This window comes from Eumetopias jubatus, unplaced genomic scaffold, assembly GCF_037043125.1.
Source record: "Eumetopias jubatus isolate StellerSeaLion01/CBP00866 unplaced genomic scaffold, mEumJub1_p1.0 scaffold_10, whole genome shotgun sequence".
Taxonomy (NCBI): domain Eukaryota; kingdom Metazoa; phylum Chordata; class Mammalia; order Carnivora; family Otariidae; genus Eumetopias; species Eumetopias jubatus.
Window position 1 is genome coordinate 60,538,641 of NW_028274816.1, and position 72,089 is coordinate 60,610,729.

The 72,089-nt window shown below is 40.8% G+C and overlaps 1 protein-coding gene across 2 annotated transcripts; it reads right to left on the reverse strand.

Moving 5' to 3' along the window:
- Nucleotides 1–1,066: 1,066 nt before the first annotated feature.
- On the reverse strand, nucleotides 1,067–59,153 carry LOC114204296 (uncharacterized). 2 transcript variants are annotated; one of them, XM_088027797.1, is made up of 4 exons: nucleotides 50,901–50,956; nucleotides 50,431–50,526; nucleotides 33,657–33,752; nucleotides 1,067–6,502 (listed from the first exon to the last, which is right to left on the reverse strand). In XM_088027797.1, the coding sequence occupies exons 3-4, from the start codon at nucleotides 33,688–33,690 to the stop codon at nucleotides 4,695–4,697; spliced, it is 1,842 nt and encodes a 613-aa protein (XP_087883923.1). In that variant the 5' UTR covers nucleotides 33,691–33,752; nucleotides 50,431–50,526; nucleotides 50,901–50,956; the 3' UTR covers nucleotides 1,067–4,694. The 2 variants fall into 2 exon arrangements, with proteins under 2 accessions (XP_087883923.1, XP_087883922.1); XM_088027796.1 differs by lacking the exons at nucleotides 50,431–50,526; nucleotides 50,901–50,956 and adding an exon at nucleotides 58,746–59,153.
- Between the last annotated feature and the right edge of the window lie 12,936 nt (nucleotides 59,154–72,089).

Genomic DNA, 72,089 nt, shown 5'->3' on the forward strand with positions numbered 1-72,089 from the left:
TAGGAAGGTGAGAAAAAATTCAAAATGTTTGGGGACTTGTAGCCATGCATTGGTCGACATCAGAAGAAATCAGGATGTAGTCCAGTTAATACTGAACACTATTAACATCTAGTATCTCCAAAATGTTACTGAAACAAATTTTTACCAAAGATAGTCAAATTAATACTAATTTGATTACAAAATAGTCTAAGAAGGGGCGCCTGGGTGGCTCAGTTGGTTAAGCGACTGCCTTCGGCTCAGGTCATGATCCTGGAGTCCCGGGATCGAGTCCCACATTGGGCTCCCTGCTCAGTGGGGAGTCTGCTTCTCCCTCTGACCCTCTTCCCTCTCGTGCTCTCTCTCATTCTCTCTCTCTCAAATAAATAAATAAAAAATCTTTAAAAAAAAATAGTCTAAGAAAAAAACATTTGGCCTGATTATTTATATAACTGCAGGGAGAATGGAAGTTGAGCTATAGACACTTTAAAAACAGTTTTGCAGGAACTTTTCATAAGGAATCTCTAAATCGAACTTTTAATAGCATGTCCAGGTCAGAGTCCATGCCATTTTCGTGCCACCAGACTTTATGGACAGTAACTACAGACTGCAGTGAACTCCTCTCTTCATGAAGTCCCCTAAATATCCTGAGGTTCCTGCGCCTTCTAGTAAGTAATCTGCCTTGCTCACATGGTAAAGCTGCTGGGAACTCCCTAAGTAAGGTATCAGGCTGATATTTCCAAGGGGTCCTTATTTGCTCCATAAAGTCAATCTTAGTTCCCTATAGCTGTCTTGTTGTATCTGAGTCTATGCAGCTCTTTCTCAGCTATGACATTCCAGTCAAAGCCATGGTTATATAACGAGTGTTTCTGCTTGTGTCTTGTCATCGTGAGAACAGATTCTTATTGAAATTATACAAATATATATACAGGCATTAAAATATAAAAATAGTTACTGAGACACTCTGAATTCTGGAGAAATCAGGGAGAAAAGATAAACGTTCCAATTTGTTTACAAAGGTGTATTTTGTGGAACTGCTGCAAGTCAGTTAACATAAGGACAAAATTTCTTAAATCTGTAAACACCAAAGTATTTTTTAAAAGGTTTTATTTAAATTATAGTGAGTTAACATGCACTGTCATATTTGTTTCAGGTGTACAATAGTGACTGAACAATTCCATACAACACCCAGTGCTCAATACAACAAATGCACATCTTCATTCCCATCACTTATTTAACTCATCCCCCAATCCGTCTCCACTCTGGTAACCATCAGTTTCTTCTCTATAGTTAAGAGTCTATTTTTTGATTTGCCTGTCTGCTTTTTTTTTTCTCCTTTGCTTGTTTGTTTCTTATATTCCATATATGCGTGAAAACACATGGTATTTGTCCTTCTCTGACTTCTTTCCATTAGCATAATAATCTAGCTCCATCCATGTCATTGCACATGGTAGATTTCATTCCTTTTTAAGGCTAAAATTCCATTCTATATAGAAACACATCTTCTTTATTCATTTATCAGTCAATAAACACTTGTACCAGACTGTCTGAAGCAGAAATGCTCACTGCCACTGACTGTCGTACCACTCCTCCAAGAAATCCATGGCACAGAGCCAGAGCACAGGACCACACTCATCATGGCACTCAGTAAAGGGAGGAAGGTCCCGCACAGCAGTGCATCAGCTTCCACGAAAGGATACCCATCTACAGTGGATTTGAACTATGTTGGGGTTATATACCTGGGATACTAGCGCTTTGTGAAAGCACAGCACACATCTTGCTGAGCCTCCCTATTCCACTGTCCAGAAGGCTTCTTCATCTCCAACAGCTACTCTACCATGTGATATTTTGAAGCTATGCACTAAATGATTGCATCATCGAATACCCTTCCTCCATCCACAGACACTGATCTAGAGCTGGGCAAACACAGTCATCACAACAGCACCTGGTCCTCACTAACACACAGGAATTCAATTACATCATGAAGATAAAACAGGACTTCCCTACTCCTCAGAAACCCACCACACTTGCCAATTCCTTCATTCCATTACTATTACTCATCAGATGACACCACCAAGAGATGCCTGTGCCTTTCGAATGACTGAAGGGAGCCACGTTGGGTTCCCTACCCACACTGAAAAGTTCTTCACATTTTCTTTTAATAGGTCTTACCTTTCTCTCTAAGGATGCTGCCATCATTGTGTTTTACTTATATTTACATCCCACGTGCCAGGGCTAAATGTCTGAATTGACACCCACTGGCCTTACTTGTCTCTACCTCAATTAGAAGGTCAGTGAGGACATTCTCACCACAACACAGGCAAAGAAGAACATTTGAGATGCCTATGTAGGTGGAAATAAAACTGGGGATAAATAGAAATGGAGATCTGCAGATGCCTAGGAAAATAAACAAGTGTTAAGTTATTTTTCTACATCCAGGGAGTCAGTTGTGCAACCCAGGAAAGGTGTCCTCTCTCCACATGCAGAATTCACGCCAATTCTTCATCCTCTGTACTTTCTCTTAACTGGGGCTACAATGTCACTCCTACCGGAATATATTTCTCTAACTTATGGGGTATCTGTTGCACACAAACCATTGTTATAAGTGTATGTTTACTAGATAGAAACATGAAAACAACACCCACACGTATGAAGTGGGGCACATACCTTTATTAGGGGCCATGGTAGAGTGCTTTAGGGTCCCTGGGAAAAGTCCAGATAGCCTTTCAAACTAAAACAGGTTTAAGTAAGCTCGGAAGGAGTCTTCTCTAAAGGACACATAAGGGGAAAGTCATGGGAGACAGGAGAAATGTTTGCTCACAAGGGTGGACTGGGGGGAATGCCCTATCAGAAGGTACATTAACTTCTGACTCTACAGTTTGTTATGTAGGAAATGCACCAGTAAGATTCTCTTGTGTCACTTAAAAGTCCCCTACAAAACTCCTGCCTACACAAAATGTATGCTAAGTAGCACTGTCATGGAATACTTCACTTAGTTGATCAATGAGAGCCACATACAATCTATAATATATCTGTTATACTACCCCACTAGTCCCAAGGAGGAGAAAATGATATGATATTTAAACTAAGGGAAAAACAATCACACATTATCTAAACATTAAGGCCAGTGAGAAAATGGATTACTAGATAATAGTTCCACTCTGTTGCCAAATAGGTGATAGATACCATCAGTTACCTACAACCTATATAAAATGAGATAGGTTAACATTGGTAGTCAGATAACACTTCATTCATTACATATCCATGTTAACACGATAAAAACCATTATGTTTTATTAATTAAAATATATTAAGTTCACACACAGACTAAGTTATGCATTTCAATCCCCTCTACAATCCTTGTTCAAAATACAGTATATAAGCATTAAAAAGCATTCAAGCACTGATATCATGATGTGGGAGTAGTGGTTTCAATAATTTTCAGGTGTGAGGTCTTTCTCAACAAATGTGGATGTATGCCATGTTGGGGGAAGAGCCAGCTACCCTCTTAATGATATCTGTGAGGATTTCTTCCTTTCAACCACATCCACTAATATTCTCTACTTCTAACTATTGCTATCATGAGGCTACATCAGAATTTTACTGGATTGCCACCTGTTTTTCCTCTAATACCAGTTGGTAAAATATTTTTTTGGTAATATTCAGAAAGTTCTTTAGTTTTAATAAATGGAAAAGATTGATGTTCTGAACACCTTTTTCATGACAACCGTCATTAATGTTACAACCACAAACAATATCTCCATTTAGATTTTCTTTATATATTGTATATTATATTGTCCTTCATCTTCCATGGATAATTAGATATCATGAGTCCCACCTAGTGAAGGAGAGATTTCCTATCTTTGACGAAGCAACAGTCACACAATTTCACACATACTAAAAATAAATGTATTTTCTGAAGTGACGTGAGAGTAGAGATACATTAATATTTGCTAGACACAAATATCAGATAGGGCCAATGTAAAAAAAAAAAAAGCACATATTGAAATTAATTAGAACTATGCAAAAATCTATCCACTTAATCTTTTGAAGCATAAGAGGACATTTCTAACAGTTTAACTTTGTTATTATTCCTTATCATGAGTATTGTGATGTAGTATCTGAATAGATTGACTGACATAGTGCTTTGTACTTGATTTCTGTGACATTTATTGACATTTGATGTTCAGCTACACATTTCTAAGTATTTACATCTTTCAAGTTACTGTCCTTTATGCACTCACGAGTGTTTACTAATGTGTATATTTAAAATGAAGGTCTTTCCTCATTCGTAAGTTTGTAGGGTTTGACTCTAGTGTGAATTTTTGGATATTAAGGATTGAATTCCAGTTAAAGGCACTGCAAATCTCTGTATTTTAGTTTCCATCCTGTGATGAGAACTATGATGTTCAGTAAGTTGAGAGTTCCAGCTAGAGGCTTGAGACATTCTTTTACCTTTGTAATGTTTCCCCTCAGTATGAACTCTGAGATGCTGAGTAAGAGTTGAGCAATCCTAAAAGTTTTACCACATTCTTTACATTTCTAAGTTTTCTTCTCCAATATGAACTCTCTGGTGGTCAATGAAGCTTGACTTCTGATTAAAGGGCTTGCCAAATTCATTATGTTTGCAAAATCTTCTCCAGTATACATCCTCTGATCAGAAGTTAAGACTTTAGCACAGCTTAAAGGCCTTGGCACATTATTTTGGTTAGGATTCCTTCAAGTATGAATTCTGTGATGTCGAGTCAGGTGTGAGTGCTGGATAAAGGTATCACCACATTCTTTACATATGTAAGGTTTCTCTCCACTATGAATTCTGTGATGTCGAGTAAGGTGTGAATGCCGGTTAAAGGCCTGACCACATTCTTTGCATATATAAGGTTTCTCTCCAGTATGAATTCTGTGATGTTCGGTAAGCTTTGACTGCTGGTTAAAGGCCTTACCACATTCTTTACATTGGTAAGGTTTCTCTCCACTGTGAATTCTGTGATGTCGAGTAAGATGTGAGTGCCGGTTAAAGGCCTGGCCACATTCTTTACATATGTAAGGTTTCTCTCCAGTATGAATTCTGAGGTGTTCAGTAAGCTTTGAGTGCTGGTTAAAGGCCTGGCCACATTCTTTACATATATAAGGTTTCTCTCCACTATGAATTCTGTGATGTCGAGTCAGGTTTGAGTGCTGGTTAAAGGACTGGCCACATTCTTTACATATGTAAGGTTTTTCACCACTGTGAATTCTGTGATGTTGAGTAAGGCTTGAGTGATGATTAAAGGCCTGGCCACATTCTTTACATTGGTAAGGTTTCTCTCCAGTATGAATTCTGTGATGTTGAATAAGGTTTGAGTGCTGGTTAAAGGCCTTGCCACATTCTTCACATTGATAAGGTTTCTCTCCAGTATGAATTCTTTGATGTCGAGTAAGCATTGAGTGCTGGTTAAAGGCCTTTCCACATTCTTCACATTGGTAAGGTTTCTCTCCAGGATGAATTCTGTCCTGTTGAATAAGGTGTGAGTGGTGGATAAAGACCTTGCTACATTCTTCACATTTGTAAGGTTTCTCTCCAGTAGGCATTGGCTGATGTTGAGATGGTGTTGAGTGCCAGTCAAAAGCTTTACCACATTCCTCACAAATGTAAGTTTTCTGTCCAGTAGCGACTGTGTTATGTATGTTTAGTCCTGATGATTGACTCAACATGTTCACAGCTTTATTACATCTGTATATGTTTTTTTCCATATGAATTCTCTGATAATCACCAACATTGGAGGACTGGTTAACGGATTTCCCACACTCATATTTATAAGGATTCTCTCCCATAGGGATACTCTTATGTATAATCAGGTTGGAGCTTTGATAAAAGACTTCCACACATTTATCACACTCATAATGATTCTCTGGAAAATGAGTCCTCACGCATTTATTAACATTTGAACCCTCGTTAAATTTGTTCTCAGAGTCACTGCATTGAGCAATACTATTTTCATTGAAAATGCTCTGGTCATCTTGTAGGGTTGACTCCTCGGTGAAGGACCTCTCAAATGAATCCCACTTAGCACTTTGTTCTTCATTTTTAAATCTCTGATTTTCAGAAATGTTTGACTCAAAGGTCAATCCAATCCTGCCTTCAAAATGGTTCAAATAATTATTTTCAGCATGGACTGGGCAACTTTCCAGATTTTCCAAATTCTCGTTCTCCAAATACGTATGTTTCACCATTTGATTTGAGCCCTTGCTTACAGAAAGACACTGCTTTGCAGAAGTAGCGGACTTAAGAAGGGATATTTTCCCAAGTGTTTTATATTCTTCATCATTTTGGGCAGTGAGATTCATATTATGGACAGTTGTCTCAGTTTGGATATGTCCTTCATGATATCTTTGATGCTCTTCACTCTCCCCATCATTTTTCCAGTCTATCATTAAGTGTAAATTGTCAAGGGCACTATGCTTATATCTACCCACTGCCACGTTTTGGAAAGAAGCTTCTATGCACAGCTTTGGCAGGAAACTCTGGGTGCCATTTGAAGATACAGCTGAAAGATATTGAATAAGAGAAAAGTAAAATCATTCCACTTACTATTCTCAGATGAATATAATGAAAGCTTCTAATACGCAAAATTAAAATCAATCAGAGAACTTCAGCAATATGGCTGAGAAAGAATCATCAGGACTTCATTCCTCCAGGGAGACAAACTCACAGACAATGTACAGATCACACAGCCTATCACATAGTTCCATAGTATTGTCATGCTGGAAGCACACATCATGATCCTATACCCCAAAAAATCAGGAAAAGTGCCATTTGATCCAAAAACTAGCAGAAGGAAGGAAATTTAAACTTAAAATAGAAATCAACAAAACAGGAGAGCAAAAACAGGAAAACATCAATAGGAAGATTGCATTTTCAGAAGAGATCAACAAAATCAATATACTTTTAAATAAAGAATGGAAGCAAGACGACTAGGTAAAATCAGAAGTAAAGAAGTGAAAGCAGACGCAATGTAACTGATAACAAAGAAATAAAAACAATTATAAGAGGTGATGATGGATAATTATATGTCCACAAACAGATATATAAAAAAAAAACTTGTATAAACCTCAACAAGTATATAACCTACCTGACTCCATTATGGAGAAATAATAAAAAAAAATACAAATATCAAATAATCTACCACTATTAAATACACTGAAAAAGTAGAGAGAGGAGCAAGATGGCAGAGGAGTAGGAGACCTGGATTTCGTCTGGTCTCAGGAATTCAGCTGAATAGGGATCAAACCATTCTGAACACCTACGAACTCAACAGGAGATCGAAGAGGAGAGTAGCAACAACTCTCTGAACAGAAAAGCAACCACTTTCTGGAAGGTAGACGTGCGGAGAAGTGAATCCGAGGCGATATTCGGGAGGATAGACGGCGGGGGACGGGTCCTCCATCGACCGCTTCTGGCAAGTGCTAGAGGCGCAGAGCACAAAATCGGAACTTCTAGAAGTCAGCTCCGCTGAGGGACGTCGCTCCAGTGGCTAAGCGGGGGATGGAACCCTCGCGGGACAGTGTGGTCTCAGGACCCTCGGGGTCACAGAAAGACGGGGGGTGCCTGAGTGCGGCAGAGCTCCCAGGGATCAGAGCGGGGAAGCCGGCTGCAGAGACGGAGCCGAGGCGCGGGCTCTCAGCTCGGGGTGGCCATAAACTGTGATCCGCGGCCCAGCCGGGCCACTGCTCCTCCAGCAGGGACCCAACAAGCGGCAGAGCCGGGGAGACTCCCCTTCCTCCCCCGGGAGGAGCGGCGCGGGAGCGCACCGCAGGGATCTGCTGGGTTTGGAGACTCCACACGGGGTCGGGTGCCAGAGATAGAAACGCTCGGTCACAGGCCGGGTGAGCACGGAGAGCGGCCGGAGACCGGGGACACGGGAGTGACTGCTTTTCTCTGGGGGCGCACTGAGGAGCGGGACCCCGAGTTCTCGGCTCCTCCGGGCGGAGATTGGGAGGCCACCATTTACACCCTGGTCCTCCAAAGCTGTACCGAGAGCTTGCAGGGAACAAAAGCTCCCGAGAGCAAACCCGAGCAGCTTGCTTAGCCCGGACCGACAAGGGCGGGGCAATTCCGCCTCCGGCAAAGACATTTGGAAACCACGGCAACAGGCCCCTCCCCCGGAAGATCAGCCCGAACAGCCAGCAAGCCAAGACCAAGTTTACCGATCAAGGAGAACGGGAGAACTCCAGCGCTAGGGGAATACTGCACATAGAATTCATGGCTTTTTTACCATAATTCATTAGTTTTTTAAAGTTAATTTTAACTTTTTTTTGAATTTTTCTTTTTCCCTTTTTCAAACATCTTATCAATCCCTTTTTTAAAAAAAACTTTTTATTTTTCATTTTTAGAGTCATATTTTTATCCCTTCATAGTAGTTACCCTTATTTTTGCCATATATATATATATATATATATATATATATATATATATATAAGTTGTTCTCTCTTTAAAATTTTGAGATACAATTTCTTCTAACAGATCAAAATATACCCTAAATCACTAGTGTACGGCTTTGTTCTATTCTCCTGCCTGATCACAGTCTCTCTTTTTTCTTTTTCTTCTTAAATCTTCTTCTTTCTTTTTAAAAACAACTTATCAATTCCTTTTATAAAATCTTTTATAATTTTCATCTTTACACTCATCTTCCATCCCTTCATTGTATCAACCCTTATTTTGTACATATATAAGTCTTTCTTCCTTTAAAATTTTAGCAGGCACTTTCTTCTAACAGACCAAAATATGCCCAAAAGCTAGTGTGTGGCATTGATCTATGCACTAGCCTGATCATATTTGATCATATTCTGGTTTTTTTTTTTGTTTTGTTCTGTTTTTGTTTTTATCTTTTTCCTTTTTTTTTTTCTCTTTCTTTCCCTTTCTTGTCCCCTGGTTTCAGGTCTTTTCTGATTTGTATAGAGTATATTTGCTGGAGACGTTGTTACCCTGTTAGCAATCTGTTCTCTCATTCATCTGTTCTCCTCTGGACAAAATGACAAAACGAAAAAAAATCACCTCAGCAAAAAGAACAAGAGGTAGTACCGTCTGCCAGGGACCTACTCAATACTGACATTAGTACGATGTCAGACCTAGAGTTCAGAATCATGACTTTAAAGATACTAGCTGGGCTTGAAAAAAGTGTGGAAGTTATTAGAGAAACCCTTTCTGGAGAAATAAAAGAACTAAAATCTAACCAAGTCGAAATCAAAAAGGCTATTGATGAGGTGCAATCAAAAATGGGGGCACTAACTGCCAGGATAAATGAGGCAGAAGAGAGAATCAGTGATATAGAAGACCAAATGATGGAAAATAAAGAGGCTGAGAAAAAGAGAGAGAAACAACTACAGGATCACGAGGGCAGAATTCGAGAGATTAGCGATACGATAAGACGAAACATTAGAAAAATTGGGAACCCAGAAGAAGAAGAAAGAGAGAGGGGCAGAAGGTATATTGGATCAAATAATAGCGGAGAACTTCCCTAATGTGGGGAAGGAAACAGGCATCAAAATCGAGGAGGCACAGAGACCCCTCTCAAAATCAATAAAAATAGGTCAACACCCCGACATCTAATAGTAAAACTTACAAGTCTCAGAGACAAAGAGAAAATCCTGACAGCAGCTCGGGAGAAGAGGTATGTAACCTACAATGGTAGAAACATTAGATTGGCAACAGACCTATCCACAGAGACCTGGCAGGCCAGAAAGGACTGCCATGATATCTTCAGAGCACTAAACGAGAAAAATATGCAGCCAAGAATACTATATCCAGCTAGGCTGTCACTGAAAATAGGAGAGATAAAAAGCTTCCAGGACAAACAAAAACTAAAGGAATTTGCAAACACAAAACCAGCCCTACAAGAAATATTGAAAGAGGTCCTCTAATCAAAAAGAGAGCCTAAAAGCAGCATAGATCAGAAAGGAACACAGACAATATACAGTAACAGTCACCTTACAGGCAATACAATGGCACTAAATTCATACCTTTCAATAGTGACCCTGAATGTAAATGGGCTAAACGCCCCAATCAAAAGACACAGGCTATCAGATTGGATTAAAAAACAAAGACCCATCGATATGCTGTCTGCAAGAGACTCATTTTAGACCCAAAGACACCCCCAGATTGAAAGTGAGGGGGTGGAAAACCATTTACCATGCTAATGGACACCAAAAGAAAGCTGGGGTGGCAATCCTTAAATCAGACAAATTAGATTTTAAAACAAACACTGTAATAAGAGATGAAGAAGGACACTATATCCTACTTAAAGGGTCTATCCAACAAGATGATCTAACAATTGTAAATATCTCTGCCCCTAACGTGGGAGCAGCCAATTATATAAGGCAATTAATAACAAAAGCAAAGAAACACATCGTCAACAATACAATAATAGTGGGGGACTTTAACACCCCCCTCACTGAACTGGACAGATCATCTAAGCAAAAGATCAACAAGGAAATAAAGACTTTAAATGAAACACTGGACCAAATGGACTTCACAGACATATTCAGAACATTCCATCCCAAAGCAACGGAATACACATTCTTCTCTAGTGCCCATGGAACATTCTCCAGAATTGATCACATCCTAGGTCACAAATCAGGTCTCAACCGGTACCAAAAGACTGGGATCATTCCCTGCATATTTTCAGACCACAATGCTTTGAAACTAGAACTCAATCACAAGAGGAAAGTCGGAAAGAACTCAAATACATGGAGGCTAAAGAGCATCCTACTAAAGAATGAATGGGTCAACCAGGAAATTAAAGAAGAATTTAAAAAATTCATGGAAACCAATGAAAATGAAAACACAACTGTTCCAAATCTTTGGGATACAGCAAAGGCAGTCCTGAGAGGAAAGTATATAGCAATACAAGCCTTTCTCAAGAAACAAGAAAGGTCTCAAATACACAACCTAACCGTACACCTAAAGGAGCTGGAGAAAGAACAGCAAATAAAGCCTAAACCCAGCAGGAGAAGAGAAATAATCAAGATCAGAGCAGAAATCAAGGAAATAGAAACCAAAAGAACAGTAGAACAGATCAACGAAACTAGGGGCTGGTTCTTTGAAAGAATTAACAAGATTGATAAACCCCTGGCCAGACTTACCCAAAGGAAAAGAGAAATGACCCAAATCAACAAAATCATGAATGAAAGAGGAGAGATCACAACCAACACCAAAGAAATACAAACAATTCTAAGAACTATTATGAGCAACTCTATGCCAGCAAATTAGATAATCTGGAAGAAATGGGTGCATTCCTAGAGATGTATCAACTACCAAAATTGAACCAGGAAGAAATAGAAAACCTGAACAGACCTATAACCTCTAAGGAAATTGAAGAAGTCATCAAAAATCTCCCAAGACACAAAAGCCCAGGGCCAGATGGCTTCCCAGGGGAATTCTATCAGACATTTAAAGAAGAATTAATACCTATTCTCCTGAAACTGTTCCAAAAAATAGAAATGGAAGGACAACTTCCAAATTCATTTTATGAGGCCACCATTACCTTGATCCCAAAACCAAAGACCCCATCAAAAAGGAGAATTACAGACCAATATCCTTGATGAACATGGATGCAAAAATTCTCACCAAAATACTAGCCAATAGGATCCAACAGTACATTAAAAGGATTATTCACCATGACCAAGTGGGATTTATCCCTGGGCTGCAAGGCTGGTTTAACATCCGGAAATCAACGTGATACAATACATTAACAAAAGAAAGAACAAGAATCATATGATCCTCTCAATAGATGCAGAAAAAGCATTTGACAAAGTACAGCATCCTTTCTTGATCAAAACTCTTCAGAGTATAGGGATAGAGGGTACATACCTCAATATCATAAAAGCCATCTATGAAAAACCTACAGCGAATATCATTCTCAATGGGGAAAAGCTGAGAGCTTTTCCCCTAAGGTCAGGAACACGGCAGGGATGTCCACTATCACCACTGCTATTCAACATAGTATTAGAAGTCCTAGCCACAGCAATCAGACAACAAAAAGAAATCAAAGGCATCCAAATCAGCAAAGAGGAAGTCAAACTCTCACTCTCTGAGGATGATATGACACTGTATGTGGAAAACCCAAAAGACTCCACCCCAAAACTGCTAGAACTCATACAGGAATTCAGTAAAGTAGCAGGATATAAAATCAATGCACAGAAGTCAGTGGCATTCCTATACACCAACAACAAGACAGAAGAGAGACAAATCAAGGAGTCGATCCCATTTACAATTGCACCCCAAACCATAAGATACCTAGGAATAAATTTAACCAAAAGGCAAAGGATCTGTACTCAGAAAACTATAAAATACTCCTGAAAGAAATTGAAGAAGACACAAAGAAATGGAAAAACGTTCCATGCTCATGGATTGGAAGAACAAACATTGTGAAGATGTCAGTGCTACCTAGAGCAATCTACACATTCAATGCAATCCCCATCAAAATACCATCCACCTTTTTCAAAGAAATGGAACAAATAATCCTAAAATTTGTATGGAACCAGAAGAGACCCCGAATAGCCAGAGGAATATTGAAAAAGAAAAGCAAAGCTGGCGGCATCACAATTCCGGACTTCCAGCTCTATTACAAAGCTGTCATCATCAAGACAGTATGGTACTGGCACAAAAACAGACACACAGATCAATGGAACAGAATAGAGAGCCCAGAAATGGACCCTCAACTCTATGGTCAACTCATCTTTGACAAAGCAGGAAAGAATGTCCAATGGAATAAAGACAGTCTCTTCAACAAATGGTGTTGGGACAATTGGACAGCCACATGCAGAAGAATGAAACTGGACCATTTCCTTACACCACACACAAAAATAGACTCCAAATGGTTGAAAGACCTAAACGGGAGACAGGAGTCCATCAATCCTTAGGATCAAAATCCTAAGGAAGAACACAGGCAGCAACCTCTTCGACCTCAGCCACAGCAACTTCTTCCTAAAACATCGCCAAAGGCAAGGGAAGCCAGAGCAAAAATGAACTATTGGGATTTCATCAAGATAAAAAGCTTTTGCACAGCAAAAGAAACAGTCAACAAAACCAAAAGACAACCGACAGAATGGGAGAAAATATTTGCAAATGACATATCAGATAAAGGGCTAGTATCCAAAATCTATAAAGAACTTATCAAACTCAACACCCAAAGAACAAATAATCCAATCAAGAAATGGGCAGAAGACATGAACAGACATTTTTCCAAAGAAGACATCCAGATGGCCAACAGACACATGAAAAAGTGCTCGACATCACTCGGCATCAGGGAAATCCAAATCAAAACCTCAATGAGATACCACCTCACACCCGTCAGAATGGCTAAAATTAACAAGTCGGGAAACGACAGATGTTGGCAGGGATGTGGAGAAAGGGGAACCCTCCTACACTGTTGGCGGGAATGCAAGCTGCTGCAACCACTCTGGAAAAGAGTATGGAGGTTCCTCAAACAGTTGAAAATAGAGCTACCATACGATCCAGCAACTGCACTACTGAGTATTTACCACAAAGATACAAATGTAGGGACCCGAAGGGGTACGTGCACCCCAATGTTTATAGCAGCAATGTCCACAATAGCCAAACTGTGGAAAGAGCCGAGATGTCCATCGACAGATGAATGGATAAAGAAGATGTGGTATATATACACCATGGAATATTATGCAGCCATCAAAAGGAATGAGATCTTGCCGTTTGCAACGACTTGGATGGAACTGGAGGGTCTTATGCTTAGTGAAATAAGTCAATCAGGGGCGCCTGGGTGGCTCAGTTCGTTAAGCGACTGCCTTCGGCTCAGGTCATGATCCTGGAGTCCCAGGATCGAGTCCCGCATCGGGCTCCCTGCTCAGCGGGGAGTCTGCTTCTCCCTCTGACCCTCTTCCCTCTCGTGCTCTCTATCTCTCATTCTCTCTCTCTCTCAAATAAATAAATAAAATCTTAAAAAAAAAAAAAAGAAAAAGAAATAAGTCAATCAGAGAAAGACATGTATCATATGACCTCACTGATACGAGGAATTCTTAATCTCAGGAAACCAACTGAGGGTTGCTGGAGTGGTGGGGGGTGGGAGGGAGGGGGTGGCTGGGTGATAGACATTGGGGAGGGTATGTGCTATGGTGAGCGCTGTGAATTGTACAAGACTGATGAATCACGGATCTGTACTTCTGAAACAAATAATGCAATATATGTTAAGAAAAAAAAAGAAGAAGAGATAGCAGGAGGGGAAGAATGAAGGGGAGTAAGTCGGAGGGGGAGACGAACCATTAGAGACGATGGACTCTGAAAAACAAACTGAGGGTTCTAGAGGGGAGGGGGGTGAGGGGATGGGTTAGCCTGGTGATGGGTATTAAAGAGGGCATGTTCTGCGTGGAGCACTGGGTTATGCACAAACAATGAATCATGGAACACTACATCAAAAACTAATGATGTAATGTATGGTGATTAACATAACAATAAAAATTATTTTAAAAAAATACATTGAAAAAGTAAAAAAAACTCCCAACAAAGTCCTGCGCCAGATAAATTCACCGGAGAATTCAAACAAACATTTAAAGAGAAAGTACTTCAAATCTCCTCCAACATTTCCAAGGAGTGAAGAGAAAGGAAACTCAATCTGAGACACCAGCTTTATGAGGTTATCAAAGCCAAAGGAAGACACTACAAACAAAGACGGACTACCAAGTACTAACTATGAGGAACAGTTATACTAAGTCCACAATAAAATGAAGCAAATTGAATCAAAAGCACATTTTACTATTTCACAACATAATCAAGTAAGAATTCTTCCTGGAGTTCAGGGTCTTTTAACATATGGAAATCTATAAATTTAAGAGTGTGCATTAACAGAATGAAGATCAAACATGACATGTTCATATTAATTGAAGAACAAGAATGTGAGCATATCAGACACAGTTCCATGATTAAAAACACTCAAGAGTAGGAATAGAAGGAAACCACCTCAGCATAACACAAATGTATACGTACTGAAAGCTGAAATCTAACATATTCAATAGTAAAAGACTGAATGCTTCTCCCGTATGATCAGAAACAAGGTAATGGAATGACTTCAGCACTTCCTTTCAACATAGTACTGGATATTCTAGTCAGAACAATCAGGCAAGAAAAAAATATATAAAAAGAATCCAATTCAAAAAGAAAAAGAAAACTATCTCTGTTCGCAGATGACATGGTCTATAGAAAACCATAAAGAATCCCTATTTTTATTTTTATGCTATCTTATTGTTTGGTCATCACTTGTATTGTTTATTTCTGCTAATTTTCCCCACTAGACTTTCCATTTTCAATTTTTTTAATGCTATAAATGCTTGAGTTAAGAAAAAAAGTTCAAATAAACAACATAACATTATACTACAAGGAACAAAAAAAAGAAGAAACATGAAATTTAGTAGAGGAAGGAAATAACGAAGAAAAATCAGACATAAATAAAACAGAGATCAGAATAAAAAGTAACACTGAAAATCTCTATCAAAATTCCAATGTCATTTTTTTTGGCAGAAAGATCAAAACCCCTCTTAACATCCATGTGGATGTCACAGTATAACACCCCCGGAATAATCTTCAAACTGAAGAGTACATTGGCGACACCACACTCCTTGATTTGAAACATACTACAACGTCATAGTTATCAAAATATACCACAGACATAAATACAGGGATAGCTAACCAAAAAGCAGAGGTGAGCCAGACCTGTCCTTATTCAATGTTAATGTGTATGACAAAGAAGTGAAGATCCTGTCAAAACTTATAATCTGATTTGGATTTCTAGGTGGGATCTGAGTTTCCACATTTCTCACGAGCTTGCAAGTGATGCCAATATCTTACCTCAGTGCCACACTTTTAAATTCCAAAAAGAAAATGAAATGGATGACTTTGAACATAAAGAATATTGTGGAAATTACAACTTCTAATTCCAAGAACAAAACAACAATTCATCTCGAACATTTACTACCCACTACATCACATTCTAACACTTTTTCATAAATTCACCCATGAATCCACACTAACCTATGATAACAGTAGAACTGTTCTTCACCTTTCAAAAAACATCTTGGCAAAACTTCAGTAATAGTACATCCTGAGTTTTATCCCAGATTGTCTGAAATTGAATTACTCTAAGACAAACACACAGAACACTATACAGAAGTAACCCTAAAAGAAGGTTCACAGCAGGTTTCAAAGTGCCAATGGGAATGCAAACACAATTAAACCACAGAACATATCAACAAAAACAGGTAAGTAAGGATAAAACATAAAAATTACAAATTCAATAAAAAATAAAAATGATAGACTATAGTTTTTTTTTTTATTGTTACTGAAACTGAGAAATGCTTTCAGTGATAAAAACTTACAAATATATTTGTGGATAAAAGTTTCTGTGTCTTGCAAAAACACCACAAAGACAAACACACAAGTATATGACTAAAATAACTACTGTTTTTGAGTCTCTTACAGCATTCAAAGTATTTGTCTCATGTGGCTTTTGTGCTGAGTTATATTTTACAATTTTAAGGCAGCAGAACATATATGATGCATGTTTTCTTTCTCTAGAGCAACAGAGAAGTGATAAGAAATGCTATGTCTGTGACATGAGTGTGGAATAAAATGGAAATGTGTAGGGCCAAGCCGTTATTTATTTACAATCTCTACTTCAAACAATGGTATCTTAGGCCAACACAGGAGAGCCTTCATTTTCAAAGCAGACTACAAAGTGAAACAGATAAAGGAGTTTCCTGATTAAGTAAAATGACTTATGCCCATCTTTCAGTAAATCCTCCCAACGTATTTAATAATAAAGGAGAAAAATTATTAATCTTATAGTGGAGGGATCCAGCAGGGAACACCGGGGACATGAAGTGCATGAATCTCTAATGGGTCACACTGGTGACGGTGCCTAACAGCCTTCAAAGGACACATAATAACTACTGTGAAATAAATGTCCAGAAGCAAGTAAATCATAATTAAATGTAAACATGAGAACTTCCCTTTCATTCAAATATCAAGCCAAATATACTGCCCACAGTCTGTAATCTGGAATAGTGTATGTAAACTATGTCTTTCGTCTGTGATCACAGGCTTTCACAGGCTCCTCTTTGCATTCTGATCAGCTCAATCACAGAGGCTTTTCCAGAGACCCAGACATGGGAGGTTAACCGATGTACAAGAATCGTGGAACTCTCATCTCCTATAGGTACCCTGCCCTCACTTCCTAACATCCTCGAGGGTTCCTCAAACACTGTGGGATTCTCCACTGCAACACAGATGGACTGGGAGTTCAGATACAAGTCCCAGTCCTCATGCTGACCGATGTCCTGTCCAATGTCTGTCTCTCAAATATAATGCTCTTCTATTCTTACCTGAGAGCGTCCGTAGCAAGGTCAAGTGGAAGAGGAACAGGCAAAGTTCATTTAACACCAGGGCTGAATCTATGGCTCTCTTACGTCATTTACCTCTCAGGTTTAACCAGATGATGATAAAAATCGATTCCCTTCTAGGTGGTGGAAAAACAGAAGAGGCACACCTCACAGGGGAACCAAGAGGCTGAATCAAGGCTGCACGGAATCCAGCTTCAGTTCAGTCAGGGGCACTAAGTGTATTTTTAAAAACAAAACAAAATCAAAACCTACTTCTATAATTTGTTTTTTTTTAAGATTTTATTTATTTATTTGAGAGAGAGAATGAGATAGAGAGAGCATGAGAGGGAAGAGGGTCAGAGGGAGAAGCAGACTCCCTGCTGAGCAGGGAGCCCGATGCGGGACTCGATCCCGGGACTCCAGGACCATGACCTGAGCCGAAGGCAGTTGCTTAACAAACTGAGCCACCCAGGTGCCCTACTTCTATAATTTGAAGCACACTGCATCTGGGTGTGTAAACTTTAAAAATGTACGCTCCAGGGGCGCCTGGGTGGCTCAGTTGGTTAAGCAGCTGCCTTCGGCTCAGGTCGTGATCCCAGGGTCCTGGGATCGAGCCCCACATCGGGCTCCCTGCTCGGCGGGAAGCCTGCTTCTCCCTCTCCCACTCCCCCTGCTTGTGTTCCTTCTCTTGCTGTGTCTCTCTCTGTCAAATAAATAAATAAAATCTTTAAAAAATAAAAATAAAAATAAAAAATAAAAATAAAAATGTACGCTCCAGACAAAATTTCAAGCCTACATCACAAAAGACGAACAGTTTAAAGGGCTCCTAAACACAGGGAGGAGCGTAAAACAGGTGAGCCTGGAGTCCTTCCCTCCCTTCTCATTCAAGCTAACATCACTCCTGCACGGTGAACTTCATCAAGCCACTCTTTTCCGGACCTCGATTTACCCTTCTTCAAGTCACCATGCCAAATATATTCATGGAAAGAGCTCCCACGCTGACAAGTCACACAGGTGCAATCTGCTTCTGGTACAATGCTGATTTCTTAGCTTGGACCCCACATATTACATAGATTTTAAAAACATCAAGGTTTCCCTACACTTTCACTAATTCTCAGTGCTAAAGGATCTCTTCTGTTTTCATGTCAGGCTTCCTCCTAAAAACTGACTTTGCCTGAACTGAGCTCAGGAAATAAAATCAGTTGCAATTTCCAGTATCTTCAAAAGACTCTCTTTATACAGAAAAGCCTTCATGAGATATTTGGCCATTATTCCATACACGTTAATGGTAAGAGATGAGAAAGCACACTGCAGGGAAAACTATTTAAGAAGCTCTCACAGAAATAAATGAATGTTCTTCCATGTATCTCCTAGGCTGCTCAGCCTGTGAAGACTCCAGGTTCTTCCATGTCCTTCTATTCACTTCTCCACCCTGCTAGAACTCTCTCCTCTCTCCCATGTCTTCTCCTTTCTCCAGCAATTTAGCCTTATCGCCATTGTGTTACAGATAAATTTGCTTTCTTAAGTCTATATCCTATTATGAATACGTAGGATCAGCTTCATTTGGAATAGGTTAGCTTTCTTTACGTGGAAGTTCTAAAGAATGTAGTTGAACCTATATATATTTAAATGCATATCTTTGCTATTTTGTTTTCTATCAAAGCATAACTGACACAGATTGTTACGCTAGTTCAGATGTACAATGTAGTGATCTGACAACTCTATAGGTTCTACTACGCTCACAAGTGAGCTACTGTCACCGTACAACGCTATAATAGTACCATTAAACATATTCTTTATGCTGTGTCTTTTATCACCATGACTTATTCATTCCGTAACTGGAAGCCTGTACTTCCCATCTCCTTTACCCATTTTGCCCATTGTCCCTCTCCATTTCATGCTGGCAACCAGCAGGTATTTATGGGTCTTTCTGCTTTTTTGGTTGTTTCTTGCCACTTATGACAATGTGGATAGACCTAGAAGATACTATGCTATGTGAAATAAGTCAAAGAAAAACACATGATTTCATTTATATGTATATTCTAAACAACAAAACAAACGAACAAACAAAACCAGAAACAGACCCATGAACATCTATTTTGTTTTGAATAAAGTCCATGGATAACCTTGAAAACTATAAAAATTTCAAGATTACACATATTTTATAATGTGACAAACTGGCCTGTGACAATTTTCCAGTGCTGGCAGAAGACAAGAGATCCTGGATCAAAGTCCAAGGATCTTCTGGCTCATGACACAGCAATCACCATAATCTTCTTCTTGCTCACATTAATTTCACTTACCAGCCCCCTAACCACAATTCATACATGTAGATACTGCACATGCAGTGGCTTTGTGTCCCATCTATGAGACTCTGAGCATAGGAAACCACAACATATTAAAGGAACAACTAGCATATCTGCCTGCCTTTTGCCATTTGAAGGAGACCTCTCCATTTTCCTGTGCAGTAAACAAATCTGTCCTCTACCCATGAGCAAGATAGTATCACTATATTCCAAAGCCTTTTTCTACACAAACATCAATGAAAAAACAATTAGAATAAGAACGTTCAATGCTTCTATCCATAACACCCATTAGATAGAAACCAATAGAAAATCATGTCCCAGCAGACACCACTCAGTTTGATCCCGACTTGGCTCCTGCCTAATTTTCCCATGTGTATTCCACCTTGTGAAACACTCATTAATCTTACATAGGACCTGGGATAAAATGTACTCAATTTACACCAGAAAACATTTTTCAAGGCTATGATCAGCAGGATGCTATACAGGAGAATCGGATGAGCTTTCACGTTCCCCTCTGCAACGTGCCTGTAGGCCTTGCATTCAACCAGGTTAAGAAACCACAATAACCATGAGGGTCTACCTTAAATTTCTGTAGTGATCTTTCTAAGGGAGACGGGAGAAGAAAGAATGAAACTGTGCAAAAAACATGCAATTTAAATGTATCTGAAAAGATGAGAGTATTTTGTACTCCTTACCCAGGCAAAGCAGGTTCTGGATACAGTGGAATCACGGCTTATTACAATAAAAGGGATGAGAACTGGAAAGCAGAGGAATTAGGGCAGAGGATTACAGCAAAGATGTTCTCCAACCATCAAGAGAGAATATTAAAAAGACCAACATAAACCTAAAAGATATAGAAGATTGTGTAAAATGAAACAGAGGTGGTCACAAGGACAAAAATAGTGTGGATAGCCCTGAACTTATGTGAAGAACACTGATCCTATGAATGCACTTGACACAGTTTGGATGAAAATCATGGAACCACTAGTCTGGATCATGAGCTCACAACATGACTTTAAGGAATAATAACAATACTGTATACAGCAAATAGTATGATTTGGTTCTAAAATGCCAAACAGTATCCAAAATACATTTACCTCCATATTTTACTGCTCATTTGGCAGTGACATACAGCAGAAATTAAAAACTCTTGTACTTGGAAGCTTTTACTTTAAGCTCGTTCCAACAAGCATCCATAGGGCTAGTATTAATGATCTGGAAGACACCCAAGACCCACACTATACCACCACATTGGACACACCCCTGACCACGTTGTAACCGTACAAAAGTATCCACCCAAAACCACAGCAGAAATCTTTTCACCCCAAAGCTGTCATGGTTGGTGGGACTCCCTTAGAGGCAATGACCCATGAGTTGTATGTACTCACATGTTTGGCAATAAAATCTGTAGAACTTAACCTAAACCTCGTAAACTAAAGAGAGAGATAATGGTAATAAAGCTATCAGTTTGCCAGGTTTTTGCTACAGTGTATAACAAGATGACTGCTCATTTGCCAAGCCCCTGGAAGCCATTTTGCTATGGGAATATAGGAATAATTCATCTGAGCAAAGAGGCCCATGGATGGTTTTTGACATCAAAACTGACATCGAGTGTGTGGTCCTGAGATTGTAAACATGACTAGAGGCAGGAAAAGATGGAGAGAAACCACAGAAGTCTGCTCCAAGATCGAGGTGATGTTTGTTGATGTGAAGAGATGACTTTGGTAAGCAAATTAAAAGCACAATGCAACCTTTTCAAAATATATTTCAATTTGTTATCAAATTTTGATGGGGAAAAAAAGAAAATGAATAGAAAACCTCAGTCACTACACAAACCACACAACACATTCATTTTTTTTAAAGATTTTATTTATTTATTTGAGAGAGCGAGAATGAAAGAGAGAGAGAGAGAGCACAAGAGGGAAGAGGGTCAGAGGGAGAAGCAGACTCCCCGCCGAGCAGGGAGCCCGATGCGGGACTCGATCCCGGGACTCCAGGACCATGACCTGGGCCGAAGGCAGGCGCCCAACCAACTGAGCCACCCAGGCGCCCCAACACATTCATTTTTAATAGCTTTCTGATCAAAACTATAAAGATAATGATGTTTTTAGAGAAACACAAAAGGGGGAGCCTGGGTGGCTCAGTTGGTTAAGCAACTGCCTTGGGCTCAGGTCAAGATCCTGGAGTCTCAGGATCGAGTCCCACAGCCAGTCCCTCAGCAGGGAGTCTGCTTCTCCCTCTGACCCTCCCCCTTCTCATGTGCTCTCTCTCTCATTCACTCTGCTCAAATAAATAAATAAAATCTTTTTCAAAAAAAAAAAAAGCACAAAAGGATTCTATCTCTGTGGTCTTGGTATAAGGGAAGATTTCCAAAAATGATAAAAATCACTAACCATGAAGGGTGAACTGACAAATTGGATCACATTAAAATTAAGAACTTCTCTGCATCACAAGCTCAAGAGAACAAAATACAGATATAGAGAGAAGACAAAGGACTTACTCTCATCATATATACAAAACTACAAAGATTGAAGAAAAACAGTAAAAATGGGCACAATGACCAATTAAACACTTTGAAAAAGAGATTATCCAAAGTTTAATGCCCAACTCCATACTAACAGGAAGTGTCAAACAAAAAAAAGGAAATAAAAACAAGACTTGGTAACATCACAAACCAACCAGAAGGCTACTGTGATGGGGCGCCTGGGTGGCTCAGTTGGTTAAGCATCTGCCTTTGGCTCAGGTTATGATCCCAGGGGTCCTGAGATTAAGTCCAGTGTGGGGCTTCCCGCTGAACGGGGAGTCTGCTTCTCCCTCTGCCCCTTTCCCCACTCATTCATTCTCTCTCTCTCAAAAGTAAAATCTTAAAAAGAAAAAAAAAAAGGCTACCATGAAAATGACATAAATTACTAAGTTTTGGAAAGCATGTGGTAAGCCAGAAATCCCATACACTGCTGGTGGGTGTGAAAATTTGTACAAATATTTTTGCAAAGTGTTTGGGAGTATTTATTAAAGCATAACATATTTAAACATATTCCCTAACGATTCGCTCCCACATATATAGCCAGGAGATAAGTGTGCATGTTTCAACAAAAGACAAATTATAAATTTTACATGCCAGTACTACTCATGATAGTCCTGCACTGACAGCCATCCACTTGTCCAGTAACAGTAGAATGATGCACTCAGCGGATATTCACACAATGGAATTGGAACCTTCCGTTCTAATGAGTGATACGCAATAAATACAAATAAATTCACAAAGAATAGTTGGAAAGAAAAGATGCCCAATATAAAAGAGTTCCTGGGGTGCCTGGGTGGCTCAGTGGTTAAGCATCTGCCTTCAGCTCAGGTCATGACCGGGGGTCCTGCGATCGAGTCCTGAATTGGGCTCCCTGCTCACTGGGGGGCCTGCTTCTCCCTCTCCCACTCCCCCTGCTTGGGCTCTCTCTCCCCTCTCTCACTCTCTTAGATAAATAAAATCTTTAAAAAATAATAATGAAAGAGTTCCTGTTCTGTGATTACATTTACATAAAGTAGAAAAATGAGGACAGCAATCTTTTGCCTTACGTGTTAAAAGAGTGCTGAACTTTGGGGAAAGTTACTGAGGAGCTCAAGGAGAATTTTAGAGGACAAATAATATTCTGTTTCTTGATCTCACTGGCTTATAGAAATGTGATCAGTTTGTGAAATTACACTGAGCTGTTACTTATGATCTCCACGTGTGCTTTACTTTAAAAAAAAAATCATCAAAAAAGAGAGATGTAGATAATTAGATAAATATCATAATGTATGTGTTGACAAGTTGAAATTAAAAGTATGATGTAGGGGCGCCTGGGTGGCTAAGTCATTAAGCGTCTGCCTTTGGCTCAGGTCATGATCCCAGGGTCCCAGGATCGAGCCCCGCATCGGGCTCCCTGCTCCGCGGGAAGCCTGCTTCTCCCTCTCCCACTCCCCCTGCTTGTGTTCCCACTATTTATTTTACTTTATAAATAAATAAAAGTACGATGTAATTTCACACTGTGATGAGATTTATTTTTATTTTCTTAAAGATTTTATTTATTTGACCTAGAGAGACACAGCGAGAGAGGGAACACAAGCAGGGGGAGTGGGAGAGGGAGAAGCAGGCTTCCCATAGAGCAGGGAACTCGATGCAGGGCTCGATCCCGGGACCCTGGGATCATGACCTGAGCTGAAGACAGATGCTTAATGACCAAGCCACCCAGGCGCCCCTGTGATTAGATTTAAAAAGCATTTTTTGTTTTTGTTTTTGTTTTTTAAAGCATGCCTTAATTTCTAGTTAAAACAATATGGTACTGAGGACACAATTCACAGAAATAGAATGAAAAGTAGAGTTATTTTAATAAAATCTACTCAGGAAAACATAAGAAACAAATAATAAAAAATAGATTAGGGTATAAGGAAAAACACAAAAACTTGGTAAGTCCAAACCCCATTATCTCCATTGTAATATTAAACATAAATAAACCAAATGTTCCTAGCAATGCCAAACTTTGCTTGAATATATCCCACTGGAATTTTCCTAGAGCTATAACGAAAAGAGGAGGAAAGAATTGGAAAAAAAACAAAACAAAAACAAAGAAAGAAACAAAAACACACCTCATGTAGTGATAACCAATCAAACAACCAGCATGGCAATATATCATCTAGAATAATCTTTAACACTAAAGGAGTTTGTCACTGTTATTCACAGTGTTTTCAATACCTAAATATACGCCATTTCAATATTCTAAGTGAAGAATAACAATCTGTGTATGTGTGCATATCTACACACATATATGTAAAAATACACACACACACGTACATATAGGGAAACATTTATTTTTCACTCATGAGACATTAAAACAATCATCACAGATAGCTGGTATCATCAACATGGCGAATAAGGTCCAGTGGGTGGCTCAATCAGGTAGGTAAGTGTTTGACTCTAGATTTCAGCTCAGATCATGATCTCGGAGTTGTGAGACAGAGCCTTACAGCTGGCTCCCACATCCTGCACCAAGCTGGGCATGGGGGCTGACTGAGATTCCCTCTCTCCCAATCAAAAAAAAAAAAAAAGATGGTGACATACCTAGTTCCCACTTCAATACTTTTCTTTCCTTTTTTTTTTCTTTTATTTATTTACTTCAGCGAGAGAGAGAGAGAGAGAGAGAGCAAATTAGAGCATGGAGGGGGGAAGGGCAGAGGGAAAAGCAGACTCCCCATTGAGCAGGGAGCCTGATTCAGGGTTGGACCCCACGACCTCAGGATCATGGCCTGAGCTGAAGGCAGATGCTTAACCAACTGAGCCACCTAGGCGCCCCCCCCCAACTTCAGTACTCTTCATAATAAGCTCAACCAGCAATTAATTATTCACATATGACATCACTGGGCAATTCTCAGTGCTCAGGGGTGAGGCTGAAACACACCCCCTGGACCACAGAGACCAAGAAGGACAACATTAGAAGGGTAAGATCAGGTTGATCACAACGCACCTCCCCGGGACCAGCACAGTGCCCCACCATGAGGGACCAGCAGGAACTATAATTGTTCCACTAAGAAAAAGAGAGCCCACGGTGGGCACCCAGTATTCCCCAAAGGGCAATCTACTTCCTGGATGGCCACTTAGGTCTCATCTCAATGGGATCCCTGGGGGAACCTGTGGTGCTGGACACTGGGGATCCTACAGACATGGAGAAGGTGGGTAGGACTTACAGCTACCAGTGCTCGGATCTTGGAAGACTCCCGGACCAGACTGTGTTCTCCCTTGCAGTCACACCCATTCAGAGATCCAGCGACTCTGCCCTCTTGTGGGGCTGAGATCAATGCAGCTGGTCAAGGAGCTTTGTCAACAGCTATGCCTGAGTTGGGTCTGCAGCCAACACGTTGAGCTAGAGCACAGAGGCCATTCTATGACCCTATCTGGGAAGGCCTGCAAGTTGGAAGTCACTTTCCACTGCTCGGCAGAGCCTCTAGTCCCTGCACCCTCCACCATCAAGCATGAACAAAGACCCTGGGCAACCACAGAGCCTATCTTATAGGCCTATGGGGAGAGAGCCAAGCCAGCAACACTGTCCAAGTGTTGAGTATAACCTTGACTCTGCAGGACCAGGGAGCTTGAACAGTGAACCAGGGCAGTCTCAGAGTGAAGTCTATTGTACTGCCCAGAAACAGAGAACGGCCTTCAGTCCTGCCAAATGTTTGAGCATAACCTCTGGTCCCATCTGATAGGGACTTGCCAGCATTGGCTTGGAAAACACTCAGGAGCCCACAGTCCCCAATGGACACATCCCTGCCCTCTGTGAACATAAGAAGAAGGATTCCAAGAAAAATCTGGACCAGAGAAATCTTCCCAATTTTCAAACGCACACAGGCTATTTGGTTCTATTTCAAAGTTCAATGTTCACATTCAAATAGTGAAGATTCAGCATGTAACATGACTTCTGGGCTACCGTTTTCATGAAGAACCAAGTCTGACATGTCCATTTTCACAGCGCGTACAATGGCAGCAGTCTCACGCATTTGTTTAGCTACACTCTCAATAATACTTCCATACTATCCTCATTAAAAGCACCATAATGTCCCAGCAGTTACAAAAAGGAAGAAAAGCTATAACATATAAATGCAGGGAAAATTAATCACAAATAATTTGAGGTTTAAGGTCACTGGGAAAAAGAGATTATTAGTGACATCATCCCACTGCTTTTACAAGTACAAGTGACCCTTGAATAATGCAGGGGTTCGGCTTACTCATCACCCATGAAGTTGATAATCCGTGTATAACTTTGACTCCTTAACACTTAATTTAATAGCCTACTGTTGACAAGAACAGTCAATTTAATTATTCAAAACAGTCAATTAATATGTATTTTATATATGTGTTATATGCGGTATTCCTACAATAAAGGAAGCTCAGAAGAAGAAAATGTTACGAAAATCAGAAGGAAGAGAAAATATATTTACGATATGTATTATAAATAAATCTGACCACAGTGGACCATACTTCAAACCCATGTTGTTCAAGGGTCAAGTGTACTTCGTGTTACTGTCTGTTTACCTGCAACCCTGATGAAGCTGGGGTAGGCTAAGGTTGTGTCGAGTAACATTTCTTTTATTACACATTAGTGTTAACACATTAAAATTCATTGTTATTAATTAAATGTATTAAATTCAAACATACTGTAAACAAACCACTGAAAAATCACTATATGATCTTTGGTCAAAATGCCCATTACATCATTCAAGAACCATCCCCCGTTCACCTGATATAATGATCTGTGAGTTGTGCTTTCCATGCTTTTCAACTGAGGCTAATTATTGAGTAAATGAGGATTTACAATAATTTTACACCCTTTTAGGGAAGAGTTTGCTATACTTTGCTCAGTTATCTGTGAATATTTCTTTTATTTCAACCGAATAACAAATATTTACAAGTATCAACTACTATAATGATGAAGATACATCCAGCTTTAAATAACCTACCACTGTATTCTCCTTAAACAGCAAATGACAATACTACTTAAAATTTAGAATGTTTGCGTTTTACTCTAATGCAAATAATAATGCCCTGAATCCCTACTTCATCAGGAATTATTTCACTCTTATATGTCAACCACACACAACATCTCCATGTGGACTTTCCTCATGTATTTCATGCTATAGCCTCCTTAATGTTGCATGGAAAAGTAGGTTATGAATGAATTCCCCACCAGAGTGCCCTCATGTTGGTAAGACAGCAAGAATCAAATCATTTTGCACGCACACAAGCAATAAAGGCTTAGCATGAGTTGATTTCAGAGTAAAATTAATATTTGCCATGCAAAATATCTCAAATATAGTCAAAAGAAAAAAAGAGACACACTGAAACTAATAATCCTTCTCCAGATATCTAGCCCCCCTTGATCCTTTCGGGCATATTAAGAGACAGTTCACCACTGAATAACACGGGTTTGAACAGCTTGGGCCAATTTATACATAGATTTTTTTTCTTTTTTATGAATATAGTGTAGTACTGTAAACATGTTTTCTCTTTGTTATGATGTCCTTAATATTTTCTTTTATTAACCTTACTTTATTATAAAAATATTGTATAGGATACAGACAACATAAAAAGAAGGGGATGATTAACTGTTCATATTCTAGGTAAGGTTTCTGGTCAACAATAGGCTTTTTTTTTTTTTTAAGATTTTATTTATTTGACAGAGAGAGAGACACAGAGAGGGAACACAAGCAGGGGGAGTGGGAGAGGGAGAAGCAGGCTTCCCGCGGAGCAGGGAGCCTGATGCCGGGCTCGATCCCAGGACCCTGGAATCATGACCTGAGCCGAAGGCAGACGCTTAACGACTGAGCCACCCAGGGGCCCCTAGGCTATTTCTTTAAAAAAAAGATTCTATTTACTTATTTGAGAGAGAGAGCAAGAGCAGGAGGAGGGGCAGAGGGACAGGGAGAAGCAGACTCCCCACTGAGCAGGGAGCCCGATGCGGGACTCGATCCCAGGACCCTGGGATCGCGACCTGAACCGAAGGCAGACGCTTAACCGACCGATCCATCCAGGCTCCAAACAATAGGGTATTTCTATGGAAAAGTAGGTATGGTTTTGAGTTTTGGGGACTCAAAAGGTGCCTGGGTGGCTCAGTCAGTTAAGCATCTACCTTAGGCTCTGCCTTCGGCTCAGGTCATGATCCCAGGGTCCTGGGATGGAGCCCCGCATCGGGCTCCCTGCTTCTCCCTCTCCCACTGCCCCTGCTTGTGTTCCCTCTCTCGCTGTCTCTCTCTGTCAAATAAATAAATAAAATCTTTAAAAATAAAAAAATAAAATAAAATCTTCCTAAGGTCACAACACCTTGAAACCTTCTCCAAATTAAGAATTGTGTGAGATAAGTATTGCAAAGTGATGTCTGGATAAAGACCCTCGGGTGTATATCTAAACTGGAAACTTTGCAACAAGGAGGGATTATGTGTTGGTGGAAGTGTAACAAACCCTCTGGAAAGCACTTCTCAAATCAATCACATTTAGACATTTTATCTCCACTTTTAAATGTCTAACATTCTGAAACTTGTCAGTTAACAATTAAGCCAATCTTGTATTTGAAATCGTTTGAATGATTACTTTTAGCTTGGGCTAGGTGACTTTCCAGAATTTCCAAATACCGTTCAAAAACATATGTATGTTTAAAAAATGGATTATCATCCCTGGGTTCGAAGACATTGTTCTGCAAATATAACTGACTTGGGCGCCTGGGTGGCTCAGTTGGTTAAGCGACTGCCTTCGGCTCAGGTCATGGTCCTGGAGTCCCGGGATCGAGTTCCGCATCGGGCTCCCTGCTCAGCGGGGAGTCTGCTTCTCCCTCTGACCCTCTTCCCTCTCGTGCTCTCTATCTCTCATTCTCTCTCTCTCAAATAAATAAATAAAAATCTTTAAAATATATATATATAACTGACTTAAGGTGAGGTTTTCCCGAATGTTTTATATCCCTGAACTTTTGTGGCACTAAGGATTTCATTATAGTAACTGTCACAATTTGGTTATATCCATCATAATGTCCTTCACATTCCCAGTCATTCATAAGTATAAATACTTATTTCCACAGCTTCCACATCTTCCCATACCACTCTACAAACTGAATCTCCTTTCCCTGTCTTTGCCAACAGGCCTTGGATGTTATGGAAAGACACGACTTAAAGATATAAAATAAGTTATCACACTTAGTACACTGACATGCCTATATGTTAAAATGCTCGTATGTGGAATTAATACTCATCATAGCACTTCAGCAGAAGGGAGAAATAGCAACCACCAGGACTGTGCTCCTCCATGGAGACAAAAATGGAACAACTTACCTTTTAGAGTGCTCCAGAAGCCAGTTAGGAGAACATAGCATCCCCAGGCAAGTACAAAGGAAGAAGAGCCTCATCAAAGAGACAAGGAAAGCTTGTGACACTTGCCCACAATAGCCACTCACCCTCCCAGATACTCCATGGCAACACTGAGAAAACTCGTACCTCTCCTCAGGAAAGAAACAAATGAGTGACCTATATGTTCAATGATCTGGCTTCTTGGCTGCTGCCTGAGGGACTTGTTTCTGTCATGCATGACATGGGAGGCAGAGGAAATGACAGCACCTTCTTGATGCAGTGTGGTGGCTGCTCAGACCAAAGGTGAGCATTTGTTCAACCCATGGAGAGAACACAGAGCTGAAGACAAACAAAGAGAGGAAGCTTTCACGGACATAAAGTAGTAACTACAGTTTTAAACCTGGGAAATTCCAAAATTCAGAAATGATAAATTCTGAATAAATAAATCACAGAACATGTGTGAGAGGTCCCAGAATTACTATTATTTGTGTTCCTCTCTGCAAAGCAAGTCCATAATCTTGGGCTCAGGGGCTGCTTTTCTAAAATCCACGTATGTCAACAAAATATAATAAAGCATAGGGCGCCTGGGTGGCTCAGTCGTTAAGTGTCTGCCTTCAGCTCAGATCATGATCTCAGGGTCCTGGGATCGAGCCCCGCATTGGGCTCCCTGCTCAGCGGGAAGCCTGCTTCTCCCTCTCCCACTCCCCCTGCTTGTGTTCCCTCTCTCACTGTGTCTCTGTCAAATAAATAAAAAATATTTAAATATATATATATATATATATAATAAAGCATACAAAGAAACAGAAAAATGTGTTCCAAACAGAGGAATGAAGTAAATCTCCAAAGCTGGCCTTAAATTAATATAGAACTATTATTAGCTGCCTAACAAAGAATTCATATAACCATCATAAAGATGTTCATGGAGGAAGAAAACAGAGAGTTAACTAAATGGTATCAGGGAAACTACGCATGACCAAAATGGAAATCCAGACAGACAGAAAGTATAACAACAATGAACCAGAAATTGGGAGCTGAAGACAACAGTCAGCGGATTTAAAAATCCACCAAGGGGTCAGCCATAGACTTGATTAATCAGAAGAAAGAATCAGACATCTTAAAGACACCTTATTTTAAATTCTCTACTGAAAAGATCAAAGAAAAATGTGGAAAAGGAGAGTCTAAGGGACTCACGGGAGACCAACAAGTGGACCGATACGTGCACTGAGGGGACCCCATACGGAGAGGAGAGCTAAGGGGGCAGAGACCTGACGTCAAGAACTAAAGGCCTGTACATCCCATGTATGCGGAAAGAGACTAACTCGACAAGCTCAGTGGATTCAAAACAGGATAAATCTCAAGACATGAACACAGTGACACATCATAATTAACTTATCACAAATCACAGGTGAAAAGAAAATTCTGAAACAGCATGACAAAACCAACCATCTTGTACAAGAGAGCTTTATAAGATTAGTAGTGGGATTCTCAGCAGACCTGATCGGAAGAACTGTATGGGAAAATATATTCACAGACTGACAGATCAAAAAACAGCCACCAAGAATACTTTACCTGGCAAAGCGGTTTTCCATGAATGTAGAAATGAAGACTTTCCCAAGTAAAAAGCCCTCTACGTTTACCAGTAGACCTGTCCTACAAGAAACGTTAAAGGAAGTCTTTCTAGGTGAAATAAAAGGATTGTGAACAGTAACTGAAACCACATGACAACATAAAGCTCTCAGCTAAATGTCAACATTTACACAATTATAGAAACCTGTACTATTGTAATTAAGTAGCACGTCACTTTTATTTCTGCTACAGAATCTTTTTATATAAAAGCATAAAATCATAAACCTAGGTAACAAAGTACACAACATAAAAGAATTTGTGATATTGGTAACAAAGTGGGTGCAGGGGTGGAGATGATAAGTAGAAGAGTTTTGTAGGCAATTGACAAGAGCACTTTAAAATGGTCTGTTATACCTTTAAAATGTTTTAAGTAATTTCTAATGTAACTTATCAAAAGTACAGAGAAGACACAGAAGTTAATGAGAATGATATCAAAGCATGTCATGGGTATAACACCACAATTAAGGATATAATGTAATACCAAAATTTGATTCAGAGGTATAAAAATGTTTAAAAATTACACTGAATTCACAAGAAGTGTTTCTCACATGCAAAGGGAATATAAATTCACCAATAGCTGATGAAATTTATTCTAATATTATAACAACTCACCTAAACATGATACAACACTCACTGAACACTAACCAATAAAAAAAAAAGTCACAAGATGAGTCATAATCAAAGTATGCATGGGTGGTATTTATACAGACAAATACATACATAATTTTATTGATAAAGAGCATAAAGCTGATTCATATGTGAGATAAACTCACATTGTCTTGAAATCTACTGAGTTGAAAATTGTCATCCTATAATAAAATACACAGGCAACAACAATATCACAACTAAATAATGTTGTGGAGGGTCCCATACAAAAGTAAGCACATTATTACGGAATTGCAAAAGCAGAATAAGACAAAATTTAACCCAAAGAAGTCTACATAAAAATATATGAATTTTTTAAAGGAAACCTTCTATATAAGCGTAATTTTAAACTGTGACTATGTACCCATGAAAAACAAGTATTTTGAATTACTGACATGCCTAAATTGACAGTAAAATTGTAAAGAATATTCATTAAAATCAACCATGAATAGCTCTAATGAATGAACACTTAAAAGACATTAAAAAATGTATTATGTTATTAACATGTCCCTCCTCTTACACAAAATGCAAGGCTATAATCCACTCTTTAGAAACAAGCAGCCTGGGGTGCTGGGTGACTCAGTAGGTTAACATCCAACTCTTGATTTCACCTCAGGTCACAATCTCAGGGTTGTGGGATTGAGCCCCTCAGGTGGTCTGTTTAGGATTCTCTTCCTTTACCCCTCCCCGCACTAGTGCTGGCTCGTTCTCTGTCTCTCATAAATAAATAAATTTTAAAAAAGAACCAAGCACCCAAAGAAATACCCTTCATTTTGAAATAAGAGTATCAAAATTGTAAAATATGCCAGCAATCACTTTGTAAAAAATAAATACTGGGAATTAAATTCGGATACATTCTGAGGAAGAAAAACCTAACAGTTAATTTTTCCTAAAGTAAAATTAAATTTATAAACAAAACTTTTTTTTTAAATATGGGGATTTTCCACCTCACTTCTTAGCAGCATATGCCCATGTCATATTACCACTATTTATATAAAAAAATTAGAGATGAATCTGACATATAATAAGTGAAAACACATGACAAAAATCACAACTTCATATCATACAAAATTCTAAAATGATGCAATTATTAATAAATAAAATAACAATTGAGACTTTATTATAGGCTGCAAGTTCTAAGTTCTAAATGTTCTAGCTCCCTTATGGCATTAATTTATAATTTATGTAGGAATTCTAGGACACAAAAAGATACATGATTTCACCACTGAGGAATGCAACACAGAGTAGAACTTTCTAATATTAGTCAATACAAAGAAAAATGAACCTTTGAAGAGAAATAAGGGATTAGATTTTCTCATTTTAGGGGGGTGCTTTATCTGATGAGATTACTGAGTCTCAATTTTGTTCAATTAAAATTAAAGCCTCCATAACATTGGAAAGCATAAACCAGAAAACACCAGATATCGATCAACAGTGTTCCCATGACTTCTGCACCAAACCCCAGTATGTCCACTGCTACCATGACACACTTCTCATACGAGGCAAAACAGAACTTAGAAAAGGTTTAGCATAGAGTTCCTCAGAAACGGGGAGATTTTCCCAGGGCCCTCACAGCTGTAGAGAAGCTCTCAGACTATGGAGGGCCCCCCACTCCCAGGGGAGTCCCCTGGCCCTCCCTGTGGATGTGACGGACCATCACTGGAGCTGAAGGAGAATCTCGAGAGAATGTAAGAGCCTGATAAGGTTGGATAGCAGACGTCCCACCGTGAGAGGGAGAGAAATAAAACTAGGCTTCTCACACTAATTTGCATTCAAGGAGAGCTACTTAAAACACACTTTAAGGTCAATCTTCCTGCTTCACATTTGGACCTCACCTCTGTCAGCTGCTTCATTCAGTCTCACCTACCTGGATGGAAGGCTACTCTCTTCTTTCTCTTCATATCCCAGAGCTCCTTCTCTTGCTCCAAAAAGAGGACCAGGTTTGGCTTCCACACAACGAGATCTGTTTAACAGAAAAAAGTATTGCTGGAGATTCTAACTTTCAATCCAAAACTGTGCTCAGCAGAGAAGAGAGGACATTGGAGAATTCTAGAAAATTATTTCCCAAATGCTGTTAACCAACGGCCCCTTTAGAACACAAGTAGGGGTTTCGAATATTCACATCATGACCTCCACTTCCAAGCACTACTGATACAATAATAAAGAGTAATAATTGGAGTTTAGGATGTAGGCAGTACCATTTTATGTCACTGAATATGTAGAATTACCACAAATCTACAGAATTGATGATATTACCCTAACGAAGGGCGAAGCTAAAGCTGAAAAGGAAATACCGTGAAAATTTTTCTCTACAAACCCCTACTTATTTCCCCTATTGCCTGGATCTGAATTCCAGTCGTGCAAAGAATCTTTGAAGAGATGGTTTTCAAAGGAAGGAACAAATCCGTGTGTGGTTTGGAAATATGGAAAAAGTCATCCTCACCCAGGAAGAGGAGGTGTCCGTAGTTCTCTAACATCACATCCCTGTACAATTGCCACTGACTGTGGTTCAGGCATCCCCACTCCTCCTGAGAGAACTCTATGGCCACATCGCTGAATGTCAGCACTGGTGAGCACAGAGGCCAACGCAGGGCTCAAGCCCATGACCCATGAGATCATGAAGTGAGCCAAAATCATGAGTCAGACACTTAAGCTACTAAGCCACTCAGGTGGCCCTCTTAATTAGCTTCATATTCTGATTTACCCTAGGGCAGCAACAAGAACACAGAAGTTATAATGTGTCCTTCAGTGTGCCTCAGGCACTGATACTAATTTGCTTATTATTACAGCTGATGTTAACTTCTTTTACTTGGCTTGGTGCTCTCCGCCAGATTCCTCCTTAATTTATCTCTTAATCAATCATAATGATTGGATGGATTTACTGAAAAATGTGTGTAGAATCCATCACATTCAAACTAGAAACTCCTTTCTTCTGAGTTTCTCTTTGCTTGTAGTTTCCAATGGAAAATGAAAGCTCTCTCGTTTGTGCACTGAAGATTCTGACTTGTGGGAGTGTGGGTTCTAAGTCAATGAGGCCTCCAACTTTTAAGATTTCATTGTATTTCACACTCATGTCACAGACACATTCTTTTGTTTACTTATTTGTATTTTCGAGAAAAGAAAACATGAATCATATAGTTAACATATTGAAGTGTCTCTGTGTCCAAAGCTATGACTTTTCATATGGGTAGATAAACTTATTTTATTTCACATGGCACAGAGTACAACACAGAATGGCATATACCATCAACGCACCATTTGTTGTCACGAGTGAACACTGTGATAGCAGAGAGACTGTATATCTAAAGACGGACATTAGGGAGAGCAATATATCATGGGCTCTTAAGAAACAGAGAAATTGGGCGCCTGGGTGGCTCAGTTGGTTAAGCGACTGCCTTCGGCTCAGGTCACGATCCTGGAGTCCCAGGATCGAGTCCCGCATCGGGCTCCCTGCTCAGCAGGGAGTCTGCTTCTCCCTCTGACCTTCTTCCCTCTCATGCTCTCTCTCTACCATTCTCTCTCTCTCTCAATAAATAAATAAATAAATCTTTAAAAAAAAAAAAAGAAACAAATTTTTTGTTACTGGAAGTTACATGCACAGAGAATATACCTGACCAAATGGGTTTGACAAGTTGCAAATTTTCTGCATCCTATGACTGTTATTGGTGTTCTCCTGAAAAAAGCAAGTCCATAAAGACTAGGAGACCTAGGTTGTTTAAATTCCCAAATCTCAAAAGATCAAAAATCATACAAAGAGGAAAAACAAGGCATGCTGAAAGAAACAAAATACATCCGCAGAAACTGGCTGCAGGTTATGGACATCTATATTACCTGATAACCATCTAAATGATGATTAAATAGCTAAAAGAGTTAAACAAAATATTCAAACTATGTTAGAACAAAATCAAAATGTCAATGAGAAAGTATAATCAAGGAACAAAAAATGAGAGCTGACAGTAGTACAACAGTACAATAACTGCATCTGAAACGTCACCAGAGAGATTAATGACTTGATCAAGCAAAATAAAGAAAGAAAAAACTTTAAGATAATTCATTAAAATTATGAAGTTACAGGGAGCACAAAATAAAAATGAAGACATGGGACAAATGCCTGAGGGACTCACTGGACACCATCAAGGAGACCAATATACACATCAAGGGGACCCAATGAGGTAAAGAGAAATAAAAGGGGGCAGAGAGCTTATATGAAGAATTAATGGCTTAAATGTCCCTCATTTGAGGAAAGAAACAGGCCTAAAATATCAAGCAGCACAATGAATTCCAAATAAAATAAATTCAAAGATATCCACACAGATACACAATATAATCAAACTATCAAGAATCACAAACAAAAAGATTAAGCAACTCAGGGTGTATAACAGAGCTTCTACAGCATTATCAGTAGATTTCTCAGCAACAGCCTCATATAAAGAAAACAGTATACAATCTAACAGTCATGAATGAAGAAAAATTACCAAGAATACTCCGTCAAAATGAAGGACAAGTAAAAAATTTCCCAGAGAACTACTTGTTACAATTTCAGCACCATTAGACTAGCCCTACAGAAAATGCTAAGATATCATACAGAGAATTTTCTAACATTGTCATACTGTAGCACAAGTCACTTTATTACACACAAAACAATAGGAAAAAGAAGTATGTTTAGCCCAAGAATTAGCAGAGGGGTGGAAATTTTAACATGCAACATAAATCAATAAAAATAAGATATAGCAAGGGGCACCTCAGTAGCTCAGTCAGTTGAGCGTCCAACTCTTGATTCCGGCTCCTGTCACGATTTCAGGGTCGTGGGATGGAGCCCCACAAAAGGCTCTGTGCTCAGTGTGGAAGTCTGCTTGGGGTTCTCTCTCTCCCTGTCTCTCTGTCCCTCCCCCTGTTTTCGGTCTCTAAATAAATAAATATGTAAATAAATAAAATATTTTAAGAAATAGGATATGGAAAAAATAAAAAGCAATCAACAAAACAAAGAGTTGGTTTTCTGAAAAGATCCAGACAAATGACACACCCTTTACTAAATCAAGTAAAAATAACAGAAGACTCAACTAAAACCACATTAGAACTGATGCCAGGACGCCTGGGTGGCTCAGTCGGTTAAGCGTCTGCCTTTAGCTCAGGTCATGATCTCAGGGTCCTGGGATGGAGCCCCGCATCGGGCTCCCTGCTCAGCAGGGAGTCTGCTTCTCCCCCGCCTGCCACTCCCCCGCTTCTGCTCTCTCTCTGGCAAATAAATAAATAAAATCTAAAAAAAAAATAAAATAAAAAACTGATGCCATAGAAATAATAATAAGAGGCGATAAAGAAAAATTATATGCCAACAAATGGATACCAAAAACCATGTGTATAAATGTCATAAAAGATACAATCTGTTAGGGCGCCTGGGTGACTCAGATGGTTAAGCAACTGCCTTTGGCTCAGGTTGTGATCTCCAGGTCCTGGGATAGAGCCCTGCGTCAGGCTCCAGGCTCAGTGGGGAGTCTGTTTCTCCCTCTCCTTCTGCCTCTCCCCCTGCTTGTGCTCTGTCTCTCTCTCAAATAAATAAATCTAAAAAAAAAAAAAGATACAATCTGTACTCTATCATGACCAAAAAAAACAAAACAAAACGAGAAAACACCTCACAACAGACCTACAACTACTAAATAGACTGAAAAAAGTAACCAAAAACTCTGAAAGAAATTGCATAACCCAGATGAATTTTTGGCTAATTCAAGGAAACATTCAACGAAAACTTACATCAAACTTCAAACACTACCAACATGTGAAGAGAAGAGAAATTATCAGATCCCTTTCTATCCCCAGCCTTATCCAGGTATCAAAGCCAAAGACCCTACAGGTAAAGAATACAGACTACTACCCAAGATGAATATTCATGCAAAAGTCCACAATAAGATACAGCAAACTGAGAGGTGCCTGGGTGGCTCAGTCAGTTAAGCATCGGACTCTTGGTTTCCACTCAAGTCATTATCTCAGGGTCCTGAGATCCAGCCCCTTTGGACTTAGCACTCAGCAGGGAGCCTGCTTGGGATTCTCTCTCTCCCTCTCCTTCTGCCCTTCCCACTGCTTGTTCTATAAATACATACGTACATACATACATAAGATCTTTAATAAAATATAAAATAAAATACAGGGAGCTGATGGCAAAAGCACATTTTAACATTCTAAAGCATGAACAAGTGGGAATACTTCCTCAAATTCTAGAGTTTCAACATAATGAAAATATGTAAGATGTCCCGATAACAGAATAAAGGTCAAAAATAACATCACTTGGGCGCCTGGGTGGCTCAGTTGGTTAAGCGACTGCCGTCAGCTCAGGTCATGATCCTGGAGTCCCTGGATCGAGTCCTGCATCCGGCTCCCTGCTCAGCAGGGAGTTTGCTTTGCCCTCTGACCCTCCCCCCTCTCATGTGCTCTGTCTCTCTCATTCTCTCTCTCTCAAATAAATAAATAAAATCTTTAAAAAAAAAATAACATCACTTGAACTGATGTGGAAAAAGAATTTGACCATATTCAACACTGTTTCGTGATAAAGACATTCAACAAAATAGAAAGAGAAGGTAACCACCTCAATGTAGTAAAGGCCATATATGAAAATCCTAAAGGTAACACCATACTCTAGTTAAAGACTGAAAGCTTTTCTTCCATGATCAGGTAGAAAAGAATGAAGTAAATTCAACACTTCCATTCAACATACTACTTGATGTTTTACTTAGAACAATTAGATGACAAAAATAAATAAAAGGCATCCAAATTGGAAAAGAAAAAGTAAAATTGTATCTGTTCACAGACGATATACTCTTATATATAGAAAAGCCAAAAGAATCCACATTTTAAAAACCTTTTTAGGGCGCCTGGGTGGCTCAGTTGGTTAAGCGACTGCCCTCGACTCAGGTCATGATCCTGGAGTCCCGGGATCGAGTCCCGCATCGGGCTCCCTGCTCGGCGAGGAGCCTGCTTCTCCCTCTAACCCTCCCCCCTCTTATGTACTCTCTCTCTCTCATTCTCGCTCTCTCAAATAAATAAATAAATCTTTAAAAAAAAAAAAAAAAAACACCTTTTTAGGGTTGCCCGGGTGGCTCAGTTGGTTAAGTGGCTGCTTTCAGCTCAGGTCATGATCCCAGGCTCCTAGGATCAAGCCCCATGTCAGGCTCCCTGCTCAGTGGGAAGTCTGCTCCTCTCTCTCTCTCTCTCCCTACCCCTCCTCCTGCTCATGCTCTCTCTCTCTCTCAAATAAATATTTTTTAAATAAATAAATAAAATAAAAACCATTTAAAACTCAAATTTTACAAAGTTTCAAAATACAAGGTCACAGGGCACCTGGGTGGCTCAGATGGTTAAGCATCTGCCTTCGGCTCAGGTCATGATCCCAGGGTCCTGGGATCGAGCCCCACATCGGGCTCCTGGCTCAGCGAGGAACCTGCTTCGCCCTCTGCCTCTCTCCCTGCTCATGCTTTCTCTCTCTCTCTATCTCTGTGTCTCAAATGAATAAATAAAATCTTAAAAAAAAAAACAAAAAACAAAAAACAAAATACAAGGTCAACATGTAAAAATTAGGTGAGTTTCTACTAAGAAAAGAACACAAAAATAAAGAATATAATTACATTTATGTTAGCATCACAAAGAATGAAACGCTTAAGATTTAACATGACAGAGATAAAATCTCATGTGATGAAAATTATAAAATATTGCAGAGGTAACTAACTAAAGACAAAATAAGTAGGAAAACATCTATGGTGTTGGATTAAAATCTAATGGTATTAGATTAACATACATAATATTATTAAGGTGTCAATAATACCCAATGTGATGGACAGATTGAATGCAATCTCTCTCAAAATCCCAATGACATTTTTGCTGAAAGTATCAAAACCCATCTTATAACATTCATACAGAATGTCACAGAATATCACATATCCAGAATAATCTTTTTTTGAAAAGATTTTATTTATTTATTTGTGAGAGACAGAGAGAGTGAGTGAGAGCACAAGCAGGGGGAGCAGACGGCGGAGGGAGGAGCCTGACGTGGGGCTCGATCCCAGGACCCTGGGATCATGACCTGAGCCGAAGGAAAACGACCGACTAAGCCACCCAGGCATCCCACATATCCAGAATAATCTTGAAAATGATCAGTACCCTGGAGACATCACACTTCCTGACATTAAGCATCTTACAAAGCCAGAGTAAGCAAAATAATATTAAGAGGCATGACAGATAAGGAACAGTGGAACAGAAAAAAGAGCTCAGATATAAACTCTCATTTCAAAGGAACTTCAACAAGACCTCCTGCCTATACCACAAAATAGATAAAAAACAGCACCTTAAAACAGTGGTATTGAGAAAATCAGATACCTCCATGATAAGAATGATGATGGACTCCTACTCAAGACCACACACAAGTATTAACTCAAAATGGGTCGAACACTGAATTAAACATAAACATGTAAATATAAAGCTCCTAGAAAAAAAACGAGAAAAAGCTACGTGACTTTTGATATGACAATGATTTTTTTTAGATATGACACCCATGTTGGAAGCAACGAAATTAAAAATAAACCAGTGAGATTGTAACAAACAAAAACTTGTACATAGTAAAGAATGGAGTGAAAACAGAAACTACAGATGGGAACAAATTTTTGCAAAGCACCTGTGTGTAAAAAGGTTAATATCCAGAATTTATAAAGTAATGATACAACACAACATCAGAAACAACCTGAATGCTAAACGGGTAAAGCACTGAATAGACATTAATCCCCAAAAGGTACACACATGGCCAAAATGCATATAAAAGATGCTCCAAATCTGATAAATGATTAGTGAAATACAAATGAGAAACAACAAGGTATCACTTCACACCCAACAGGATGACCACTATGAAACAAACCAAAATTAACATGGCTTGGTAACTGATGTGGAGAAGTTAAAACTCATATGCACCGTTGCAGGGAAGGTAAAATGGTGGAACCAGTGTGAAAAACAGCATGGAGATTCTTCAAAAAATTAAAAACAAAATTATTCTGTGATCTACCCATCCCACTTTTGGGTTTATATCCAAAAGAATTCAGAGGAAGATCTGGAATTGGTATTTGCACATCCAAATCCACTGCAGCTTGACCCACAAAAGCAAGTAATAGGTAGAATCCACCCAAATGCTAATGGTTAGGTGGATGGATGAAGAAAATGTAGCATACACATACCATGGGATATTTTCCAACTTTGAAAAAGAAACAGATTTGTGACATGATACAACTTGGGTAAAACTTGAAAACATTATTTTTAGTGAAATAAATGACACAAAAAGACAGATACTATAGGATTCCACTGAGGTAAGATGGATCCATTGTGGTGACTGCTCAGAAAAAAAAGCTGACTGCTTATTCAAGCACTGGAGAGACTCATAGCTGCAGACAAACATCAGGGAAAATAACATACCATGGGTTCCAAAGAAGAAACAACAGAGCATTTTTTAACTGGGATATTTAAAAAACGCAGACATTACACATCCCCAGAATATGTTTGACAGGCCCCAGGATTATGCAGGACTATGCAGGCTAATGCACAGTTGAGTGTTATTTTTATTCTCCAGTACAAAGCAAGTCTATAAAGCCTGGGGCCAGAGGCTGTTTTTAATCCCCAAATCTCAGCAAAAGATCACAGGCATAAAAAGAAACAGAAAAATGTGTTCTAATCAAAGGACCAAAATAAAACTCAAGACTGGCTCTAAATTAATAAGGAATATTCATTACCTGACGAAGATTTCAAAATAATGATCACTAAGGTGCTCATGGAGAAAGAGAAAACAAATAGGTAGATAAATGATATCTGGAAACAGAAAATGACCAAAATAAAAATCCAAACAGAAAGTATAAAAAACAACTAAACAAACTGGGAGCTAAGAGTTCAATAACTGAATTTAAAAATACACTACGGGGTCAGAAACAGATTTCACCAAGCTGAAGAAAGAATCTGACATATTAAAGGCCCCTTGTTTTAAATTGTCCATTGATAGGAACAAAGAAAATACAGAAAAGGGCAGAGCCTAAGGGACTCATGGGGCACTGACATTGGAGCATTTTACATATTAAGGAGGTCCCCTCAAAAAGAGAGTGAAATGGGGCAGAAAATTGACATGAAGAACTAAGGGTTTATATCTCCCACAATTATGGAAAGAAAGAGACAAATTCAAGTAACTCAGTGAATTCTATGCAGGATAAATGTCAAGACATGAACACAGCGACACATCATAATTAACCTATCAAAAATTACACGTGAAAAGAGATTTTTGGAACAGCATGACAAAAGCAACTCATCTTGTACAAGAGGAGCTCCTGTGAAATTATTAGTGGGATTCTCAGCAAATCCCAAGAGGTGCATCGGATAATATGTTAAAGCACTGAAATAAAATATATATATATATATATATATATATATATATATATATACACACACACACACACACATATTCACACACACACACACACACACACACCAAGATACTCTATCTGGCAAAACTGTCCGAATATGGACAAAAGAAGGCTTTCCCAGGTAAAAACCCTGGAAGTTTACCACTAGATCTGCCCTCCAAGAAACGCTAAAGGGAATTCTTCTACTTGAAGTAAAAGAATTCTAAACACTAACTAAAACCACATAAAAATATAAAGCTCTCAGGTAAATGTAAATATTTACACAAATACAGAACGTGAAGTACAATAATGAGGTAGCACAAATCAATTTTATTTGTTACAGAATTTCTTTAAAAATAAAAGCATAAAAATCATAAATTTAGGTTATAGAGTATACAACATAAAAGATAAATTTTGGGATATCAGTAACATAAAGTGTATACAGGGGTGGTGATCCCAAGTAGTAGAACTTTGGATGCAATTGACAATATCAGTTTTAAATGGTTTGTTAGAGGGGCGTCTGGGTGGCTCAGTCATTAAGCATCTGCCTTCAGCTCAGGTCACGATCCCAGGGTTCTGGGATCGAGCCCTGAATCAGGCTCCTTGCTCAGTGGGAAGCCTGCTTCTCCCTCTCCCATTCCCCCTGCTTGTGTTCCCTCTCTCTCTGCGTCTCCCTGTCAAATAAATAAATAAATCTTAAAAATAAATAAATAAAAATAAATGGTTTGTTGTACTTTTAAGAGGTTTTAAGTAATCTCCATGGTAGCCACAAAGAAAACACCTATAAAACACACAAAAATGAAATGAGAATGGTATCAAAGCATTTCATTACAAAAATCAAAGAAACATAAGGGAACACAGTAAGAAGAAAAATGGAATAAAATAGCTACAAGATATACAGAAAACTATTTAAAAATGGCAATAGTAGCTCTTCCCTTTTAGGAATTACTTTGACAGTAAATGGATTAAACTCCTCCAAAGACAGGACGTCTGGGTGGCTCAGTCATTAAGCGTCTGCCTTGGGCTCCAGTCATGATCCCAGGCTCCTGGGATCGAGTCCGACATCGGGCTCCCTGCTCCGTGGAGAGCCTGCTTCTCCCTCTGCCTGCAGCTCCCCCTGCTTGTGTTTCTTTGGAAAAAAATTTTATGCGTGGTATGGCCCGACTAAGATTGGGATGAAACAGTTTTAAAAGTACACGGGTATAAGATGGACATTCGGCTTTTCACCCCGTTAGAAAGACATAGTTTTCTTGGATTGTTGGTCATCTCTTGATAAGAAATTGTAAACAAAGTTTTTTTCCCTTCTTTATCTGCCCAGAAAACCAGGGTTTCTATGTTTTCTATTTATTGGGGCTTTGTTTACTTAAAGTTAAAACTTCTGGGGCGCCTGGGTGGCTCAGTCGTTAAGCATCTGCCTTTGGTTCAGGTCATGGTCCCAGGGTCCTGGGATCGAGCCCCGCATCGGGCTCCCTGCTTGGCGGGAAGCCTGCTTCTCCCTCTCCCACTCCCCCTGCTTGTGTTCCCTTTCTCGCTGTGTCTCTGTCAAATAAATAAATAAAATAAACAAAATCTTTAAAAAGAAAAGAAAGTTAAAACTTCTCAATATTATAGGAGATGTTTTGCTAACAACTATGTAACATATGGAACCACTGACTGCCACCCTGGTTAAATAAATAATTACATTTAAAGTTTTTTCCCCCCTAAAGATTTTACTTATTTATTTGAGAGAGAGAGAGAAACGCACGAGAGAGAAAGAGGGAGAGAGGGAGAGAGGGAGAGAAGGACCAGGGGGTAGGGGCAGAGGGAGAGGGAGATGCTGCTGTGCTTATGTAAAAAATTAGACCAAATTTGTTAAACCTGGAATTCTGTTACAAATGAACTAGTGCTCATTTCAGTATCTTTGATGGAAATGAGGGTGATTTTAGAGAGAAACATTATTGTTTTAATTACACATGCTTGTGGATGTCAGACTGTAGCTCTGATTATCCCTGTTTGTCTGCCTATAAAATAGGGCTGGATCCTGAACTCTGCTGGCTTCCTCAAAAACCTGGCTATGACTTTCCAAACTGAGGTTTCTAATTTTCTCTCATTCTCCTGAACTTGGAATCATTGAGAACTACAACCACTCTTTTTCCTGAAGCCCTGCAAACCAAACAACTGAGGTGAACTTCACAGAAACTGCCACAATGGCCCATGTTTACACAATCTTCATGCCTGTTGCTGTATGGGACACTTGGAAAGACCCCCAGAGACATGTGAAGAACAAGCCAGAACAATCTATCGGACTGCCTTTGCCTGTTCCCACTCCACTGGAGGAGGCTTCAAGCCTGACACGTGAAAATCCCCTTACTGGGGGTGCCTGGGTGGCTCAGTTGTTAAGCATCTGCCTTCGGGTCATGATCCCAGGGTCCTGGGATCGAGTCCCACATCGGGCTCCCTGCTCAGAGGGAAGCCTGCTTCTCCCTCTAGCTCTGCCCCTCCCCACTGTTCATACACACACACTCTCACTCTCTCTCTCTCTCTCTCTCTCAAATAAATAAAATCTAAAAAGAAAAGAATCCGTCTGCATGACCGCGTCCTAAAATGAGACAACTGTTCAACTGAACTAACCTATTTTGAAGACAAAGAGTGGTTTGCAAGATAGTAACCAAACTTCTTACCTAAGGCTCAGAGTGGAACGTTTAAACTCCAGCTAGAAGGAAACAATGTTGATCTATGATGTTTTTCCAAGAAAAATTTTGTCAAAAGGGGAGATTTTGCAATTGCCACTAACTCCCTCCCAACCTATAATGCATGATCCACTAAAAGACAAGTTCTAGATTTTATATACCAGTATATTCATGATAGTCCTACACTGAAATCCATCCACATGCCCAGTAACAGTAAAATGATGCCATCAACTGTTTGATAGTCACACAATGGAACTGGATCCATCCATTCTGATGAATGATGATGCACAATAACATGCAGTAGTTCACAAACAACATATGGAAAGAAAAAAACCAAATACAAAAGAATTCCCATTGCCTGATTACATTTATATAAAGTATAAAAATGAAGATAGCAATCTATTGCCTTACATGTTAAAAGGGTGCTGAACTTTGGGGAAAGTCGCTGAGGAGCTAAAGAAAAGTATTACAGGACCAACAATATTCTCTTTCTTGATCTCAGTGGTTTCTGGAGATGTAATCAGGTTGCAATTTTCCATTCAGCTCTTTATGATTTGTACAAGTGACTTTATTTTTAAAAAAAAAAACATACTCATCCTTACAAAAAACAATTGGAAGTAAAGAGATTAGTGTCACAATACACTTATATAGACAATATATAAAATTGAAGATAGGAAGTAACTTCACACTGTGACTGATTTTTAAAAGTATGTTCTAATTTTTAGCTCAAATCATATGAGATGCTGAGAACAGAACGTTCCAAGTAACAGAGTAATATGTAGAATCGTTTTCTTAAAATGCACACCGGAAAAGTCAAGAAAGAAGTAACAGACTGGGTGTAAGGAAAAGCATAAAAAAAAAGGATAAATCCTAACCCCACTATATCCATTAGAACATATAAATAAATAAATAAATAAATAAACAAACAAACAAACAAACCAAATGTTCCTGGTACCATCAAACTTTGTTTGAACATATTCCCCCGGAATATTCCTAGAGCTGTAACTAAAACATGAGGATTAAAGTGAAAAAAAAAAAAAAGTTTTTAATGCAGTGATAACCAAACAACCAAAATGGCAGTATATTATATAGAATAATCTTTAACACTAAAGGAGTTTGTCACTGTTATTAATAGTGTTATTTTTCAATATCTAAATGTACACTACTTATTGGACAACAAGTCTACATGATAGAAAACCAACATGATCTATGTGTATATGTATATAAGATATAAACACACATAAGCATATAGGTATGTAGGAAACACTGATTTTAGCTCATGAGACATAAAAGCATTGATCACAGAGGGGTGACAGCATCCAAGATGGTGAAATGGGTAGTTCCCACCTCAGTCTTTCTCACAGAACGCTCAACTAGCAGCTATCACACGAGACACCACTGGGCAAATCTCAGTACTCAGGAGTGAGGCTGAAGCACCACCTCGACCATGGAGACCAAGACTTCTATCTCTTGGGGCGCCTGGGTGGCTCAGTCAAGCATCTGCCTTCGGCTCAGGTCATGATCCCGGGGTCCTGGGATCGAGCCCCACATCAGGCTCCTTGCTTCTCCCTCTGCCTGCAGCTTCCCCTACTTGTGTTCTCCCTCGCTCGCTCTGACAAATAAATAAATAAAATCCTTAAAAAAAAAAGACTTCTATCTCTTGCTATTATGAAGACACATCCAGATTTTGATGAACTGCCAGCGTTTTCTCCTCAAACAGCAGTGGGTAGAACTATTGAAAATTGAGAATGTTCCTGTTTTATCTAAATGCAAAGAATGATGCCCTGAACACATACTTCACGGTGACTTGTATCAGTGTTACAGGTCAACCACAAACAGCATCTCCATTCAGGTTTTCTTCACACTGCCCATTACAGTGTCCTTAACTTTCCATGGAAAAGTAGGTATTGAATGGATTCCCTACTATATAAATGCCCCTCTTATCTGTGAGACAGCAACAAATGATTTTACATGTACACTACCAATAAAGGCATGAGATAATTTATGAGTAAAGTTAATGATATTTGCCATTCAAAAATACTCAAATATGGTCAAAAGAAAAAAGAAAGACACACTGTCTTAAAGTGGGGCTTTCCTCGAGATGTTTCATACCCTCAGTCTCTTCTGGCACTAAAATTTCATTATGGGTAATTGTCCCAGTTTGGTTATATCTACCATAAAATCCTTCCTGCCCTTTCCTACCCTCCTCCCTCCCCAGGCACGTTCCCAGTCATTCATTAAGTATAAATACTCAGGGCCACAGCTTTCATACCTTTCCATATCACTCTATGGAAAGAATATTCTTTGTCTTTGCTAATAAGCCTAGGGCTTCAGAAGATATAATTGAAAGACACCAGGTAACTATCTCACTTACTACACTTAATGTAAATAGACATCAAAATGCTAATGTACAAAATTAATACCTGTCATAGAACATCAGCAGAATGGAGAAATAAGAACCACCAGGGCTTTGCTCCTCCATGGAGACAAAAATGGACGAAACTACCTTTTTCAGTGCTCCAGAAGCCAGTTAGAAGACCACAGCACCACAGGCAGACACAAAATGAAGGAGAGTCACATTGAAGAGACCAGGAGTTTGTTACACTTGCCTACAATAGTTGCTCACGCTGCCTAGCATTCCATAACAAGACTGTGAGAAAACTCTCACCTCTTCCCAGGAGAGAAAGACATTAAGTGACCTCTTATGTTTATGATCTGGATTCTCCAGCTGCCTGATAGACCTCTTCCTCTCGCGCAGGACATGGAGGGCTGAGGGCACCCTCTGGATGCACTATGGCGGCCGCTCAGAGGAAACCTGAGTACTTGTTCAAACAGCAGAGAAACGGCAGAGCTGAAGGCAAACATCAGGGAGAGGAAGGTATCATGGGCTCCAAAGAAGGAAAAAAAAACACTTTTACAACTGGAAAATTACAAAAACTCAGATATTACATATCCCCAAAACATGTTGACAAGCCCCAGAATTAGCAGCACAGCTGACTGTTATTTGTGTTCTCCTGTCAAAGGAAGTACATAAAGCCTGGGACCAGAGGCCATTTCTTTTGCTTGTTTGTTTTAATTCCCAAATCTCAACAAAGGATCACAGGGCATACAAAAAAAAAAGAAAAAAACAAACAAACCAGAAAAGTAAGTCCCAATCAAAGGAACAAAATAAAAGACCCCAGACTGGCTCTAAATAAATAGAGAACTATTAAATGCCTACAAAGAATTCAAATAACCATCAGAAAGATGCTCATACAGGAAGAAAAGAGATAGGAAAACAAATGATATCAGGAAAACTATGCATGATCAAAACAAAAATCCAAAGAGGTAGAAAGTATAAAAGACAACAAAAGAGAAATTGGGAGCTAAACAGTACAATTACTGAATTTAAAAATAAACTGGGGACGCCTGGGTGGCTCAGACGTTAAGCGTCTGCCTTCGGCTCAGGTCATGGTCCCAGGGTCCTGGGATCGAGCCCCGCATCGGGCTCCCTGCTTGGAGGGAAGCCTGCTTCTCCCTCTCCGACTCCCCCTGCTTGTGTTTCCTCTCTCCCTGTGTCTCTGTCAAATAAAGAAAATCTTAAAAAAAATAAAAAACTGAAGAATCAGCAACAGACTTGATTAAGCGGAAGAAAGAATCAGACATCTTTTTTTTTTTTTTTTGAAGATTTTATTTATTTATTTGAGAGACAGAGCAAGCACGAGCAGGTGGAGTGGCAGGGCAGAGGGAAAGGAAAAAGCAGGCTCCCCACCAAGTAGGAAGCCCAATGCGGGGCTCAATCTCAGGACGCTGAGATCATGACCTGAGTTGAAGCAGACACTTAACCGACTGAGCCACCCAGGCGTCCCAAGATGTCTGATTCTTTCTGGGGCACCTAGGTGCCTCCCCTCCGCCATCTCTCTTTCTCTCAAAAAAATAAGACAAAAAAACAAAACAGCAAATAAAAACATATTATTAAAAAAGAATTCTTCTATTTTACTATAATTTTAAACTGTGAATGTGCATGTATGAAAAGCAAGCATTTTGAATCATTGCTATGTCCTATATGGCAGTAAAACTGTGAAGGAAATTCATTATGATCAATCATAAAAATCTCTAATGGAAAATTTTCTGAACAAGCACTTAAAAGACATTAAAGAAATGTATTATGTTATTAATTTGTTCCTCCTATTCTTACAGAGAATGTAAAGCGGTGATCCATTCTTTAGAACCAAACAAAAGCCCTTTATTCCTAAATAAAGAAACACAGAAATTATAAAATATGCTCACAATTCCTTTATATAAAATAAATATTTGGGATTGGGGTGCCTGGGTGGCTCAGTCGTTAAGCGTCTGCCTTCAGCTCCGGTCACGATCCCGGGGTCCTGGGATAGAGCCCCGCATCGGGCTCCCTGCTCCGCGGGAAGCCTGCTTCTCCCTCTCCCGCTCCCCCTGCTTGTGTTCCCTCTCTCGCTGTGTCTCTGTCAAATAAATAAATAAAATCTTTAAAAAATAATAATAAAATAAAATAAATATTTGGGATTAAATTCAGATACATTCTCAGGAAAGTGGAAGAAAAACATGAAGATTAATTTTTCCTGAAATAAATTACATGAACAAAACTTTTCTTTTAATATGGGACTTTTACTAATTATATAATTCATTTCTTATAAAGCACATGCCTGTGTCATAGCAGAACTTCTCATTTCAAAATCAAGTGAATCTCCTATAAAAGTAATCAGAAAGTGAAAATAGGACACAGTCACAGGAAATTCGTATTAAACTGGACAAAATTATAAAAATGATGCAATTATTAAGAAATAAGGTAACAACTGGGACTTTATGTACTAAGTACTAAGTGTTCTAGCTCCTCTATGGCATTACCTTATATAGGAACTCTGGGATACAAACAGAAACATTAAACTGAGGAATTGGATCGCATTGAGTTGTGATTTCTACTCTTAGTCCAGACAAGAGAAAGGAAATTGTGAAGGGAAATGAAGCATTAGATTTTTCTCATTTTAGGGAGGTGCTTTGTTATTTGAAGAAATTACTGTCTCCATTTTGTACAGTTATGTTTAAAGCTTCCATAAAATTGGAAATCATAAAGCAGAAAAGAGGTGAAATCTGTCTCTACCGTTCCTAGGATTTCTGCACCAAGCCCCGATATGCCCACCACTCCCCTCACACACCTCTGACATGAAGCAAAACAGAACTTAGAAATGGTCTAACAGAGTTCCTCAGAAATAGGCAGATTTTTCCTATAACAGATTTCCCCAGGTCTCCAAAAGCAATGGAAAAGCACTCAGATCATGAAGGCCTTCACCATCCAAGTGGAGGGTGTTGTCTATGCTGTGAATGTGACGGAAGGTCACTAGAGCTGAATGAGAATCCTCATAGGATGTCAGAGCATGATGAGTGTTGGACAGGGGGTGTCCCTCTGACAGCAAGAGAAATACACCAAGGCTTCTCAAACTTATTTCTATTCCAAGAGAGCTACCCAAACCACAGTGTAAGGTCTAGCTTCCTCCTTGACCTTTGGGCCTCACCTCTGTCATCTGCTTTATTCATTCCCACCTACCTGGATGGAAGGCTACTGTCTCCTTTCCCTTCACATCCCAGAGCTCCCTCTTTTGCTCCAAAAAGATGACCAGGTCTGGCTTTGACACAACAAGACCTGTTTATTAGAAAAAAGGAATGAGTATTGCTAGAGATTCTAGCTTTCAATCCAGTATTACGCTCGCTAGAGAGAAGAGAAGACATTGTAGAATTCCAGAAAATGACTTCCCAGAAGCTGTGGTCTAACAGCCCACTGAGAACATGAAGGAGGGATTTGTAATGTTCAAATCTTGGATTCCACTTCCAAGTACTACATACAATAATGAGTGGAAATTGGAGTTTAAGATGTGGGCAGTACCATTTTATGCCCCTCAATATTCAGAATTGCCACTAATCTACAGAAATGATGATGTTACCTTAAGGAAGGGGAAGCTAAAGCTGGAAAGGAAACATCGTGAAGATTTTTCTCTCCACCTATAAACCCTTACTTACTTCCCTTACTGCAGCGATCTGAATCCCAGTCGTGCAAAGAAGAATCTTCCAAGAGACGGTCTTCAAGGGAAGGAAGAAAACCCTGAGTGTGGTTTGGGAAGTCTGGAAGGAAGTTATCCTCACCCAGGAAGAGAAGGTTTCCATAGTTCTCTAACATCACATCCCTGTACAATTCCCGCTGAACGAGGTTCAGGCATCCCCACTCCTCCTGAGAGAATTCTATGGCCACATCCCTGAATGTCAGCAGTGCCTGCAATAAACACCACAGTTACCGAGTGGCCATTGACAGAGTTCACAATGGTTCCTAAGATGAAAGAGAAGTTAATGTCACCTGCTAGACCCACGACCTAACCTTTCTGCTCACCTGCTAGTACCCCCTGAATTTGTCCCAAATTTTCTTTAAGCTCTTTTTCCCAGCCTTTTTTTTTAAGATTTTATTTATTTGACAGACAGAGACACAAGGAGAGAGGGAACACAAGCAGGGGAAGTAGGAGAGGGAGAAGCAGGCTTCCCGCTACGCAGGGAGCCCGATGTGAGGCTCGATCCCAGGACCCTGGGATCATGACCTCAGCCGAAGGCAGAGGCTTAACGACTGGACTGAGCCACCCAGGCACCCCTCAGCCCACCTTTAAATTCAGGCAAAAAAAACCCAGGGACATAGTTTCCCATAATGGAAACAAAAACTACTACGCAAGTAGTAAATACTACCTTGTCTAAATGCTCCAGCACCCAGACCACCCAGACCAGTCTGGGCTTAAATGCCAACTCACACTTGTGCAGATGCACCTCAAGAGTGACCCATGGAGTGACCTACAGTTACCTTTACCTCATTATAATACTAAATTCTCCCCCAAGGAGCACAAAGCTCATTTACATAACATACAAACTGTGGTTAGAATGGTTTCCTTAAAGCAGATGCATGACCTTATGCCCACCTCTTCATAAGATGACAAGGCTACCCTTTCTAAATATTCATCCTAAGCCTAAATAAAAGGAACTCATTCACCCTTGCTCTGGGAGTCCTGGCTTTGGAAATTATTCCCCGTGATCTCCTTATTTGCTATAAATAATTTTCCTTTGTGTGACAACTCCACTGTGTAGTTTCTGTCTGTGATTCACCGGGAAGCAAATTCACTTTAGTTCAGTTACAAATTTGGTGATCCAGATGGGACAGGTGTCTTTCCCAAGTTCTGGCCTCCAACAGATGAAGCAGTGGGCACCACAAGCTCACCCCGGCTAACCTGTTCAAGTTACTGGGGCCGGGGGCAGATTCCCTGAGGGAGGAAGGAGGCTCTCACTCTTCGTGCCTGTGACTGCCAGCCTGGGGTTCTGACATCACCTGAAATCCAGCATCCACTCTGACTACTATTACTCAGAAGGACTTCTGTTGGGATAAGTTAACAACAGGTACGTGACACAGCCTTTTTTTTTTTAAGACTTTATTTATTAGAGAGAGAGTGAGATCACAGATCATGAGCGGGGGGAAGGGTAGAGGGAAAAACAGACTCCCCACTGAGCAGGGAGCCCAATGAGGGGCTTGATCCGAGGACTCTGGGATCATGACCTGAACTGAAGGCAGATGCTTAACCAACTGAGCCACCCAGGCACCCTGTGACACAGCTTTCAGAGGTAAACTAGAGTTGTCTGACAAAGTCTGGGCAAGCCAGCATAATATTAGGTCAGAATACTCTGGGGGAATTGAATACTCATTCAACTTGAGTCTAGACATCCCTGATGACAGATCACAGGACCCAGCCTTTCACAGGCTTGGGATGATCTAACCTAGCAAAATGAGAGTGAACTAATGGAGACTAGTCTAAGGTCCGTGAGATTGAAACCTCCATCTCACCTGGTTGTTTGGTCTGTTTGTTGTTCCCAATTTAATGCCCACCCTGGCTGCTTGGTCCTTAAGCACTTCCTCCTTTCCCTTAACCCCGAAAAAAGGAGGCAGCAACTCCCTGGGTCCCTGGAAGCATGCACTTGGCACAGGTAAGAATTCTATTTAGCTGGTTAAAAGACAAATGCTTGTTAAAAAAAGGGGGGGGGGGCATTCTAAAATCCACAAAAATATAAAGTAACCCCAATTTTTTCACATCTACATATCTGGGATCATTTTTGTAAATTAAAGTTTAAGCTTATTGGTTTAATTAAAATAGACCTGTCTTTTGGACAATGCCAGGGGAGGATTGGTGAACAGACTTTACTGTAATGCCAATGGCCCCTGGTGTTTGTAAATACATTCACTGGGTGGACTAAGGCCTTTCCCTGAAGGACAGAAAGAACTAACAAAGTAACTAGGCCCTTAGTAAAGGAGAAAATTCCTCAATTTCAGTTGCCAAGGTCAATCCAGAATGACAACGGGCCAGCCTTTATAGCCAAAATTATTTGAGGTGTCATGTAGTGTAACCATGTAGAGGTTACACTCTGCCAGGAGACTCAGTCTTCTGGGAAGACAGAATGGGAGAGCAGAACCCTAAAACAGACTCTGGCAAAGTTGTGCCAGGGAACAGGAACATTGGTTAAAGTTACTACCAACAGCTCTCACCAGAGTGAGAGCTACCCCAAAAGGCAAACTAAAATCTTGGCCCATTTGGGATGACGTATGGGAGGGCTTTCCAAAATGCTCTGACTCCTTCTCACCTCCAGACCCACAGGTTTCTCAAGCCATTAAGCATATAATTAATCTCTGACAGGTGATGAATACACTCAACAAATATGAAAATTTTTCCTCCCTCTACCCACTGATATTAAGCTTCACCCAAATGAAACTGGGGACCGTAGTAGTACCCAGTGCTACTAATCACATGCTCTTCCTTCACATTAGAGGGAGCCCTACCTTGAATCCACCCTAGGAGAGTAAAATAGGCATCTACCCAGAGGCCCAGGGGGAGATGCTACTAGCACCAGGTAACAACAAATATTCCTGTGAGCCATTCACTGACCTGAAACTTCTGTTGGAGAAACTCACAAGGTTAGTAGAGCCTCAGTGCGTAAGGACTCTCAAATTTAAACCATAATAATCTCTATCTGCAGGACAGCAGTTCTGCTGTTCTGGTTTCTTCAGCCTTTTTGTTTGCTGCCAGGCCCCTTTAACAGATTAAATCATTCTCTGACTGTTGAGTAATAAATACCACAGTTTATTGTTAGTACATGGCAAATAGGTGCCCTAGACCCCTCTGACTTGGTCTGATTTTACAATGAACACTTTTTCTTTTTTTTTTTTTTAAGGTTTTATTTATTTGAGAGAGAGTGAGCAAGCGGGGGTGGGGGAGGAGGTACAGAGGGAGGAGGGAGAGAATCTTGAGCAGACTGCACTGAGTGCAGAGCTTGATCGCTTACCAGAAAACAGTGGATTTATACAAATTATAAGCTATATGTAGCATCCATGCCCTGTAATGCCTAGTGTATTTATTTGTTTTGGGGGGTTTTTTAATTTTTTTTAAAGATTTTATTTATTTGAGACAGCGAGAATGAGAGACGGAGAGAGAGCACATGAGAGGAGGGAGGGTCAGAGGGAGAAGCAGACACCCTGCTGAGCAGGGAGCCCGATGCGGGACTCGATCCCGGGACTCCAGGATCATGACCTGAGCCGAAGGCAGTCGCTTAACCAACCGGGCCACCCAGGCGCCCTTGGGGGGCTTTTTTAAAGCCTTATTTACTTTAGACAGAAAGAGAGGAAGAGAGAGTGTGAGCGGGGGGAGGGGCACTGGGAAAGAATCTCAAGCAGACTCCCCAGTGAGCGTGGGAGCCAGATGCTGGGCTCAATCCCACGACCCTGAGATCATGACCTGAGGCGAAATCGAGAGCCGGGCACTTAACCAACTAAGCCACCCAGGCGCCCCACAATGAACACCTTCTTAATTTTACTTCTTGTCACTATTATCCTAGAGATGCTAAAAGCTATAAACACAGTGGGCCATCCCTGGGGGATAAATTCCCTATGTAAATGTCAGTAGGACTATAACAAAAAGAAACTAACAAAACACTGCTCTTATTGCTGTTTGGACCCTGCGTACTTAACCGCTTGGTGCAATTTTGTCCAAGCACACAGAGGCTATAAAATTACAAATGGTAGTAACACGGGGATATGAGCAGCTTGGGGTTAAACCTGGACACCCACAAGCGTATCTAAAACTAGCGGAGGAAAAATTCTGCTCCTCAGTCAATCCTTAGGATATGCCCATGTCTAGCAGGAGAGTAGCTCCAGAAGATGGACCTTCTCCTTGTGCCCCTCAAGAACGAGGGGACTAAAACCAGAGGAGGGATTTGTCACCAGCTGGACCCTGAGACCGGACCTTTACTGCCCACCTGCCTGTACCCAGCGAGCTTTGTCCCACATTTTCCTTAAGCTCTTCTTTCCAGCTTATCTTTCAACTCAGGCAAAAGACCTGATGGGCACAGCCCCCCAATAATGGAAACTTCCTCAAGGATTAAGGACTGCTCTGACAAAGAGCTCCAGGGGCCCAAACCAGTTTGAGCTTAACCTCCAAATCACACCTGCAGATAAACAGTTACCTTTACCTCATGATAATACTAAATCTCCACTCATTTATGTAACACACAAAGTATGTATGGACTGGTTTTCTTAAGGCATGTGCACGACCTAATACCGGCCGCTATAAAAAATGACAAGGCTCCCCTTTCTAAATATTCATCCTAACCCTAAATAAAAGGAATCCACTCATCCTTGCTCGGGGAGTCAAGGCTTTGGAAGTTATTCCCAATGATCTCCTTATTTGCTGCAAATAAAATTTCCTTTTTGTCACAGCTTTACCTGGTGTGCTTTGTATCTGTGACTCACCAAGGAGTGAACTCATGTTCGTTCACTTATATTCAGGAGAACTCGTTCTGGCTCAGGTGTGTTTCCTGCTGTATCCATAAGATAATTTTTTTGAAGATTTTATTTATTCATTTGAGAGAGACAGAGACAGAGACAGCACAAGCAAGGGGAGCTGGAGAGGGAGGGAGGAGAAGACTCCCTGCTGAGTTGGGCTCTATCCCAAGACCCTGAGATCCTGACCTGGGCCGAAGGCAGACACTTAACCATCTGAGCCACCCAGGTGCCCCCATAAGATAATTTTTAACACACTAATGTGCTCTAATGTATTCTCTAGCCCTGAGGTAAAAGGATGGCATATGAACCACAAAACCATTATAAATACTGTGTTTACCCAAGATAACTTGTCAAATGAAGGCCTCAATACAGGCATACACATTACTGAGAACTACATTTATATCATACAGCAGAAGTTGTGTCTATTTCTTTTTTTTTTTAATGTTTTATTTATTTATTCATGAAAGTCAGAGAGAAAGAGAGAGAGAGGCAGAGGCAGAGGGAGAAGCAGGCTCCCCGCCTAGCAGGGAGCCTGATGCGGGACTCGATCCCAGGACCCTGGGATCATGACCTGAGCCGAAGGCAGATGCTTAACCATCTGAGCCACCCAGGCGCCCTGTGTCTATTTCTTACATGGAGTTTTGGTGCATTACAAATGTACTTATCAAATTCTAATGTGAGTTAGAATTTCACAACAGGCATTGTAGATCTTGTGAAAATGCAGATTCTGTTCCAGACTTCTGGAGTGGGATCGGGGTCTGCATTTCTAACGGAGGCAGTAGCGTATGGGCCAAAGGATACATTTTTTTTTCTTTTTTCTAATAACAAAGCGGTAGAACTCTAAGAATTCTTGGAGGACTTGGAACTGAAGGCATTTTACTTAGCAAGAACGGCACAACAATACTTTTTGAGCATTTACTGGTTACTAAATAGCATTCTAATGACTTTTCATATATTAATGCACAAAGAAGTAATAATAATCTAACAGAACATGTTCTTTTTATGAGAATATTTTGACAAACATCCAGTACATGGAAGGGATTAGTTTTTAATCCAGGTTGTCTGACCTAGAATCGATCTAAAATGACACCCAGGACAATAATACAGAGACAAGCCTGCTGCAATCTGAGAAGAGTGATGGAAACAAGAAGACACCGACACAAAATGGATCTACTCTTTACATTTTATGCACACATCCACGCATGTAAAAAGCAATTACATACACATTAAAAGTGACAGAGTATAAAACTGTCATAGTAGCTGAAGAAACACTCTCAATGGCATAAAACTTATAAATCCATGTGTGGATGATGATGCTTCTGTCTTTTAATCACACTCTAAAGACAAACACACAGAATGCTATAAAGAAAACAGCTACACACTGGATGTATGTTAACTAGAATTTAAATAAAAATTTGGGGAAAAAAAGAAAACCAACATTTGAGTCTAGTATTTCATTGAAAATTTTCTTCCAATAACCATTTATGCTATATTAGGTTTTAGACTTTTAAGATACTCAGAACATGTTAATTACGTGATTCTGGTTTTCTGTTTCTGAAAGTACAAAGAAGAGAGTACATCTGAGACATGGGTGTGGAGTAAAACAGAAACTTGCAGGACAACGGCCTGAATTCTGTATGAACAGCACTTCCAGCAGTCCGTTACCTCCAGTGCACAAAAGAGAGAGCCCTCATTTTCCACTGGAAACTACAAGCAAAGAGAAACTCAGACGAAAGGAGTTTCCAGTTTGAATGTGATGGCTTCTGCACACCTTTCAGTAAATGCATCCAATCCTTATGAACGACTAAGAGACATATTTACATTATACATAAAGAATCTGGCAGAGAGCACCAAGCCAAGTAAAAGAAGTTAACAGCAGCTGTAATAATAAGCAAATTGGTATCAGTGCCTGCAGCACCAGGAAGGGCATATGATCACTGCCCCCCAAAAATAAATCAAAATTATGAATCTAATTATGAGGAAAGAGTGGATATATACAAATCACAAGCCACACGCAGCGCCCACATCCTGTAATGTCTAGTGTATTTCTTTTTTAACGATTTATGAGAGAAAGGGAGAGAAAGCGCGAGTGGGGGGAGGGGCAGAGGGAAAGAATCTCAAGCAGACTCCCCGCTGAGCGTGGGAGACAGACGCTGGGCTCAATCCCACGACCCTGAGATCATGACCTGCGCTGAAATCAAAAGTCGGTCACTTAACTAACTGAGCCACCCAGGCGCCCTTCTAGTGTATTTTAAATAGAGCATCTTTCTTTCACATTCTAAACAGCAAGGCTGTGTCTTTTCCAGAACTTTCTGAGTTATTTGGGACGCATATCCACCCTGCTTATTTGTGCATTTTCTTAATCCTGGCGTACACACAGCCATTAAAGTACCCAGATGGGACCTGACCGTGAAATGTTCCCCTTGATTGATATCCCAGGACTCGACCGCATCGACGACAGAAATCTTTAATTCAATGCTTTCCCCCGTGAATCTGTCACAGAGGGAACATTTTTGATAGAGACAAGACATTAATTCAAAATGACAACTGTTCGTGTCCTATTGGAAGCCAGGTCGGAGGAAAGGGAAAGAGGGCTCTGGAATATAGGAGAGTATTCCAAAGAGCTGAATTTCAGTATCCTTAAAAAAAAAAAAGAAAAAAGAAAAATTATTATTATTTATTTTATTTTAGAAAGAGGGGGAGTGCGTGCACGCGCTCGGGGGAGGAGGAGAGAAGCGGACTCCGCAGTGAGTGGGGAGCCCCACGCTGGGCTCAGGCTCACCCCCCCCCCCCGAGACCGCGACCTGAGCCAAAATCAAGAGTCCGACGCCTTACGGACTGAGCCACCCAGGCGCCCCTCAGTATCCTTTTTAAAAAGGTTTTTTAAAAAAAATAGGTGAAAACACTAAGACAGCAACATCAGTACTAAAGGAATCGACACCGGCAACTTCTGATTGCTTGGAATTTCAGGAGAAGATGACAAGGCCTCCGACCTGGGACGCAAGGCTTACCTGAGCATTAGCCATTTCTTCTTCCTTCCCCTCGATCTCTGGATTTCTTTCTCAGCGGAGAGGTCGTGGAGCAATCACAGCTGCATCGGGAGAAAACTGCCCTTAAAGCCCCCAACAGAGCCTCCTCACATGTAAGCCGGTCGCCTGCAGGCAGGACCGTGAAATGCAGAAAAGGCCCAACTTCCTAGTCCTTTGTGTCAGGAGCTGCTCCGAAACAATGAGCTCCTGTTCGGAGACCGATCCCTGAGTGTCTCCGTCTCTGTTTCCGTTAGAGAAGGCAGATGGCTCTGTTCTAACCGGACACCTGGGGAAGAGCAAACACAGAACCGCAGCCACCTATCAGCGAAGTCGGACGCCCGTCCGGGCAGCGCTCCACCAGAAGCCAGATCAAACCAGCCGGGCCCAAGATGGCGGGTGCCATGACCGGAAGCGCCCGACCAAATAAGGAAGAAAAGGCGCGGAAACCCTGCTTTCAAGAAATTCCCACCCCAAGTCACAAATAGTCCACCCCCTAGTTAACAACCGTCCATCACACGTAGAAACCCAAAGCCCGGGGCGCCCGGGTCCTCCGTCGGGATCTCCCGCTCTCACATCTTGAGAGTGTTGTGTACTTCGCTTTAATAAACTTCCCTGTTTGTGTCACTCATTTGCTGTGCTCTGTATGTCCCTGAATTCTTTCTTGTGACAAGAGGAGGACACTTCAGCAATATATTTGGGATGGGCCGGATCGAGGCCCCAGGGTCTCCCCAGGCCACCCAGCAACACGTTGAAGGGGCCTCACTTCCCACAGACGCCCGCAGGTTCTACGGCATAGGAAACGTGTGCTGCCTGGACCTGACCCTCCCAGACTCGTGTAGCAGAGACCCTGTCACCTCTCCTTGAGCCAGAGCCTGCTCTCAACCCTCATAAAATCACCCGAAGCCCTCGTGCTTAACCCTGGCCTCACTTAGAATCACCTGGAGCCCTTAATTACAACACGGTTGTTTTCCCCTCAATCAATTGACAAGAGTCTGAGGGGGAGGCCACCAGATACTATCCTTTTTGAAACTCCACACGTGATCCTACTGGGAAGCATTTGCGGAGGTGACCAGGCACCTTAATCCACTGTATATTTAAAATAACCAGTCTAGGGCGCCTGGGTGGCTCAGTCGTTGAGCGTCTGCCTTCGGCTCAGGTCACGGTCCCAGGGTCCTGGGATCGAGCCCCACATCATCGGGCTCCCTGCTCCGCGGGAAGCCTGCTTCTCCCTCTCCCACTCCCCCTGCTTGTGTTCCCTCTCTCGCTGAGTCTGTCTCTGTCAAATGAATAAATTAAAAAATCTTAAAACTAAATAAATAAAACAACATAACCAGTCTAAAATAATCCTTATGCCAAAAAAGACATGTTTTGGGGTTACAAAATGCTCCCCTTGATGTGGAAGCAAAAGCAAGAGAAAACATTAAATATCCTTACTTCCTACAGCCCATTGACAAGTCCTTAAAACAGGTAGAGTGAAGCTCAGCGGCCTCTGTGTCAATACTTTGCTAAGGGCGAAAGCCAATCTTAGCTTAACATTATCCCAAACACCCACCCTCAGCCCAGGATCCTGTAAGTCTACTTTAATATATAAAAATTCTTTTGGAAACTTCCGTTTTCTCTACCCCCCAAGATGTATGTTGGCAATCATCCTCCAAACATCTGAAGGGCCTCATGACTAAGGTCTTATTAGATGGAAATAAATGCCCTTTACCTAACCCCTCAAGGTCCTGGAAATCTTGCTTCCAAAATTCCTTAGAGACTTACATTATCCCTAACCCCCTCCCCATTTGAAAGTATATAATCTGCCTCTCCTCATGACCCCAGTGCAGCTCTTTCAGCCCTGGGGTCCTGTCCCATTAATAAAAATGGTGAGTAGGGTGCCTGTGTGGCTCAGATGGTTAAGCGTCTGCCTTCGGCTCAGGTCATGATCCCAGGGTCCTGGGATCGAGTCCTGCATCGGGCCTGCTTCTCCCTCTGCCTCTGTCTCTTGTGAATGAATAAATAAAATCTTAAAAAAAAAATAAAAATGGTGAGTAATAAAACCACCTTTTTGCACCAAAGATGACTCAAGAATTCTTTCTTGGCCATGGGCTCTGAACCCCAACATATTTTCTACATCATCCTTTAGTAGGTAAATGTTTATTTTCATGAGTAACCGCCAGTTTTCCAAAGTGAATGCACTCTTTACCCTCCTATCAGCAATATATGAGAATTCTAATTGCTCAACATTTCCACTGAAATTTGATATTATCCTTTTTTTCTCTATGTTAGCCATTCTAGTGGTTTCCACTTCTATGAAGTGGTCTTGCTGTTGTCCTACTGATTGGGATGAATGTGTAGGAGAGGAAAACTCGTTTCTTCCTTCTAGGTTCTTTGGCTGGTCTAATAATTAAACTGACATAAAACAGATTATTCAAAGGAGAAAAACAAATTTAATTTCCTCATTATAAGAACCCCAAAGATATTAGACTCAAAGACAAGCAAATGATGCTCAAATGCCATTCTGACCTAAGGAGACGGGGATAGAATTTAGAATTTCAAAAAGGGGGAAGTGTATTCACAGGAAAAAGGAAAGAGCAAATGCTGGCAAATGTTTTCCACAACAGGCAGGTGAATCTTTCTCATAAAAAAAATTATCTCTCGTATTAGCTCTCTTCCGGATTGAGGTCCCCTATCTAATTTCTTTTGGCAGTTAAATGAGAGGCAAAATAACATAACCTGAGTCTGCTGGGTTCTAATTGCCTTCAACTCAAAACAATCCACACACAAAGTGATTTATTTTGACATCACATATTCTCTCCCAAATGAATAAAGAAAAAGTGGCTCAGTTGGTTAAGCATTTTACTCTTGATCACAGTGTTGTGAGTTCAAGCCCTGCATTGGCCTCCATGCTGGGCATGGAGCCTACTTAAAGAAAAGAAAAAGGTAGTGTGTGTGTGCGTGTGTGTGCGCACGCACGCGTGTGTGTGTGTGTTGTGTGTTGTGTGTATATACCTATTTCAGCCTCAGAAGTGAAGGAAATATTTCCATTTGCAACAGGATGTACTCAAGAGGACATCTTGCCAAGTTAAATAAGCCACACGCAGGAATAAACCAGTTCTGTATATAATCCACATGTATGTGGAATCCATAAAAAGTTAAAATCACAAATGTGAAGATTAGCATGTTTGTTGTCAGGGGCTGAAGGTGAGGGAAACAGTTGAGATGCTAGTCAAATGGTAAAAAGATTCACTTAGGCAAGATAAATAATTACTGAAGGTCTGTCAGTTAGCCCTCTTGCTCAACTGCAGACCCCAGCAGTTAAAACCAGAAATAGACAAGAAGACCACTTAACTCATGCTGTGAAACCCCTGCTTTGTACTTTTTATCACACTTTCTTTAGGCGTTGAAGATGTTTTAAAATGACCAGAACATTCCAACTGCCAGGCCAGAAAAGTCCTGATAGCAACAGAATGCCTGCAAGAACTCATCCCCAGCTCTGCTCCTTCTAGGCTCATGACTGTGCACTGACCACGTACCAACCCCCACACATGATCCTGTGCTCCCTGCCTGCTCTCTTGCGTGTGCCCCCCCTGAACCTCTCCCTATAAAACACTAGGTGTCCATCCTATTGGTAGAGAGATCAGTTATTAAGCCTTGAATCTACCTTCTCTCCCCAAAATAAATTTCTCCCTTTCGCTTTTCCAATCCCTTGTCTCTTGAGTTCTTGGTTTCTCTTGTGATGAGTTTATAGGAGTTTTTTCAGCAACAGTGTGGGCAAACCCAGCCAGGAGCTATCCTTTCATTTTGTCCGGGCCCCTAGGGATTCATTCCCTTGGTCAGAGCACTTGGCCAAGGCAGTGTACCAGAGCTTATCTGTTCATTTCCTGAGCTAGGAGTGATGCTAAATAGGTCAGTTACAGGCCTAATACACATCACTCTGGCTGTAATTAATAGTAGTGTATTGTATACTTAACATTGGCTAGGAGAGAGCATCTTAAGTGTTCTCACTACACATGCAAATCTTAGCTATGTGAGGTGAGGTATATGTTCATTAGCCTGATTGTGGTAGTCATTTCACAATGTATATTTGTATTTACTTTTTAACACTTGAGCAACTGGGTGCCTGGGTGGCTCCGTTGGTTAAGCGTCTGCCTTCAGCTCACGTCTTGATCCCAGAGTCCCGGGTTCGAGTCCCACGTCCCTCCCAGGTTCCCTGCTCAGTGGGGAGTCTGCTTCTCCCTCTCCCCTCGCTCCTCCCCCCTGCTCATGCTCTCTGTCAAATAAATAAAATCTTAAAAAAAAAATACTTGAGCAACTACAGGATGTTCGGAAGTAGGAAACAGGGTGCTGAATGGGTTGGCTTTTTTTTTTTTTTAAGATTTTATTTATTTATATGACAGGGAGAGAGGGAACACAAGCAGGGGGAGCGGGAGAAGGAGAAGCAGGCTTCCTCCCGAGCAGGGAGCCCGATGCAGGGCTCGAACCCAGGACCCTGGGATCATGACCTGAGCCGAAGGCAGACACTTAACGGCTGAGCCACCCAGGCGCCCTGGGTTGGCTCTTCACGCACAGAATCTAATAAGACCAAAACATACAGTTCTTTCCTCCATATATCAGCTTTGGGGTTTCAGCAAAACGTGAGCACCTGCCATTGAGATGTTGTAGCCAAACTCAGGTGAGTTCGCTCCTTGGTGAATTCTAGGTAGAGTATGGGCTACACCTGGTGGAGCTGTCGCACAAAGGAAAATTTATTTGCAGCGAATAAAAAGTTATTTTGGAATAACTTCCAAAGCCTTGACTCCCTGAGCAGTGGTGAGTGGGTTCCTTTTATTTAGGGTTAGAATGAATATTCAGAATGAGGAGTTCTGTCATCCCTGGTAGAGGCAGGTATCAGGTTGCACAGGTAACTGTCAGTCTAGGGGAATGGTTGATGAGCGAGCTCTTAGAGCCTGTGCAAACTGAATGGAGCTCTGGGCTCCTTATCTCAGGACAGGAATGCAGGGCCTTGCTTACTTTTTTGAAAACAGCGCTTAAAATTGGTGCTACTGATGTCTCTGATATGGTTAGGCCAGATTGTTAGTTTTCTCATTCCCTTTGTTCCCTTAAAGTCCTGAACTACTGAGGTTTTTGCATTGCTCTGTAATTCTGACACATTCTAGGAAGTTCTGCAGGAAGTGTGCTAGGACAAGCAGAGCCCATAAGGCATAGATCACAGAAAATAGCAGGGGACTTAAAACGACTCCTCTTTCCTTTGCTGAGGACCCCTAACTCTCTCTGCTTACAATGTGGGAGGAGCGACAAACCAAAACTCTCATCTCCTCTAATCAGTTCAGTGAGGGGCGAGATGAGGGTGGGGCCAGGCTTGGACAAAGCTTCAGAGGAGCAGGGATCTGGGTGGGGCTGGGGAGGGAGAGCTCTCTAGGCTTCTGGTCTCCCTGCCTACAGGGTATTGCCAGTTCTGTCTTCCGAAGTTTGGGTAAGGGACAAGGGCAGGCTGCCCTAAAATGGGCCACTGTGGCATACTGTTTTGAACTGAAAGTTACGTATGAAACAGCCAATGCAGAAAGAACACTCTGGACCACTTGGGTGGCTCAGTCGGTTAAGCATCTGACTTTGGCTCAGGTCTTGATCTCACGGTCCTGGGATTGATCCCATGGGGCTCTCTGCTCTGAGGGAAGTCTGCTTCTCCCTCTCCCTCTGCCCCTCCCCCCTGCTTGTGCTCTCTCCCTGTCTCTCTCTCTCTCTCTCAAATAAATAAAATCTTACATATATGTCTCTACCACAGGTGGACATGTGAGAACACCATCGGGAAGAACTGTTGTTACCTGTACTATTTCACACACCTGACGCGATGGCCATCACCCTTTGCGCTGTAACAAATGAATACAAAAAGACCCTCTAATTTAGACTATTCTTTACCCAGATGCACAAGAGTTTCATCATGTATGCAAATAAATTGCTCACTCTTTGGAGGTGGGCATGAAGAGCCATTAGCTCTGCAATTATTTATGATTTTCTGGTAAAAATTATTGTGATGGAGGAACAACCTTCTTTAACCATTCATGATTATGGTAGCTGGCCTAAGAATTAAAATGCCTGAGACTGGTTACAGGAGAAAAAAACTTTAATCACATACACATGAAAGACCAATAATGAAATTGAGACCCAAAGAACTGATCAGGACGGTTTTTATACTTTTTTAAAAAAAGACAATAAGTCTGTGAAGAATTGGCAGGATAAAGATAAACAAAGTTTGGGCCTTCAGTTAGTAAGGAATTCTTAAGAGAATTTGGGCTGGAGTAGTAAATTAGTGAAAAGTGAGGTTTGTTCATGTAGACGTCTCAGCTCTAAATTTTTTACCTCTGGTGATAAGAATGTCTCTGTCTCTTGGCACAGGGAGGACACTTTTCACGTGGAAGATTGATTTCTTGCTTTCTGGAGACGGATGGGGGTCAGAGTGTTCTGTAGTTTAAGCAGATGCTTAACCAACTGAGCCACCTAGGAGCCCCTAGACATATAGTTTTGCTTTGAGTGGCCACAGGACAACGTTCTGGTCACTGAGATAGAAAAAGTAGTGTTCAGACCGGGAACCTGAAGGACTCCATAAAAATCTGCTTTTTGCTCCTTTTCCTGCTTCTGTTTTTGCCAGGACCTACACCCCCACTTTACACACGTCCCCTAGAACCAATAAGGTATCTCCTCCTTGTATGGGACAAGGAGCTAATGAGTTCTTAGCTAATGATTTTTTCAATAGATAACACCCAAGGAGTGGCCAGGTGAGAATGACCGGAGGAAGTCATCATGCACATATTTGAGAGCACTGAGGCTGGACATCCCGACACCAATCATTGACTTTTGGGGGACACCTGGGCCTTTATCCTCGTCCTAAACAGTTCCTGGATGCCAGAGAAGACATATATACCAGACCACAATCCTCAATAAAATCCCCAGGCCCTAAGCAAAGATGAGACTCTCTCCTTTCCATTCTGAGTCTCCCAGACAGTGTGTACCTGCACCCTCTCTCTATTCCTTCAGTATACTCTGCTCTCACCTCCCGCTGGCTCACATTTCATTTCTATCCTGTGTATGGCCAGAGAGAGACCCTCTTGGCTGGTCCTGCGGGACCCCCTCTGGGTCCTTGGACCGAGACTACCTCCATCCTCTTGGCGACCAGGAAGGGACATTCAGAGGAACAGCAATTATACCCCAAAACCGAGTCTGTGTAGCATTTTGACTTTCGGGCCCAGCGAAGTTCCTCGTCTGGGAAATAGAGCTGCTTTACCAGCGATGTGATTTCTGTCTGTGCTTTTCTGTGTCATTGGTCTGTTCTCCAGGAAAGAGGAAAACTGGAAGAACGGGCCTGGGAACCTGTTCTTACTTCCCACTCTCTTTGTGCGCTGAATTACTTCAGTTTGCTCTGCCTCCCTGCAGTGTGGGCTTCCTCTGGGAATCCCCAGGTAGAAGAGTCAGCCCTGGAAGTCGGCACCCGGGCTCACTCATCTGTTTCCCAGCCTAGAACTCGGACAACTCCTGGAGCTTGCTCCCCACTTCCTTTGTGCTACTTTAACTGGTTCTGGAGCTTCACTCTCACTATAATAACTGCAAACTTTATTTATTCCAACTTCTGGACAATTTCAAGGCTGTTAGTTGGGAGGAGACTCGCTCAGCTCCAGAGAAAAGGGACACTTGCTCCTTCCCACCAAAAAGGCATTCTTAGGTGACTAAGAACTGAGGGCAAGTGTCTGAGGTTATGCCTTGCTGCCAGTGGTCTCCTAGGGAAATGCCCCCGTGATGACTGATTTCTGGATCACCAGCAGATGCATACATAAGGATAGATCATTCGGTGCTCCAATTCTCCACGGCAGTTCTAGATAGCTGCTGGAAGAATCTGAGACACTTAAGAGGGGGAAGATCAGCCCATTGGCGACTCTTGGGAAGTTCTCCCTACCTGATCCATCACCCATTTCCCTGAAATAGAGTCTGGGCTCCAAACTCTCTCTCCTTTTTTGTTTTCTGCTCACTGCCAGGCGGATGTCTTCTCATCAGCAATTCTGGGATACTGGAATGGTGTTGAGGACTGGTGGCCAATCACTGTTGTTAAGGACAGAAGCTCTGGAATAGAGACCAGACCTACTGCCCCCAAGTTGTATCTGATTTCCAGCTTCTGGGGGAGGAGACATGCGATCCTGAACACACATAAAATTCTTTCCAAAGATTCTTTCAACAGAAACGTACAACTTTCTTTTTCACATTCAGATTCTGTCCTAAATTTTTTCCTCTTTAAAGAACCAGTCTTATTTTGGGACAAAACTATTTTCTTTTCCCTCAGTGAATATGTATGTTTATTCCTCATAATTTTTCTTACCAAAAACTCAGCTCTTAACTTTCCTTGCCTAGAGTTATTTCCCTTATCATTTCCAATAGTCTTAATTACATTTATTAGACTTCTTAACACTTAGAAATGTTCATTTCTAGTGTAAACTAAGTAGGAAGCAATTGTGAAACGTCTGTTAAACCAGAATTCTTTAGATTGACAATTTATGGATGTAATTCGAAATTTTTGGAAACATATTTTCACAGTACAATTTTTTTTAAGATTTTATTTATTTATTTGACAGAGAGAAACACAGTGAGAGAGGGAACACCCAAGGGGAGTGGGAGAGGGAGAAGCAGGCTTCCTGCGGAGCAGGGAGCCCGATGCGGGGCTCGATGCCAGGACCCTGGGACCATGACCTGAGCCAAAGGCAGACACTTAACGGCGGAGCCACCCCTATAATTTTTTAACAGAGCAAAAAATAGGATGCCTTATTTATTTGAGAGAGAGAGACAGAGCACTCGCATGCACACATGCAAGGCACACAAGGGCATGGGTGGGGGGAGAGGCAGGGGGAGAGGCAGAGGAAGAGAAGCAGACTCCTCCCCCTCCCCAACCAGCGTGGAGCCCGAAGTAGGGCTCCATCTCATGACCCTGAGATCATGACCTGAGCCTAAATCAAGAGTCAGATTTTTAACAGACTGAGCCACCCAGGCACCCCAAGACATGTCTATTCTAGTTAAACCAACAACCTTAAATTAGCTTTAATACAGAATATTTTCCCAGATCACATGAACTTGAAAAACATTTGGGTTGGTTCCTATCTTTCTGACTATTAGAATGTCCAGTCCTTCCTTACAAGAACTTGCCTTCAAACCAACTAAATAGAGTTCCTTTACATATTAATTTTAGCAATACCACTCGGAGGTAGAGAAAATATCTTACATTTACAGCATATATGGAAACACAGACAAGATGTAAACAAAATCTCAATTTTGTTTTCCTATTTGTGGAGAGGACATTACAGGCCCAATTTTTAAATACTTCCCTGTATTCATTCATTCATTCATTCATTTTTATGAAAAACTTCTCCCTAAAGTTCTCATGTCAAAGATTGGCTCTCAGGTCCTAGAGAAGATGAGGGTAGAAAATTTATAACAAGGGCAGAGAGAGAGGATCTAATTTCTCCAAGGTGGATATTTGAAGCATATCTGCCTGTTATCAGAGATGCTAAAGTCTGGGCATAAAAAAGCTCTTTCAGCAGTTTGTATTTTAAAAGGACTCTCCCCCCTTCTTTTTTTCATTTTTTTCTTTAGTCTCAGCAGATCGTGGGCTCCGTTTACATTTCGAAGCCATGATAAGATTTATAATTTCATATGTATATTAATATAGCCAATATAAAGGATATATATATTTAAAGGTTCCATCACGTGGCCATGGATGAGTAAGATCTATCAAGAGCAACTCAACCAGTAAGTCTTTTAATGGCTCAACCAAAGATGCAAGACGTATCCAGAGAGACCACAGATGATGCAACCCTCATGATCCAGAAGTTTACTCCCAAAATTTGTCTACAAATTTTGTCTACAAATACAAAAAGCAAAGGTCTTCATTGCACAGGTGGTAAGGATAGTGTTTCCAGTCTCCCAAAAAAATGTGAGATGCTGGGCAACTGGCTGGCTCAATCAATAGAGCATGCAACTCTTGATCTCGGGTTTGTGAGTTTGAGTTCCACTTTGGGTGTACAGGTTACTTAAAAATAAAATCTTAAAAAAAAAAAAAGGTAAGATGCCTCCAGTCATTGACCTGCTAATCTGTGACATCAGGCAGATCCTTCTGGAATGGGACTTTCCAACACTAACAAGGAATGAAGGTTGAGATGACATAAGTTCCTATGGGCTGGAACCTCTCTTGACAAACACCTCTGAGAGCTGGCACAGCCAGAGAGAGAGAGAGAGAGAGAGAGAGAGAGAGAGAGAGAGAGAGAGAGGCTTGGATCCTTAGTCTATTCAACTGGTCACCATGGAGTACCCCAGTAAGTGTACCCTCTGGATGATGGAAAACAAAGCGGATATTCTCATTGGTCACAAAGTCAAGCTCTTAGGAGATGGAGCAAGACAAAAGGAAAAATATAACAGCTTTATCTAAGCTTTGGGCCTCTTGCAGTCAAACTAATACCTAGGAGCGATGAGCCATGGGCTGAAGAATGTGTGTTGTTTTGCCACATACCTTGTTGCATGGACGTTTTCTTGAGGTTGTCAGGTGACCTAATGACAATCTAACCCATTCCATGACCAATTTATCTTATCACAGGAGTCTTCTTGAAGTGGTGGATTCTCTAACACCTTTTAAGTACTAGATTTGTGCCTATCAATTTTGTGACTTTGGCTTCAAAGCTGTCCCTCAGGAACTGACAACAAGCAACATAAAGAGGCAGACAAAAGAAAACAAAGAACATCCCTGGGGGGAAAATGGATCAGTAACCAAAGAGGACTCTACCAAATTTAACCAAAAAGTTGCCAGTCCCAAGGATCTAGTTCCACAAATATTTTCATTGACTAATCTAAATTTAGAAAAAGTGGAAAAGAATCCCAACACTCTTGCTACCTCAGAATCCACAGGTTGCAATTCTGGGAGGCTGACACGGTAAGAAATCTTACCTTCTGCAGGCTGTATGGCCAATGTGCCAGGATGATCTGCCAGCTACAGCAGTGTCCATGGGGAGAAGTGTCCAGCAAGTTAAGGACATCCTGCCGACCATGCCAGTTGTTGGGCAGCAAGATTTCCTGTCCCCTCAAAGTCCTTCTAGCTGGACTAAGAATCAAATGGACATGAGATAGATTAACAGGAGAAAATCAAATGTAATAGACATATGTAAGAAGAACCCATATAGACATGGAAATTCCAGATAGTCAAGCAAAATGAGGTATATACGTCATTTTGAGCTAAGGAGAAGGGAGGGGGCATCTGGGATTTCAGAGGAAGGAATGTACTTCATAGAGGGATAAGAAAAGCAGAAGTTTGGCAATTAGATGTTTCACCCACCAGATGGGTCACTCAGATACACTTTATCTATATTAATAACCCTTATTCTGGAAAAGACCTCCCATTTAGATTCTTTGGTGTGGTTAAGGGAAGGACAAATTTTCTGCTGAGCATCCGGGGTCTCAATTACCTTCAGCTCAAAATAATCCAAATACCAAAGTGGCATATTCAAGGGTTGGGGGCTGTTCTGAACCCCATCAGAGCCAATAAAGCCCCTTGAAATAATTGGCCTGGTATTTTGCTTACAGGCTTTCTGAGAGTCTTACTAGGTGAGTAAGGAAGGTCACTTCCTGGCAGGCTCAAGTACTTCAAGATATTGTGGGGACCTCAAGAAGAGAAGTAGATGAATCTGATGGCAGGTATTTGGCTTGGATTCTTAGCCTCAAAAGTCTGTTAAAAGTTCAATCTGGGGGGCCTGAGTGGCTCAGTTGGTTAGGCGACTGCCTTCGGCTCAGGTCATGATCCTGGAGCCCCGGGATAGAGTCCCACATCAGGCTCCCTGCTCAGCAGGGAGTCTGCTTCTCCCTCTGACCCTCTTCCCTCTCATGCTCTCTCTCATTCTCTCTCTCAAATAAATAAAATCTTTAGAAAAAAAAAGTTCAATCTGAATTTTTTTTTAATCTGAAATTTCTTACAAAGAGTTCCAGCAAAGCAGATTTAAAAGAACCTATATAGCCAGTTACTGTTCTTGCTTCACTTATGTAAATAATTAGGCCAAGTTTGTCAAAACAGGCTTAATTTACAAGAAAATTAGTCATAACTTGACTATCTTTAGTAAAAATGACAGTAATATTAGAGAGAAAAAATTATATTTTAGCAACACAGCTTTATGGATGTTAGAATCCAGTTCTCATTAAGTATTTTTGTTTTATTGATTTTATTTTTTAGATTTATTTATTTATTTGAGAGAGAGAGAATGTGTGTAAGCAGGGGGAGAAGCAGAGGAAGCGGGAAATAAAACCCTCAAGCCGACTCCCTGCTGAACTCAGAGCCCGTGAGGAGCTTGATTCCACAACCCTGAGATCATGACCTGAGTCAAATCAAGAGTCGGCTGCTTAACTGACAAAGCCACACAGGCACCCCTTGGATAAGCTATTTCTTTTTTTTTTTTTTAAGATTTATTTATTTATTTATTTGAGAAAGAGAATGAGATAGAGAGAGAGAGCACAAGAGAGGGGGGAGGGTCAGAGGGAGAAGCAGACTCCCGATGCGGGACTCGATCCCGGGACTCCAGGATCATGACCTGAGCTGAAGGCAGTCGCTTAACCAACTGAGCCACCCAGGCGCCTTTGGATAAGCTATTTCTAAATGTTTGTTGTTTGCCTATAAAACTGGCTGGATCCTGGATTCTTCTGATTTCCTGGAGTATCTGGCTATGACTCTTCAAATTAGGGTTCCCAATTTTCTCCATTCTCTTGACCTGAAGTCGCTGAGGACTAAAACTGCCCTTTTTTCCTGCAAACTGAAGCTAGAGGACTCCAGGCCTATTTCAGAGAAATTGCCACAACAGCCCATGTTTACCGTCTTCTTGCCTGTTGCCATAGGGACCACTCAGAAAACTCACAGAGACATTCCAACTGCAGACCAGGAAAATCTCTCAGATTACCACTACCTGTGCTCACTCCATCTGGAGTGGCTTCAAACCGGACATCTAGAAATTCTCCAACTGGCAGCACTCAGAGGACTCAGACACTGGGTTTATGATTTCTTTCAACCATTTACCTGTGTCTTAATCATGCAATTTCTTTGATAAACTCAGAAATCCCACAAGTGAGGAAAGCTGTCTTACAAAATAAGATGACTTCAGATATATTGATGACATCACAAGGAGGGACCTGTGCCAGTATACACACAGGATCTTGTGCCTTCATCCCAGGTGAGTGATCATGTCGAGAACCAAATATTAGTCTTGGATGGCCTGACACCCAAGCTTAAAGAAATGCTAGCTACGCAGTTTACTTCTAGAAATTCTTGGCTTAAATTGA

Bases quoted from the DNA above. Each gene is read 5' to 3' on its own strand.
- LOC114204296 (XM_088027796.1), bottom strand. From the start codon at position 33,690: ATGAAGAGAAAGAAGAGAGTAGCCTTCCATCCAG. The intron at 6,503-33,656 runs GTAGGTGAGACT...AATATCTTTCAG, and splicing joins GAGAGTAGCCTTCCATCCAG to CTGTATCTTCAAATGGCACC.